The sequence below is a fragment of the Sarcophilus harrisii genome, chromosome 4 (assembly GCF_902635505.1).
Source record: "Sarcophilus harrisii chromosome 4, mSarHar1.11, whole genome shotgun sequence".
Lineage (NCBI taxonomy): Eukaryota > Metazoa > Chordata > Mammalia > Dasyuromorphia > Dasyuridae > Sarcophilus > Sarcophilus harrisii.
In genome coordinates this window covers 390638382-390710470 of record NC_045429.1, presented here as the reverse complement: position 1 = coordinate 390710470, position 72089 = coordinate 390638382, and positions in this window count along the sequence as shown.

Genomic DNA, 72089 nt, shown 5'->3' with positions numbered 1-72089 from the left:
AAATATAATTTATGTAAAGTGCTTTGTAAGTGAAATATAAATACTAACCTTTGTTATCTCAGTCTAGTTAAGGGAAGTGAGATGCCATAGACCAAAGCTTCCAATATTATCACACTAATGGGTCATCCCCCAGTCATCTAAGCAAGAATATAATTCTTTACCTTCTTTCTCCCCCCCCCCCAGACTCTCCCTTTTCTTGCTACATTACCTAATAAAACTTTTTAAAGCTTTCTACCACTTCATGTTAGCCACAAAGTATACAGCCACAAAGATATGAAAGAGAAAGAGAAAGGATACAAGAAGCTACAGTGTTCCAGAAAGTGTACTAAGTGCTTTATAAATGGTAGCTCCTTTGATCCTAAGGGTCTAGGTTTTGGGGAGATAGGTAATAGAGGGAAATAGAGTAGTAATAACAAAAAAAATGATAATTATCTAGGTCTTTAAACATTGCAAAGTACTTCATACACAGAATAATACTAGTCAATAAGAATTTATTCCAGGTTTACTAGGTATCAGAAACAAGGCTAAGTAATAGGAATACAAAGAAAGTCAAAAATACAAAAACAGACCTTGCCCTCTAAAAGATGGCAGGAGACAGAAAGTAGAGGGATAAAACAAAAATGACTACATGCATACAAGATATTTGTAAAACCGTATGGTGTCTCAAAGAATATGTAAGACGGGGTAGAATACGGGAAATGAGAAGCTCCAAGAAGTTATCCAACCAATATCTGTACAGGAATTCTTCATGCACAGATCCTGTACATTCCTGAAAAATGGAGGGACTGGGGAGTGATGTACTCCTCATTTGGAAGAGTATGGGGGAACCTGCTTCCAGAAAGTCATCTTGATATATAATCAAAGTTTCCCCACGTAAAGGTACGCAGCATACTCAGACTTTCTATAACTAGTTCCAGTCTGCTAGCTAGGTAAGAGAAAACTTTTCATCTGAAACTGAAAAGCATTGAAAACTGACCAATCAAATTGATCCCTTTGTTTTGAGCTGTGTCTTTCCTGCCTAGAAACTATTCAGGTGAAAGAGTCCTTGAGCCCTTCCCATCAGCTCTGTCTTTGCATTCTTTTCTTTTGTTCTGCCATGCTTTTCTGTGAAGGAATTTTGGGAATAGCTATGCCCCTGTGGGATTTGAATGGTCAGAATGTCAAGCTGAGTGCTACAATCCATGCTGGCTTTTGGAGCCAATTAACCCAGCATTCAGGACCTGAGGAATGACCTTTGGGCCCTGGCCCAGTGGTAGCTGAGACAGTTGATCCTGAGACAACGCCAGATTTGAAAATGACCCTAGTGAAGTCAATATCATGTACAAATTTATGTTAAGTTTGAGACCACTTTCGCCAGAGCCTGAGATGGTATGAGGAAGAGGGTGAACATCAGATTTGAGTAGAAAATGTTTGTAATTTTTGTGCTTACTATATTTTTGAAGCCAATGTCCCTCCGTAAAATCTAAATGATATTAATTGATATAATGAAAATGAGACACTTATCACTGGCAATTAACAGTGGGGAAACCATACCAGAATAGGGTCTCCACCATTCCAGTCAATACCATTAAAAAAGGTATTTTTATTTTAAAAAAAATACCTTTATGATATTTTTATCAAAAAAAGTCCTTTTTATTAAAAAAAAAAAGGCCAGCTTTATCCTTGGCACTCTGAAAGACAGATGTAGTGCCCTCAATCTGGAAGACTAAGTCCTTTCACAAGGGGAAGAGCAACTAATTTTTCCCTTCTCCAACCTTTCCTTCTTTTTGCTCTAGTCATTTGCTCTAGGATCACTAAAGGACCCCAAAGATCTTCCAATTTCTATTTCCTTTCTGCCTCCCCCTATATACAAGGGGTGGAAAGCACAAAAGTCAGAAAATTTTAATTGACATGAAGTAAGGTCTAAGAAACCCATTAAGCTGTTTAAGTTAGTCAAAAGATGAAATAAATGTTATTTTTCCATCCAGTTTTTTTTTTTTACAAGCAGGTAGGAGAACATCAAAAATGAAAAGCATTAATAAGTAGTTATTCCATATGCAAATGCTGAGTTGTGGTGCTTTTCCTAGAATAATAGATCTCAACTTTGCTTTCTGTTGCTTAATTAACTGCCTTTAAATTTTTTTATTGCTGAATATTTCCTTCAGCATGAGAAACCACTGCTCCAGTTTCTCAACCTACCCCACTGTGAGTCCTTCCCTACCCCACTGCAACTGCTAAGGATTTAACAAGGAAACACCAGAAACCCCCTACTGACTGGCAGATTTGAAAACAAAACTCACAGAACAAAATAGGCTTTTCGTTAATGCAAAGCATCAGTTAAAAAGAAGTGGACAGAAGCCTACTTTCAAGTGGAATGCCTGGAGGAACTGTGAAACTTATGACTTGTGATTCTCCCTGTAATTAACAACACTGAACATTAAACACATACAGAGAAACAGCCTCAGAGACTTAAGACAACTGAAACCCAGTTCCTGATTAGGAGATCTCTCCCACAGAAAATCCAAGCTGTAAAAAGAAAGGCAGGTCCTCAACTCTAAAAATGGGGTCTAATAGAGAAATCATTCTCCTTAGAATACTGTGAATACAATCTGAACAATTATTGTCATTTTATTAATTATGAAATCTTAAGAACAATAAATCTGTATATCAGCAGATCTCTTTGTAGTTTATCAGAAACTTTCACAGGCATGATAATTAATGTCACATCCTGTATTGCTTTCTTATCTTTAAAGTGCTTTCCTGTATAATAATCCTATAATTTAGGTAGTAGAAGTATTATCCCCAATACAAGTAGGTAAACTGAGGGGAAGAGAAAGAAATTGAGATAGTAATGATTATATACACAGCAAATGGGAAAACACACAAATTTTCTGCTCACTTCTCTTACTAGAATAGGTAGTCTCAGTCAAACTGAGAGCTGTTGAAGACCTTAGATTAAAAAGGCTAAAATCTCCCATTTCATCCAGGACCATCTCCAGTCATCCTGAACTATATCTGGTCCTTGGACCCAAATGGCTCTAGAGGAGAAAATGAGGCTGGTGACCTTGCCCAGCCCTCCCTCACTTAAATCCAATTCACTTGCATGTCATAGCATCACCTCCCTGATGTCATGGTACTCTTTGAAGAACAATCAACAACAAAATCTACTGTAAGGGGACATGATTTATTTACTGACAAGAGTACTTGACCAGAAGCTAGTCCCTCACCCCAAACCCTTTGCTACTAACTAGTTTTATGATTTTGGTCAAATCTTTCCTCGATGGAGGGGAAGGGAATAAGAAATAAGCATTTATATGCCACCATTATGAATTAGATACTATGCTTACAAAAAAAATTTTAACAAATATTAACTCATATGATCCTCACAATAACATTGATAGATTCTATTAGTATCCGCATTTTAAAGTTGAAGAAATGAGGCACACAAAGACTAAGTGATTTGCCTCGAATAATTAGTAGGTGCCTGAGGTCACATTTGCATTCAAATCTTCCTAAATGTGTCTGGTATTCTATCCATTGAGATACCCACCAATTCTTTTGGTTAGACCAAAGTCACACAGTCATTATCCATTTTTTTATACAGATATTTAATATGATTTAGGAAAAATTCAAGACTGACACAGAACTATCTAGGAATGGTGATCTAGGAAACAAACGGCTCTAAATCAGAGATTAAAAAAAGAATTTACTTTCCTAGAAATAACCCTTTAAGTGTTTCTATAGTATATTCCCATCAGGATTATTTACTCCATTTACCTTGCCTATTTTCAGAACTCAATAAAATTACTTGGAAATGAGAATAGATTTGGCTCACTTTGCCAGAGAGGAAACTGAGGCACAGAAATATTATGAACTTAATCTGAATCATTTGAAACATCCAGGGCCAAACTAGGAAAAAAAATTCAAAGTTCTTTTATTGCTTGCAATCTTCACTTCCAGACTTTCAGGTTCAGTGAGCAATAATTAGTGTCCACCTGGTGGGGGATGAGGGTGGGGAGGTGGATGAGGTAGGTTAAAGGATCGTAGGATTTAGAGCTAGATAGAACGTTATGGATCATCTAGAATTCCTCTTATTTTACAGAATAAACTGAGGTCAGTGAGATTAAGAGTACACAGATAATATTATACACCAAGTCCTCAGATTCAAACCAGTATTCTTTCTATGACCCAATATCACTTTTAAAGGACAGAGAAGTCAGTTCAATTCAACAAGCATTCGTTAAGCATTCACTGTGTGCTAAATACCATGGAAGGACTGAGGCTACCCAAACAAAATGGAAACAGGTCCTGACCTTAAGGATTTTGCTTTCTTCTTTGAGGGAGAGGGAGATGAGTGAAAGATCTTTTGGATGAAGCAGGATAAATGCAGAAAAAGCAAACACATAAGGATAAACAAAGTAACAAACTTATTGAGAAACATGGATGATATCGTATTTATCTTTGTTCCTCTCCCAGTACCTACCTACCATGGTGTTTTATTCACCAAAGCTACTAATAAATATTACGAACAAATGGATGGCTGGATATAACTATTGTCACAATATTAGTGATCCCTTTTCAATCATTTTTCTTTGAGGATATGCTTTATTTGGATTCAAGACTCAGGTGAAAGCAAATACCTGGGTTTGAGAATTTCTAGAAAGTTGAAATATCTAGAAAATCAGGAAAATGATACAATCATAATCTGTATTATGAGCAAAGTATACACAATGCACTGTACAACAAAATAAAGGGCCAGAGGTTCGTTCCTATTGATGCAAGAAACTCATCCAATATGAGAGGGAGGCAGATATGTCAGAGAAGAAACTCGTTCAAAGTTGGAGTTCAAGTGGTAAGATTATATATCTAAAAATGGACTTGGTTGAGAAAAGGCAATCAGTGTCAGATGTCAAAAGGGGAATTACAATCAGATTCGGATATGGTGGAAATTTGAGTGAAGCGCTGATGACAGAAGTTTCTTTACTGGGAGAGTCTAATGTTAACCAAGGTTGAGAAGAATATCAAGTAAATGCCCTCAAAATTCATCCAATCAAGTGTACTCAAAGGGCTATAAAACTGCATACCCTTTGATCCAGCAATACCACTACGGGGTCTGTATCTAAAAAAGATCATTTTTAAAAAAGGAAAAGACCTACATGTAAATATAGAGAAACAATTGGAAATTGAATAAATATCCATCAATTGGAAAATGACTAAATAAGTTATGGCATATGAATACAATGGGATATTATTGTTATATAAGAAGTGATGAGCAGGCAGATTTCAGAAAAGACTACATGAACTGATGCTGAGTGAAGTAAGCAGAACCAGGAAAACATTACACACAGTAACAACAACATCATATAATGATCAATGATCATAGACTTAGCTCTTCTCAGCAAAGTGGTAATCCAAGACAACTCCAAAATATTTGTGATGGAAAATGCTACCCATATCCAGAGAAAGAACTATAGAGAAGCAATGTAACTTGAAGCATACTATTTTTATTTTTTCTTAATTTGTTTTTTGTTTTTTTCTTTCTTGTGGTTTTTCCCTTTTGTTCTAATTCTTCTTTCACAATATGACTACTATAGAAATATGTTTTTTAAAAGAGTTCAATCTATCAAAAAGCTTTATTTGCCTGACAGTTAATGATAGAAAAGTAAAATTGTCTGTTTTGTCTATATGTTTCTACAGGCATTAGAACCACTTAACCTAAGTGCCTCCACATTGGAATCCTATCATTATAATTTGATATCACACCATAATCAGAACATCAAACAATATAATGTTTATAGTTATCACAGAACCACAGTGAATCCCATTCCTAGAAGCAGGATTCTGGATTTTCACTGAGCAATTTCTCTGTTTGGATAGGGCTGGTCTTCTTTTGAAAGTCTTCCTTTGAGTCCATTCCATAACAATCTGAACAGATTATAAAAGGGAGTTAATGTTTAAACCACTGAATTTTCTTTGTAGATCTCCAGAGTTGCCCTGAGAGCCACCCCCTATTGCCTCCTCAATCCCACCAATTGCTTATATATTGTCTCTCTCATATAACGTTCTTTGTGCCTGGGTGCATAACATCATCAAAATAGTAAAGCTGATATTGAGAGCAAGAGGTCTCAAAGTTAAATCACAAAACAAACATTGATGTGACAATTTATTAATCAAAGTGCCATGCAGGCACATAAAGCAGCAAAAAGCTCCCACCCTGTTAAAGTTGTTCTGATTAAAGAAATAGACCCCACTGGAATTAGAAGGGACCCTAAAGTTCATCTAGTCCAAATGTGTCAAACTCAAATAAAATTGGGTCCATTAAACTATACATAAGGATCCCTGTGGTTCATATAGTGACTTAGAAAACCACATATTAACATAATCTGTGTTCTATTATGTTTTTATTTATGTTACTAAATATTTCTCAATTAATTTTAATCTGGTTCCCACAGTACTTGGGAATGTTGTAGGCCAATGTATGACATCTATGAATTAACCCTTTCATTTTACAGATGGGGAACCTTGAGACACAAGGAGATTAAATATGTTGCCCAAGGTCGTACATATAGTAAATAACTAAAGAAAGTGTTAAATATAATGAATGCCAAATATTCCCAAATACAGATGTTCATGATGATAGAATTATTTTTGAGTAGAAATAGTCATTGGCTCAAAGTTATCAATTATCTCTAAATTGCCAAATTTGATAGCCCTTTCTCGGCTCTAATCCTGCTTGATCTCTCTTTAGCATCTAACATTACTCACCCTTTCTTTGTGAATACTCACTGGGTTGTCAAGATCCTGCCCTTTCTTGGTTCTTCTACCTGTCTGACCAATCTTCCTTAATTTTCTTTGTTGGTTTTTCATCTATATCTGATTGTCTGTCAGTATTCCATCCTAAAATAGTCTCCCTCTCTCTATTAGGAGTTCTTAATAAAATCATAAGTTCTTTTGACAATCTGGGAAAGCTCATGGATTCCTCAGAATAATGGTTTGGAGTCTACATTTATAATGAAAGGAAATGTTAAATTTTAATTAGAGGTTGGTAAAAATAAATGTTTTTGTTTTTCTTTCTAAATTCTCTGACCCCCTAGAATCTATCCAACAGCTACTTGAGTAATTATGAACCCTGGGTTAAGAACTTCTGCCATACATTCTCACACTTGGTGAACTCAACAGCTCCCATGGGTTTTCAGTCAGCAAGTTAACAAGTTTTAATAAGTGTTTACAACTATGCTAAGTGCTAGGGATATAAATATAAAAAAGGCAAAAACAGTCCCTGCTCTCAAGGAGCTCATATTCTAAAACTAGAAAATCCTGTAAAAAATGGAATATAATATAGAAGATATAAAAAGTGTAAATGGAACAGACTCAGAAGGAAGGCAGTAGCAATGGGCAAGACTGGGAAATGTTTCTTACAGAAGATGGGTTTTGATGTGAGTCTTGAAGGAAGCCTGGAAAGCTAAAAGGTGAAGTAAAAAGCAAGAATTTCCAAGTATAGAAGAGGATCAGCAAAAAAAAGTACAGATGTGGAGTGTCATTTATAAGAAGCAACAGTAAAAAGGCAAGTATAGCTGAATCATAGTGCATGTGGAAGGAATTAAAGTATAAGAAAACTGGAAAGATAAGAAAGGAGCAAATTCTGAAGAGCATTAAAAGCTAGAGGATTTCATATTTAATCCTGAAGTAATAAGAAGTGACAATTTATTAAGTAAAGAAGTAAGATGGTCACATCAGTGCCCTAGGAAAGTAATTCTGACAACTGAGTGGAATATGGACAAGAGTAGAGAGAAATTTGAAATAGGCAGACCAAGCAGCAGGCTACCACAATGGTCAAGCACCAGATGATGAGGTTCTGGATTAACTGGGTGGCTGTGTGAGTGGACAGGAGGAGCCGTATATAAAAGATGTCATAAAATAAGACTTGGCAACAGATTGGATATGTGGGAGGAGTGTAACTGAAGAGTTGGGAAGACACCAAGGTTGCAAAATGGGAAGGATCCTCAACAATAATAGTAAAGTTCTAAAGGGGGAGGGTTGAGGGAGGAGAAAATGAGTTCTATTTTGGACATGTTCAGTTTAATATGCCTATAGAATTTCTGATTTTGGCAGTCTAAGAGACAGTTGGTGAGGTGAGACTGAAGCTCAAGAGAGAAATTAGGGCTGCATAAATAAATCTGGAAGCCATATGCATAGAAATGATAATTGAATCCATAGCTTATAGGAGAGTTAATGAGATTACTTAGTGAGATAATATTATAGATGGAGAAGAAAGGAAGATAATGACTATAGTCAGTCTTGGGGACACCCATAAGTTTGTGTGCAGCATGACATAGCTAAAGATCCGGCCCAGGAAAATGAGGAAATGGGAAAAACATGAGTGAGCAAGGTCATAAAAACCTAAAAAGAAGAGAATATGTATGATGAGAAGGTGAGATTGACAATGTCAAAGGCATTCAAGAAGAATAAGGAGTGAGAAAAAGCCATTTTTTTTCTTAGTGAGGTATTAGGGTTAGTTAACTTATCCAAGTTCGCACAGCTAATAAGAATCAAGTATCTAAGGCAGGATATGAACTCAGTTCGTTCTAACTCCAGATCTGTATCTTACCATCTAGCTACTCCCAAGTCATCAGTCTAATGATAGGTCACTAGATTTGGCAACTAAGACATTATTGCATAGAAATATGTTTTACATGATGGCACATGTATAAACCATATCAAATTGCCTATGATCTTCAGAAAAAGAGAAAGTAGGGAGAAAATTTGGAACTGAAAATCTTGTAAAAATGAATGCTAAAAATTTTCTTAACATGTAACTGGGGGAGAATAAAATACTATTTGAAAATAACTTGATTATTTTTACAACTTTGGGGCTAATGTATATTATTCTCTTGATTCTTCTAATTTGATTTGGTATCAATTCATACAAGTCTTCCCAAGTTTTTCTGAAATTATACCCTTCATTACTTCTTACAACACAATGGTAATCCATTAAATTCACACACACCATAACTTGTTAAACTATTCCCCAATCTATGGTCATCCCCTCAATTCCAATTCTTTACTGTTACAAAAAGAGCTACTAGAAATATTTTTGTAAATATGTGTTCTTTTCCTCTTTCTTTGAACTCTTTATGTTATAGACTTTGTAGTAGTATCACCGGGTCAAAGCTTTAAAAGCTTTTGGGGCACTGTTCCAAATTGCTTTCCAGAATGGTTAGATTAGTTTACAGCTCCACCAACAGTGCTTTAGTGTTGCAACCTTTGTCATTTTTCCCTTTTATCATCTTAGAAAATCTGACAAAAGCCTTATAATTATTCTTTCTGCCTCAAGTCTCACTCCTCTCCAACTCATCCCATTTCTTGGAGATGCCATCCACTGGTTCCTTATGGTTTCCATAATTTTGAAAGAGAGACAGAGAGGCAGAGAAAAAAACAAAGACAGAGAGACAGATACAGACAGACACAAAGACACAGAGACAGAGAAGGTCTGATCATGTAACATTGCTATTCAATAAACTCCATCATTTGACTATTCCATTAAGTCTGAAGATCACATGTAATCTCCTCTGTTGAACATTTAAGCCTTTCACAGTCAAATCTCCAATTTATCTCCCCTGCTTTACTATACATTACTCCCCTTCCTGTTGTGTACCATTCAGCTAAACTAGCCTTCATGCTGTGATTCTCACAGAGATACCATCTCATATCTCTGTGGCTTGCTGACCACCATCCAGGAATTAATTCTCTACTCATCTCTACCTCTTATAATCTTCATTTCTTTCAAGGTTTAACTTTTTAAATATCATCGGATTTGATCCCCACAAGGAACCCTGGGAGGTAGGTGTTTTCATTTTTTTCCCCATTTTACAGATGAAGGAAGTGAGGCAAATGGAAGATAAGTATCTGATCCAAGACCACACAGTTGATAAGTGTCTGAGGCTGGATTTGAACTCATCTTCCTGAATCTAGATCCAATATTTTATCCACAGCAATATCTAGCTGCCTAAATGTAACAATTCACGTTTATGAAGGAAGCACTCCTTGGTTCTCAAACCAGATTGGCTATATGAAGGACTCAATCATCTTTTCTAAAAGGCAAATAGACCTTCCTAGCATTTGCTCTTTCTTGCATGCACTCCACATTGTAGTCAATTTTATTTCAATTGAGTCTTATAATAAACTTGTAAAATAGGTAATACAAAAAAATTTATCACCATATACAGATAAAGAAATTCAGACTCAGAAAGAATGAACAATTTTCCCAAGATCACACAGTAAGTGTCAGAGCTGGGATTCAAGCCCAAATTTTCTGCTATGAGCCCTTTAAAAACTGGAGCTCTTACTTTTGTATTTTTATTGCCAGAGGAAACCACATTTAACACATAGTAGGCTCTTAGTAGCTGCCAACTGCTTGCCTGATTCCAACTCTAATGTTCTTTTGACTACCCTCTGCTGATTTTGAAAATCAGACGGGACCTGAACACTACACTGGGCCTTCATAGCTCAGTCTTCAAGGAAGTCTCAAAGATATGACATTTAGGTATAGAGTTTCTGGAAATAGTCCTGCCAAGTTTTTTCTACTCTTGCCCACTCTCCCTAAAGTTATCTTAATGAGGCTAGACAAAGGAACATTTCTAGCACTTAGAAATATAGGACCACCAATTCTGGTTCAGTTTCTCATTTATGCTCCTAGCTGGTATGTTTTATCTATACTTGACAGGCCTGATGACAATTTCCAAGGAAGGAGCTTTTCTGAAGAAAGATGGTCCAAGAGCAAAATACAGATATTATCCTAAGAGAGTTAGTCACTTTGTTAGCTTAAAACCCACCTATTTTATAATAAACATCATCACCAAAATAGATAACTATAACATAATAATAATAATAAAATTGCATAATCTCGTGTTTATAATGTATTTGACAAGGAATGTTTTATTTGATCTTCAAAACAACCGTGATACCCATTTCACAGTCCCCATTTTAGAAATATCTTGGCTAAGATCACACTGCTAATAAGAGGCAGAACTGAAATTCAAGTCCAGTGCTTCTGAGTCCAACTCCCTGAACTTACCTCTTTACATTCTCTCCGTCATCCGGAGAGAATTGCTGAGCCTTGTGAGGAAAATGAAAACAAGAAATGAGATGTAATATCGGGGGGAAATCAAAGACCATCCAGCCAAATGTTCAAAATCCAGAGACATTTTCCTAAGGAGGAATGGGAAAGGACCCAGGATCTTTTCCTAAAAAAAAAATTAAAAAAATTAAAAAAAAAAATTACATGCTCAGGTAACATAGCTCCATACCAGACACTTGTATTTTGCAGGCAGCTACAGGACTGCTGGATTAAACTGCCAGAGATACGGAACGTTCAAACCAAAGATGGACTTTATGCTGTGAAAATCACTATTCTTCTCTGGGACGGAGTACAAGGACAAAATAACTATCCTCCTAGTGTATCCCAAAGAGGATAGTATACAAAGCAAGAATACTTCTGTAAGTACTAGTCTGAGAGTGTCACCTATAAATTTTTCTGAAGGGCAGTGGAGGGCAGGATTTAAAATTAAGTCACTGATGCTTAATTGCCTTCTCAAGGTCCCAGGACCAAGGGCAACTGAACCTTCTGGATTTATATTTTATGTATTACTTAGGGCCAGATACACACAAAATTCTCTAAAGTCATAAATGTTAGAAGTGGAAGAGATCTCCAAGTAGTTATCTTAGACTACCTAACCCATGCCCTCTGCCTTTAGGGATAAGGAAACAAGCCCCGGAGGGGTAAATTCTAGCCTAAGAACCCACAGCTACACAGGAACCCTGAGTCACAATCTTGAGTTCTCTCCATTACATCACACAACCTTCCTTACCTCTTGGACTCACGGCACAGCCTAATGCCTTCCCAGAGTCCGTTATTGAAACACCAAGGCTACAGATAAGCATATATCACATCCAGAAAAGGCAATGGTCTGGTTATGACCAGAATGTTAATTCGGCTGCATTGCACCAAAGAAAGTATCAACCCGGGAGAATCGGGAAAAACTTAACAGGGGAAGAAAGTTTTGATCCAGAAATGCTAAAAGATGCCTTATCTGCCCTTTGTCATGGGTTATATTAGGAGAAGTCCACATCTACTCACTGAGACACAAAAATATAGAACTCTCTGGATTTTGTAGGATGGCTGAATGGGAGAAGCTAACTCCAGTTGTCAATTCAGTGCAATTCCACACACCGTTATTAGACACCTGCCAGCTTCCAGACACAAGACTGGATGCAAGGGGCACAAAGATGACAAAGACACAGTCCCTGACCTCAAAATACTTACCACCTATTGGGGGGAGACTTGGAAAAGGACATGCATTAGAATGCACATAGATAAATATGATTAGCAAATAATACAGGTCTAACTCTATGATTTATTTGCAACTATCAGTGCGGGTAAGCAAATTATTATAGAGTAGTTTTTATTGTTCAAGAAGTGATTCAGACACTGAGTTTGGGTGACCACTAGAATTATACTGACAGTAGGTATTAGAAGCAAGATTAGAACTCAGGACTTCCTTACTCTAAGACCAGCTGCTCATCTATTATGCTTAGTACCACCAGGTTGAATGTGATACTATTAAGATAATGCAAAGGGCTATTAAAATTTTTCAGATTATTTTTAGCTAGAAAGATGTCCTTGAACAAAGATTTAAAAGCATGTTCACATAGTCTTGCTAGGCTTAGGGAAGCACATAGGAAACACTATAAAGGGTGTGTATACTTTGACTTGATCTAATTGGGAAAGCTTTTGGCCATTTGGCTTCAAGAAATAGCTTCAGTCCTTGCCCTCTATGCTCTTTTCTGTTATACTGAAAAGAAGAGAGTCCCAATTTTGCATGTTTAGAAAAGTCAGGAGAGATCTGGGAATCTGTTTTGACCTGGTTTACCCTGAGGAACAAGATGAAACCTTCAGGAGTGACCTTCTGGACCTAAGCCAGCAGAAGCTAAGACAGGAACTCATCCAGCAGTCATTTGGCATCTGGACATGAACTCGTGGGAGCAATATAATGTAGGAACAGAGCTAAATTATGAACCTACTCCCCCAGAGAGGGAGGCACAGGGAAGAATATGCCCCAAGGGATGAGGGAAAATGGTTGTAACTTTGAAAAAGCTAATAGATATTAAATGATTAAATGGAACTGAAAAAGTAGTCACTGGCCCCTAACAATGGAAGGAATACCCAGTAGAAGTTGAAGTCCACAGCAGTAAAGATGATTATTCCAAAGTTTTAGGAAGTAGATATAACTTGCTTGGTTCAAGAAAATAACCCAATAAAACATGGTAGGTATATTCATCCATTCAATCAATAAACATTTATTAAATATGTGTTCCACACTGGGAATACAAAAGGAGTCAAAAAACAGTCCCTGCCCTCAAGAAATTTACAATCAAGAGAGAAACAACATGCAAATAAATATATGCCAAACAAGTTATATACAAAATTAATAGTAGATAATAACAGTGAAGGCACTAAAATTCTAAGGGGTTAGGGAATGCTTCTAGTTGGAACTTAAAGGAACCCAAGGATGTCAGTAGCCAAAAAACAGAAAAAGAAATTAAAATTAAAGGAAGGTGATTCCCTTGCCCAGAGTCGCACAGGTTAATGGCAGAATCTGAGCTAGAACCCAGATCTCTTGCTTTCAAATCTAAACTTTTTCCTACCACTCCAAATAAAGTCATTTGTTATAGTTAATTATCATATTTGATAATTCATATATATTCTTCTCTCCAAAGATTTTTTAATATGGTGATAAATCCATTTTGATATTCTCTAATCACACAGTAGTCCAGATCTTGACAATATATTAAGTGTTCAATGAACATCAATGACTTTCTATTTTCTGTGGGACAGTGGGAAGGATTTTGGACTTGGAGTCAGTAGGCCAAGATTTGAATATCAGCTCTGATAATGACTATTCTTCTGACTCCACACAAGTCACTTGACTTCTCTCTGGTTTCATTACCTTTAAAATACAAATTTATAGACTAACTATAGAAAAGAAAAAAAAAAACTTTGTAAACGATGTCAACAATGAGTCATTGTTATTTCTTGATGAATTCTCATGTCTTATTCCCTACTGAAAAGCAAAAAAAAAAATCTACTTGAAAAATTTCCCTGTGTTTGTTACACATCCCGACGGAGTAAAAATAGAAATACGGAGTAGATTCAGTAGAACAGAATTGTTCAATTGACATGAAGAAATCAAATCATAGGCATCCATCACAGGGTAAAAAGATTTGCCATTTATTATGTGAAATTTCTCACAGACTTAATCAAACATGACTTAGCAAGGCAGAGCCATACTGATTAAGCAATTTGCTTTTGAGAGGAATGACTTTTAAAGACTTGGGGATCAGAGGAAGAGGAGGGAGGATTTAGGGAGTAAGGGGAGAAACCAAGGAGGAGTTTGGTTGTCTAAAGATACAGTAATCCATTTCACACTTCTCAGATTGGCTGAGATGATAGGAAAAGATAATAATAAATGTTGGCATGGAGATGGGAAAATTGGGATACTAATGCATTGTTGGTGAAATTGTGAAATAATCCAACTATTCTGGACAGCAATTGGAACTATGCCCAAAGGGCTATCAAACTGTGTGTACCCTTTGATCCAATAATGTCTCTACTGGGTCTGTATCTAAAAGAGATCTTAAATGACAGAAAAGGATCCACGTATGCAAAAATACTTGTAGTAGTCCTTTTTGTAATGTCAAGAAAGTGGAAATTGAGTAGATGCCCATCGACTGAGGAATGGGTGAATAAATTATGATATATAAATGTAATAGAATATTATTTTTTAAGAAATGATGAGCAGGCTAATTTCAGAAAAGTGTGGAAAGACTTATATGAGCTGATACTAAGTGAAATGAGAAGACCCAGGAGATCTTGTACATGGCAACAACAAGATTATACAATGATCAATTCTGATGGATGTGGCTCTTTTCAACAATGAGATGATTGAGGCCAATTCCAATGATGTGATGAAGAGAGTCATTTACACATAGAGAGAGTACTGTGGGGACTGAGTGGGATCACAACATAATATTTTCACTCTTTTTGTTGTCATTTGCTTGCATTTTGTTTTCTTTCTCTGTTTTCTTTTTGGTCTGATTTTTCTTGTGCAGCAAGATAATTGTGTAAATATGTATACAAATATTTGATTTAACATATATTTTAGCATATTTAACAAATACTGGATTACTTGCCATCTAGGAAAGGGGATGGGAAAAAGAGGGGGAAATTTTGGAAACACAAGGTTTTGCAAGAGTCAATGTTGAAAAATTATCCATGCATATAGTTGCAAGCCCAATTCATTGATTTTCTCTTTTTCTATTTTATATAAGAGCATCTAGAGATATAAAATTTCCCCTTATTACCGCTTTGGCTGAATCCCACAAATTTTGGTATGTTGTCTCATTATTGTCATTCTTTTGGATGAAATTATTAATTGTTTCTATGATTTGCTCATTCACCCATTCATTCTTTAGGATGAGATTATTTAGTTTCGAATTACTTTTTGGTCTATTTTCTCCTGATCATACATTGCATGTGATTTTTATTGCATCATGATCTGAAAAAAAATGCACTTACTATTTCTGCCTTCTTCATTTGATTTTGAGGTTTTTATGCTCTAACACATGGTCAATTTTTGTATAAGTTCCATGAACTGCTGAGAAAAAAGTAAACTCCTTTCTGTCTCCATTTAATTTTCTCCAAAGATCTATCATACCTCACTTTTTATAACATTTTGTTTACCTCCTTAACTTCTTTCTTATTTATTTTGTGGTTTGATTGATCTAGTTTTGAGAGAGCAAGGTTGGGATCCCCCACAAGTATAGTTTTGCTCTCTATTTCTTCTTGCATTTATCTTAACTTCTCCTCCAGGAATTTCCATGCTATACCACTTGCTGCATATATATTTAGGATTAATATTGCTTCACTATCTATGGAACCCTTTATTAAGATAAAATTTTCTTCACTCTTTTAATTAGATCTATCTTTGCTTTTACTTGATCTGAGATCAGGATTGCTACCCCTGTTTTTTTTTTTTTCCTCACCTGAAGCATAATATATTCTGCTCCACCCTTTACCTTCACTCTGTATGTATCACTATGCTTTAAATGTGTTTCTTGTAAATAACATATTGTAGGATTCTGGCTTTTAATCCAGTCTGATATCCATTTCCATTTTATGGGGGAGTTCATCCCATTCACATTCACAGTTAAAATAACTAATTCTGTATTTCCTGCCATCTTATTTACCCTAGGTTATGCTTTTCTCTTTTCTATCCCCCTTCCCTCCTCCCCAGTATTTTGATTTTGATGATTACTTCCCTCAAACAGTTCTCCCCCTTTAGAGCCCCTCCCCCCTTTTATCCCTTTCTCCTAATTCTTCTGTTTTCCCTTCTATTAGTCTTTCCCTTTCTTTTCCCCCTTCCCCCCCTACTTTCCTATAAGGTGATACAAATTTATTTATGATACCAAATATGTCTGATATTCTCTCTTAGAGCCAAATCTGATAAGAGTAAAATTCACACAATGCTCATCCCCCTCCCTTCTTTTTCTTAATTATAATAGTTTTTCTTTGCCTCTTCATGGGATATAATTTCCTTTATTTTACCTCTTCTTCCAGTATGATCATCCCCTTTCCACCTCTAGTTTCTTTTTCATATTATCATAATAAAATCAAATTATACCCACATCCTCTAAGTATATCCCTAATAGAAATATAGTTCTCAAGAGTTCTTTCCTGTGTCCCTTTTTATGCTTTTCTTGAGTTCTGTGTTTGGAGATCAAATTTTTTGTTCAGTTCTGGTCTTTTCATTAGAAATGGTTGAATATCAGATTCGGAATATCAGAATATCAGATTCCAGGCCCTTCGATCCTTTAAGGTGGAAGCTGCTAGGTCCTGGGTAATCTTAATTGTGGCTCCTTGGTATTTAAATTATTTCTTTCTGGCTGCTTGAAGTATCTTTTCCTTGGTAGATAGTTCTGAAATTTAGCCATGATATTCCTTGGGGATTTAATTTTGGGGTCTTTTTGAGGAGATGATCAGTGGATTCTTTTGATGACTATTTTACCTTCTGATTCTAAAATATCAGGGCAGTTTTCTTTTATGATTTCCTGTAAGATAATGTCTAGGTTCTTTTTTTTTAATCATGGTTTTTCAGGAAGCCCAATAATCCTTAGATTGTCTCTCCTAGACATATTCCCTTCTATTTTAGATTTTTTTTGTTTCTGTTTGACTGATTCTTGAAGGGTCATTCACCTCCATTTGTTCAATTCTAATTTTTAGTATATTATTTTCTTCAGTTATCTTTTTAGCTCCTTTTGCAATTGGCCAATTAAATTTTTTGTTCATTGCATTAATTTTCCATTTTTTCTATTCCTTCTTGCAATGATCTCATTTCATTTCCCAATTTTTCTTCTAACTCTCTTTAAGAACCTTTATGCAATCTTCAGAGAAAGCCTTGTGAAATGGAGACCAGCTCATGATTCTCTTTGGGGCTTCTTCTAGAGTTGCTTTGCTTTTAGGAACCTTGGGGTGTGAGGTCTGTTCTTCTCTCTCTCCATAAAAGCTGTTTATGGGTAGAGTTCTTTTCTATTTTTTATTCTTTTTTTTAAGGCTTGAGGTCTGTTCAATGCAGAGGAGCACAGTTGCTTTAGCTGCTTTAACTGCTTTAATTTGCTCTGGGGCAGTTCTGCTGATTGATTTCCAATGCTGAGTAATGGCGACTAGGTCCAGCATTTTCTGGGGCTCTGTGGTTTACAATTTGTCTTTTACAAAAGGCAAATCTGACAAACCACCTGCTTGCAACCAGGACAGAGTGGCCCAAGAGTCTCACAGAAGATTACCAGGTGCATGGAAGCTACAATGCTCTGACTCTTTGTTCCATCTTCTTGCCCTATCTCCCTTTGTTTCAGACTGTCCCCCTGCCTGATTCAAACAGACCTGTTCTGAAATTCTTCCAAGATATCTTCTTCTAGAAATGTGTTATACTCCAAATATTTGGGATTCTTTGACTTCAAAACCACTTTAGAGACTTAATCTGCTTTTGGTTTGAGAGAAGGTTAGAGGAGGTTACACAGAGTCATGTCTGCTCTCCACCATCTTGGCTCCATGTTTTAAAAATAAAAAGCTTTAATGAAAACAAAACACCTCAATAAAGAAAAAAGAAAAAGAATTTGCAGTCTCAGAACCATCTCCAAGTCAAGGGGCAAGGTTTATTTTAATTGTAATGTCAGTTGAAGTGGGCTAAGTACCAAAAGAATTTAGCAGAGAGCCAGAAGCAAGAAGACAAATTTATATAGGAAAAAGTTAGAGAGAACAGGAATTCTTTTATTTGCTTATTTGCTACAGGTAGGTTTGAGGGATGATCTTTTCATTATTGTCTCAGGAACATTGTTATCAATGACCAACATATTGTTTATCTGAGAGTAAAAAAGCCAAGGGGCCTTAAAAACTAGGGGAGAAAATATATAACTATATTACTATAGTATTCCTAATGCCAGGAGACCTTAAGATTCATGACTTAAGAACAACAGCATTCCTAAAGCCAGGGGACCTTGGATTATTAGGACATTTCCCCTAGAAGCTGTATCCTATCAGTATGATTCTAGACAAGTCACTTAATCTTTACCTTGGTTTCCTCTACTATAAAATTAGGTTAAAAATAACACCTCCTTCCCAAGGTTGTTGTGAGGATCAAATAATTGTAAAATGTTTAGTCAGCAACATAGTAGGTTCTATAGAAATGTTAACTATTACCAGAACAATATAGTACCAGAGTCAAACTTTGAGCTCAGCCATCTCTGATTTCCAGACTAGTTTGCTATCCACACTATTTCTAATTTCATTTTATGCCCCCAGAAAGGATACAAACTGTGCCAAATAAAAGTGGAAAAGTATGATGTGATTCACTTCTGTCCTGGTCATAATGCCTCGAAGAACAATCTTCTCTGTGGAGCAATATGGACACTTCTAAGGTTTAAAATGTGCAGTAGCTCATTCTAATCCAGAAGCCTTAAATGCAGCCAGTTTATAAGATAAATTGCCATTTTTAAAAAACCTACAAACTTCAGTCCTCACAATCAATGATTGTCATAAAAGTTCACTTTCCTGCAAAGAAATCCACTGCCTGAGACTTTCATTAGAGAGTGACATTCACACTGTCTCTAATCACATATGCCTCTGAGAATAAAGGTAGCAAATTTCACAGGATGGGGAAAAAAGAGAAAAGAATAATAAAGTATAGAAAAGAAAGAACCATGTCTCAGAAAGTCCATATGGTTTCTATAACAGCAGAAGAACCAGGAAATGTGTGATGAAGGCAGCCTTATTCAGTATGACGGGCCCAAGCATATCCCAGCATCTGCCATCAGCAAGAGCAATGGCAGGGTTTGATTTGTAACACTAAATGGAGATCTGTAGTGATTTCCACACACTTCTGCTATTTTGGCTGACCTCTCTGAGGCTTCTTTTCCCACAAACCAATTGATCACATGTGTTTTCTAACAGGATAGTGAGTGGAAATTCATAAATAATAAATGTCTCCAGAATTATGACCTCCATGAAGTTAAACCAGGGAGTTTGCCTTCAAATGGGACATGTACCAAGGGTTTCTGATATCACTGCTCACAGAATCAACTTTGTGGCCATTAGGACCTGAAATTAAGTTTCAAGTTCTAATTAATGATGATAATAATAGTAAAATTTTGAGTCTTGATTAATAACAACTAATACATAATATAGCATTTAATATACTTAATTTCAGGTGCTTTATAGTTATTATCTCACAACAATCCTGGGAAGTGGTTGTTATTATTATCTCCATTTTGCTGATGGGGAAACTGAGGCAGAAATTAAGTGACATTCTGAAGACTATGCAGAAAGTGTCTGTAGGTTTTCCTGCCTCCAGGTCCAGTGTGCTATCCACAGCATCATGGCTGCCACCAGCTGATCTTCAACCCAGAAGATTAAGTAGATATAGATACAACATGATGTCAGTATTCCATACTGTTTCCAAATTCAGAGTGGCTGCTTTGGGATTATCATTTATACAACTCACAGCTCAAGATTTTACCTGGTATTCTCCATATTATATTTCCAGATCATGCAAGAGATATATAAATCTAAGAGCAAGAAAATTTAATTAAGTTATGAAACTAGCAAGAAAGGGAAGTAAATACTAAAAATATTCTCTCCACCAACCAATTCACAAATGGGTACAATCTCCTAAAGCTCCAGAGGAATTATAATCAATCCCCTCTTAATCTCCTGATTCTTCAGAATCACCAGGAAGGGAAATAGTCTGTTCAGAACTAAAGGACCCAAAAGTTAATACTTAATGTAAAACATGATCATCTCCTGGTGTTTTCTGCAAGAGTCTCTAGAACTCTCAGTATTCTCCATATGCTAAGCCCAAAGACTATCCTTTCCCTCTCACCATATACCTCTACTTTTTTATCCCCATCCTCCTATTCATGTCATTCCAGCACACCCAGAAACCAGGCTTTTTAATCTTCTTAGTCTAGAGCATCCCCCCCCCCATCAGTTTCTCCTCCTAATGACATCACTATTACTATGACCATTATTAAACTTATTTATATTGAGATTACCATCCAGTACCAAAAAGTCATAGTAACCAAATCAAAGCAAAATTATCTATCACATATGACTGTAAGGTTTTTAGTACATTTGGAAGACGTTATCAGTTAAAACCTTAGACTTTAATATATGAATTTCCCACTCCAGTAGTTGAACTCAGCACTGAAATTTTTGTTTTGTGAAATTCCAATCTCAATGTTGGTCTATTATTTTTAAAGAATCTTCCTCATTTGCCCACTGACAAAAGAAACAACACATGTTACAATGCATGCTTTTCCAGTGCAGAAATTCTTTCTCACTTTCCTTTATATTTTTCTAACATAGGGAATTACTTCAATCCAAAATTGATTTCTTGTTTGTTTTATGGTTTTCATCTTTTTGCTGTTTCCCTCTCTTCTGTAATCTTCCTACATACTATACTGTGTTCTTAATTCTAGTGCCCTTTCCCTCTAAACAAGTTTCTAATACGTGGTATTTTCCTTGTTTTTGTTTAATCCATTCAGATGTATACAAGACATTAAATGGTTTTTTTCTAGGACTTTAATTAATAATCTATTAAACTTCATCTGTTTCATTATCTTTTCATCCACTGTTTTGTTCCTCTGTTTTATTTTTATATCAGTCATTTCTAAATATGTTTCTTGCTTATTACCAATTCAGTGAAATGAGAAAAAGAAAGAGAAAAAAGTTAATTAAAACCACCCGATACATTAATCACATTTGATGTCATATATAACATAGATAACCCATAATTCCACCACTATCTCTTCATTTATAATGAAAGAAGGGAGGTGACTTTCATTATCTCCTCTCTGGGAACAATATTGGTAATTATAATTAAACAGAATTCAATTTCACTAATTATGTATTTATTATGTATTTCACTACAATACTAAACCTGTTGGGTAGATAATTTTGCTGGTTCAATCAATCAATCAATATTTATTTGATACCTACTTTGTATGAACACTAAGGATACAAAAAGAGGAAAAAGGCAATCCCTGCTTGTCAAGGTTTATAATCTAACGGAGGGAGATAACATCCAAACAAATATATATAAAGTAAATTACAGATGGAAAAAAATGTTCATTCCTATCTGACTTTTGCGACTCATTTGGGGTTTTCTTGACAAAGATACTGGAGTGGTTTGTCATTTCCTTCTCCAGCTTATTTTACAGATGAGGAAACCTTTTTAACTTTTTAGAAAAGAATTGTTTGTGCAGCAATAGAGTTAAGTGACTTGCCCAGGGTCACATGGGTAAGTCTCTGAGACCACATTTTAATTTAGGAAGATGAGTATACTGGACTCCCGATCTGCCACTTTACCCATTGTACAACATAGATATCCCACAGAATAAATAAGAAATAATTAACAGAAAGAAAGCAAAGGAATTAAAAGATGCTGGGGGAGGCTTCCTGAAGAAGACAGGATTTTAGTTGGGCTTTGAAGGCAACAAGGTAGTCAGTAGTAGGAGTGATGATGGGAGAGCATTCCAGCATGAAACTGAAAAATAACATTTTTTATTTATGGAATAGCCAGGAGACCCATATCACTGGATGAAACAGAAGTAAGGTTTAAGAAGCCTGAAAAATAAGAAAATATTAGGTTATGAAGGGCTTTGAAAGTCAAAGAGAGTATTTTGTATTTGATCCTAGAGATAATAGGAATTTGTTGAGTAAGGAGGTGACTTGATTAGATCTGTACTTTAGGAAAATCACTTTAGTGGCTGAATGGAGAAAGAATTGGAATAAGAGCCTGGAGACAAGCAGACCCAGCAACAGTCTATTCATGAAGTGAAGAAGACTGTACTGGAGGAATGGCAATGTCAGAAGAATGGGGGGCACATTCAAAATATTTTGAAAAAATGAAATCAACAGGCCCTGACAACTTGGATATGAGGGATGAGATACAGTGAGGAGTCCAGGAGTACTTCTAGACTGCTGGTCTGGGAGGATGGTATTATGCTCTATAGTAAAAGAGAATAGCTGGGGAGGAGGGTTTAGGGAGAAAGAAAATGAATCTTATTTTGAACATATTGAGTTTAAAATGTCTACTGAACATCTACTTTAAGATATCTGAAAGAATTAAAAAGGTGAGAATGAGGGCCAAAAACAGAGTAGGGCAGGTTAGTAGACTTAAGAGTCATCAGCATGAAGGTGGTAATTAAATCCATGGAAGATAATGAGATCATCAAGTGAAATAGCATAGAAAGAAATGCAAAAAGGACTCAGGAGAAAATTCTAAGAGAAACCTATGGTGGAAAGGTATGATCTGGAGACAGAAAAGAGGTCTGAGAAGTAGGAGGAAACTAAAGAGAGTAGTATCCTAAAAAGAGAGTACTGATTCTTATTCCTTCACACTTTTCTCTTCATATGCATCATTTCTTTTGGTGCAATAATATTCCATTATCTTCATGGAATACAATTTGTCTTGTGATTATCCAACCCATGCATATTTATTCTATTTCCAATTCTTTGCTGCAACAAAAAAATATTGCAGTTAATATATTTATACATTTGGAAATTTTGTGTCTTTGACTTTTTATATCCCTCAAAAGGTTATCTGGATTAAAGAGTCTGGAAATTTTAGTATTTGTGGGGTTTTTTAATTTGACATTGCTTTATATAGGATGGTTGGAGCAATTATAGCTGCACCAGCAATATATGAATAAGCCTGTCTTTCTATAATCCTTCCAACATTGATTATTCCCATTGACAATTCACTGGATGTGGGTGAAAACTTCAGTTACATATTTTTCATTTCTCTTGTTGCTTCTGATTCAAATAAGCCTTTCATGGAGTTATTAAATGCTAGTTCTTTTTTAAAAAAATAATTGTTTGAAAAACAAATTGTTTGTACACCAATAGAAGTAGAATGGGTTCCATGTGTGTGGTGAGATCCTAGGTGGGCAGAAGGCACTGTCTTCATGTATGGCTCAAAGAGTCACAGAACAGATATCTATATCTTCTTCTCCCTCTCCCCTACCATTACCACCTTCTCCAACACAGACTTTCATTTCCGCCAGAAGAGAAAGCAGAAAGTTGGGGCCAAGGCTATCAGTCTGTCCTCCACAGAGAGAGGAGGTACCAAGTATATCTTAAATATTGCTCATCTAAGGAATGTAATGAGGGTCTATCTATCTTCTAACTGCTTAGTCATTTCAGGAAGGAAGGAAGACCTCAAGTTCTACATCTAGGGCTTACAACCCTTTCCCATCAAATATCAGTATCATAATGACCATACCTAGTGAATTATAAAGAAATTCATTTATCCAAATCCTAGCAATACAAAGTGAAGGTACTGTCCTATTGGGAGCGATATAACCCAATTCAACCAAGAGGTGAATCTTCAATCTCATCTAAGGGAAAATTCCTCAAAGTCTCTAGAGCAGCAAGCTGGGAACAGCTGGTTTTCCTTTGGGAGACTGCCAGCTCCTGTCATGTCTTCTCATTCTTTTCTTTTAGCAAATTGAAATGTGGTAGCCTCTTCCATCTTTTCTCTCAAACCTTTCGAAAGAAGTGACTCAAAGCTGATAGATTTAAAACTTGACCAGCTTGACTTAAAGCTTAGTCCTGAAGAACTAGGAAAGGCTGGAGTTCTCTCATCTCCTACCAACTCTGACCTGTCCCTCATGTAAAGCAAGGCCTCCATCTCTCCAGGATAGAGTTCCACACCAGTAGACTTTGGAATAGGAGTTATCCTCTGACCACTTATACACTGAAGAATGGCTCTTGATGCTATTATGTTTATGTTAACCTTGTAAATAATCTAAATATCAGAACATTTTGTTCATATTTGTTTCATTTATTTCAAGTACTTTTTTCCCCAATTGGTAGTTTCCTACTTTTTCCTAGCTGCCAATCTTTTTCGATTTTGTATGATCAAAATTGTCTTTTATATTTTTGATGAGTATATCTACCCCTTGTTTAGTTAAGAATTCTCCCAATAACCATAGTAATAAAAGATAGCTCTTTAAATTTTCCTTCCATTTCTTCATGATATGAACTTTTGGATTTAAGTTGTATATACATTTGGAATTTGTTTTTTCCATGGTACAAGATGCTGAGCTAAGACAAAAAATTATTTAACCAAACTAATTTTCCGAGAAGTTCTTTGTAAATAGGAAAAACTTTCCCAAATAATTTGTGCTCTTAGGGTTATCAAACATTAAACTATTATGCTTATTTATAATCTTTGTTTATGCCCCACTTGTATACATTTCTATTTTTTAGCCAATGTCATATTGTCTTGTGATTTTTTTATACTATAGTTTTAGTCTGGTAGTGATATCCCCCTTTCATTGCTACTCTTTTCATTATTTTCCCCAAGATTTTAGATCTTTTGTTTCTCTAAAAGAATTCTTTGTCACTTATTCTAACTCTACAAAGTAATTCTATTAATTATTTGATGTAGCATTAAATCTGCAAATTAATTTAGTTAATGTATTCATTTTTATTATATTGGCATGATGCAATTATGTGCACTGAATATCCCTCTAATTAATTGGCTTCTTTTATTTCAATAGAGTGTTTTGTAATTGCATTTATATGTCTTGAGCGTGTCCCAGATACTTTATTCATTTTGAAGTTGTTTTAAATTATTTCTCTTTCAAATATGGTTTCCTGATTTTTGTTATTGTTAAATGTTGATGAATTTGTAGATTTATTTTGTACTATGCTTATTTGTTGGAATTTTTCAATCTTTCAAATTAATTTCTTTGCTTATTTTTTAGGTTTTTCTAAATAGATAATTATGTTAACTGAAAAGAGGGAGGAAAGTATCACTTCTTTGCCAGTGTTAGTACCTTTAATTTATTTCTCATTGCTTTCACTGGAATTTTTAGAACATCATATAATAGTGAAGAGAATGGACATCCTTGCTTTATCCTCAAATTTTCTGAAAAAGTTTCTCATGTTTCTCTTTTGCAAATAATGCTAATTTTGGCCACATATACATACACTTTTATCATATTTCAAATAGTTCTTCTCTGCCTGTATTTTGGGGGAAGGAATGTCACATTGTTAGTCATTTTCTGCATTTATATAAATTTGTTGTTTTGTTTGTTGCATTTACATATAATTGTTTTTTTGAATTTTGATTTATCTCTTAATTCCTGATATAACTTCAATTTGGTCATAGTGAATAAATTTTCGGATATATTTTCTACAGTACTCTTTCTCTTGAGAATTACTTAAATGTTTTCATCAATATTCCTGGTTTGAGCAGTTGAACCACATTAGTCTCATAAAATAAATTTAAATAATTTATTTAGTATAAATATCAACTGCTATTTAAATATTTGATATTATGTGCCTTTAGAGTCATCTTAAAAAAAAGCTTCTCAATTCAGACCAGTTCCAATGGTTTTGTGATGAAGAATGCCATCTATACCCAGAGAGAGGACTGTGAGAGCTGAGTGTGGTTCACAACAGAGCGTTTTCACTCTTTTTGTTGTTATTTGCTTGCATTTTATTTTGTTTCTCATTTTTTCTGGTTTGATTTGATTTTTCTTGTGCAGCAAGGTAATTGTATAAATACATATGCATATATTGGATTTAACATATATTTCTACCATGTTTAACAAATACTGGACTATTTGCCATTCAGGGGAGAGGATGGAGAAAGAGGGGAGGAATTGGAACACAAGGTTTTGCAAGGGCTAATGCTGAAGAATTGTCCATGCATATGTTTTGAAAACTAAAAAGCTGGCAATAATATTAAAAAGAGTATGTCCTCTCTTCTTTCTTTTTTTTATAATTTATTCAATTTCATTTTATGATATTGGACTATAGTTATTTAAAATTTCTATTTCTTGGCTTGTTTATTTTAGTATGTTATATTTTAGTAAGAAATGAGCCATTTAGGGGCAGCTAGGTGGTGCAGTGAATAGAGCACCAGCTCAGGAGGACCTGAGTTCAAATTTGACCTCAGACATTTGATACTTCCTAGCTGGTGACTCTGGGCAAGTCACTTAACCCCAATTGCCTCAGTACAAGAAAGAAAGAAAGAAAGAAAGAAAGAAAGAAAGAAAGAAAGAAAGAAAGAAAGAAAGAAAGAAAGAAAGAAAAGAAAAGAAAAGAAAAGAAAAAAAGGAAAGAAATGAAGCCATTTCTTGATTTCAGAAGAGCCTGGAAAGACCTACATGAACTGAGTGAAGTGAGCTGAACCAGGAGAATATAGTAAACACTAACAGCAAGGTTATGTGATAATCATACTGTGATGAATTTGGCTCTTCTCAGCAATGGACTTGGTATAGAAAATGCCATCAGCAATTAGAGAACTATGGAGACTGAATGTTGACTGAAGCATAGTATTTTCACCTTTTTTGTTGTTTGTTTGCTTGGCTTTTTTTTTTCTTCCTCTGATTTTTTTCCCCTTTTGATCTCATTTTCTTGCATAACATAACAAATATGGCAATATGTTTAAAAGGGACGCATATGTGTAACCTATAAAAGATTGCTTGCTGTCTTGGGTGGATGTGGGAGGAGGTAAAGGAGGAAGGGGGAAAAAGTTTGGAACACAAAGTCTTATAAAAATGAATGTTGTATTTTTACATGTATTTGGAAAAACAAAATACTACTGAGAAATAGAAAGAAAGAAATGAGCCATTTCCTTTTAATTTACCATTGTGATAACATTTAATTTTACAGTGTAGACTCTTTAATTTCCTCTTTATTGTTAATTCATCTCATTCATTTTTATCTTGATAATTTAGTTTTTTTCTCTTATTTAAAAATCAGGCTTATCCATTTTATTTGATTTTTCAAAGAATCAGTACCTGATTTTGCTTATTATTTCTACAATGTTTACCATTGTTTGTTTTCTAATTTTGAAACTTTTTCCTTTTGTGCTTACTTTGGATTTGTTCCTTTGTTTACTCCCTAAGCTTTTTAAAAATTATATCCTCAGTTTATGAGGCTTCTCTTTTTCTATTATAAATATAGATCTTAAAATTATTCTTTTATTCTTCTGAAGACTTTCATTCATTCATTCATTCTACCAAAATTTATTAAACATCTACTATGTATATACATCACAAGATGTTGAGTACAAATACAAAAACAAATTAGTCTCTGTCAAGGAACTTACATTCTCACAAGCATTGGAGGAATGCCTTAGCTACATCCAAAAAATTTCAACATATTTCTCTTCATAATGGTTCTCTTTTGCATATGTGTTTATTGTAGTTATGAGTTATTCTCTGATCCATTCATTATTCAAGATGTCATTATTAAATTTCTACATGCTTGTTTCCTATAGTGATTACAATTTTTGTTGCATTGTATTCTGCAAAGAATGTTTAGCATATCTGCCTTTTTATACTTATTTATAATTTTATTTTGTAAAAGTATTATATGTTATAAAAATATCATATTCTTTAAATTCCTCATTTGGAAAATCTCTTAATTATTTTAAGTAAAATAAATTAATTTATTTAAATTTACATTAATTTAAATTTTAAACAGACTCCAAAAGTCTATTTGTATCTACATTTTCCTTCCTGTTTTTTCTTTCTGTTCTGTTTTCTTTTATTTTCTATATTCTTTCTATAAAGAGCATACATTTAAACAGTAAATGGAGAGAAGAAAAGAATTTCTTCTAACCCAATCTTTCCCAAAATAGGAGATAGAAAGTTCTCAGCATGTAGAGGTAAAAAGAATCTTAAAGGTCCTCCAATCCTCTGCTTCTTAAATTATCATTCATGATCCCATATGAGGTCTCATAACTAAATGTAGAGTCATGAAATTATGATTTATTATCTATAAATGTTTGATTTGTATACTTATTTTGTATACCTGGGGTCATATAAAAATGTCTCAGATGAAAAGGAGATCCAAGTAGAAAAGTTTAAGTCCTGCTAAAATCTAAGCACCTCATTTCATAGATAAGAAAGCAAAGGCCAAGAGAAGTAATAAAACTTGCCTAAAATGGCACAGAGAATAGAGCTGGGATTAGAAATCAGGCTCCAAATGAAGTGTTCTATCTACCACATTCAACTTGTTCTTCATGTAGAAAAGAACCATTAGTCATAGATCATAAATCTAAAATATAGAAAAGATCCTTGTTGCTGTTGTTGTTCAATCATTTGTGACCCCTTTGGGGGTTTTTTGGTAGAGATACTGAAGTGGTTGGCCATTTCCTTCTCCTTATTTTACAAATGAGAAAACTGAGGGAAACAGAGTAAAGTGACTTGCTCAGGGTCACACAGCTAGAAGCTGAAGCCAGATCTGAAGTCAGAAAGATGAATCTTCCTAACTCCAAACCCAGCATTCTGTGCACTTGACCAAAAGAAACCGTGGGGGCCATCTAATCCATCTCCTTCTTTTAAAGATGAGGTACCTGAGGACCAGGGAAAATAAATCATACAAGTAGAAAACATCAAGAAATATTTGAACCCAGATTTTCTGACATCAAATCTATTGCTCTATTTCACCTCACTGCCTCTTTATTTCATCATCCAGAGATCACTCAGAAGATTTAGAACTGACTTCTGAGATACCATCTCAGTTATTTCCCTTGCAATTTAATTTCAGAGACCCCAGGATGGGACCATTTCTCCAGGGACACATTTGGACAGACCAGCAGGGCTCAGCTGTTGAAATGTTTCCCACATTCCCTGACCAACTTAGTTGGTCCAAATCCACTATATCCAGATCTTCATCTCTCCCTTGAATTCTTCTTCCTTTTGGTCAGCATCCTCCAAAAACCAAGGGTCTGTCTTCTCCCCCCACTCAAGGAAAAAAATACTCTTCCACAAGCTATATAAAAACCATGTTTTAAAAAACAATATTAATAAATCACTCAGCCATAGGTAAGTGTACCCACACACACTCACACACATTAATTCATTGAAAACAGAATCCCTATGGTAGAATTGATCTGGAAGGCAGGGGAGATAGGAAAGAGTGGCCTATATGAAAATGGAGCAGCCCACCCAGACTCCCAGGCATCTGGAAAGATTGAAGGATGAAAGATGAGGGGAAAGGGGAGGAAAAAATATAAATTCCAAAGATGGGAGAGATTATAGGTGGTCCACTGAGGGGCCTAAATAAAAGCTCTTGGAAAGGATCAAATGGTCTCCTTTCTGTTGGTAAGTGGTTTATCACCTATACAGGAAAGACTATATTTCTAGGAGAAAGTACATGAAATTCTTCTTAATGTGAGAACAAGTCCACATTCAACCATAGAAGCAGCTACTTAGAATTATAGGTTATCAAAAGTGGAAGAACTTTAAAGATTTCCTAATCCAAAATACCAACCCTCCCTTTTACAAATAAGAAAACTGGGGTGCAGAGCTCTCTATATAATATATAGGTAGATTGATCTATAGATATAGATATATAGATATAAGCTAAAAGACTTATTTACATAGCCAATAAATGGAACAATTAGGTCTTGAACCTAATTAAGTTCAAGTTAACAAGCACCTAGTATATACTATACACTGTCTTAGACCCTAAAACTAGAGAGAAAAAATAAAGCCTTCTCTGCACTCAAATAGCTTCCATTCTATCAGGGAAAATAACATATGCATACATATCAGATTATTATAGCAAACTTGTATGAGAGAAGATAAAATGTATATAAAGTAAGAGCAATATAATGTGGGGAGAAGACACTAGAAATTGGAGGATCAAAAAAGGCAGTATGATAAAAGCCATATTTGAACTGAACATGCATTCCAAGGGCCAACTTGAAGAGGGAGTATTTTTCAGGCATGTAGTACAGGTGATACAAAGGTGTGAGCAGAAGTATTTATAAGGCTAATAATAATAGTTAGCACTTAGAACAAAATTAATAGAATTTATTTAGCAGGGTAAGATTTGCAAAGTACTTTACATATATTAAATCATTTGATTCTCACAAACTCTGAGGTTGATTTCCCATTTTACAACTGAGGAAACTGAGTCACAGAGAGGTAAAGGGACTTGCCCAAGGTCACATAGTGAATGTCCAAGATAAAATTCAGACTCGAGTCTTTCTGATTCCAAGCCTTGCATTCTATCCACTATGATACCTAGCTGTCAGAAGAACAGCAAATAGTCCAATTTGACTAGACCCTAAAGTGTATAGTGAGGAATAATGTTTACTAATCCCAGAAAGAGAGACTGTAACCAAATTATTTGGGTCTTTAAATGTGAAAAAAAAGAAATTTGTATTTTATACTGGAAGCACTGAGTAGCTATTAGAGATTCTTGAGCAAGAAAATGATATGGTCAGATATAGATATATAGATATAGATATAGATATACTTTAGGAATAATTGTTTGGTAGCAGTGTATATTATAAAGGATATTCCTTCAATTTATGTTCATATGCTCTAGGCCCTATCTTGCAGGTTTTTTACTTCATTTTATTACTCTTTATTTTTCAGGGCTCAAGGACATTCCTCCTACAACTTTTAGTTAACTAAAAGCCTGTCTTCTGTTAATATTAATTTCACTTGACCAAAACCTGACTCATAGAGTGATAGCATAAATGGAAGATTTTTGACATTCCTGATATAAGAAAACAAATAAGAGGATGGTTCCCAAAATCTTTAAAGCCACCCTAAAATATTTTATTTGTCTAAGAGTTTCCCTAATGCCAAGTCTTAAAAAATGCAAATTCCTTCCTCTCAGTTAGACCACTATGACTTCTTTAAAATGTAGCCTTTTAATTTCATAATTGTAGGATTTTGCAAATTTAGTGTTTAACTCTGTAACCTGATATAGTCTGTTTAATTAGGTATGTTTCCTTAAGCAATGGATGAGACTATGACTCTGCTTAACTAAATTTGTTCAATTTTTATGGCATTGAAGAAAGCAAGGGATTATGAATCTTTTTTAAAAAAAACCTTTATAGTTTAAAGAATATGTGAGATTACAAAATGTAAAAGAATTAGTTCTCTCTCTTTCTGACATAATTTTATCTATAAAAGCTTGCCAGAAAAGCTTAATCTCTCTTCAGAAATTATGTTTCTTCTTCTCTAGCCTGTGCTCAAGCTTAATAAAACTTAGGTTTTTATCTCTATAATTTCTGCATTGTGGTGGATAGATTTGTAACAGTTCCCAATTACATGAACTCTAAAAGAAAATATTCCTCCTATAATAGCTCTTAATCATCTTGATTCTTTTTCCTTACAGATATGGTGTGATTAAAGTACAGAGGATTATCATTTTTCCAACCCTGGACATCATGCTTCTATTAATGTAACCAAAGATTGCTTTAGTTTTCTTGGCTATTATATGACACTTTTGGCTTATGTTGAGCTTGCTCCCAGACCTTTTGCAGAAAAATTTCTCTCTGTCCATGATTCTCCAATGTTGGATTTGTGAAGCTGATTATTTTGAACCTTAGAAGGACAATAATGAAGTTGCTTGAAAAGTCAAAATCCTCTATTGGCTTCATGACTACTTTTGTGATAGACATCTGTTCACATCTTTAGTTTTGCTTTTTTGTTTAAATTTCCCAACAGTTTTCCCCAAATCCAATCTTCCCTCCTCATTTTTTTTTGAGCCTGTATATCCCTATCTCACCCAAGTTGGAACTATATGGCTACTTACAATATAATCCCAGTAGTTTTCTATGCAAAACCTTTAATTTACTCCACTTTTCCCACCTGGCTGCTTGACCCCTCTTTAGACATCCTGGTTGTTCTCCACTTGCAGAAACTCACCATTTTGGTACCAGGTCATCAGTATAGTCCAGTGGTATCAAACTCAAATAGAAATGAATCCCTTTGAGCCTCGTATTTATTTAGAAAACCACAAATTATCATTATCTAGATTCTAATAGATTTTTGTCCTTATACATTTCCCAAATATATTTTAATGTTTATCCAGCCTCCCTGGGGAGTGTTGTATAAGGGGCAGTGAGTCTGACATCTCTTGTAAAGACATCTAATTAGCTTTAGTACTATCTTAGCACAGAATACCCACAAGTCTCAGTCTCCTCAGAAGCAGTACTGGAAGCATACACCACTATTCCAACTCTTCCTTTTTTTTTCTTTTCTTTGTTTTTCAGATGCCTTGAACAAGGCTAGCTGGAGATAATTTTATCTTGAACTGATATGAAAAATCTATAGCCCAAGGTCTCAGATTCAGTCGTATTTCTCTAGTTTGTGGGAATAAGCTTTCAGTGGGGAAAAAAATGAGCTCTTAGTCCTTTATACGTAGATCCTGAGGAATCTAGAAGAGGTTTATTACCTTTTCATGGTCTTAGGAGAAGACAAACATTGACACATAAACACACTGAAAGAGACTGACACAGGAATGCATTAAACTCAATAGTGAAATAAATAGATTGGGACAGAGGGAGATTTAAGAAGGAGGATAATAAGATAGGGAAAGGAGTAATCACAGGAAAAATAAATTCCAACATCAAAGGGTAGATTGTGAAGAGGAATTAAAAAGAAAGGAAGAGTAAAAAGGTCAAGGATGGGAATAGGGTAAGAGGAAGAAAAGAAAGCCAATTAGAAAAAGAAATTCTAGAGGTCATTAGTATTGATTATAATAAGGATTTAGCATACAACCTACATGTGATGGCTCATCACCTTAGCTATTGACTAGGGTACTGTTAGCCTACCTTTGTCAGATAGAGACAAAGTCACTAGTCACTTTAACTTAGCAAATATCCGTGAAGATCTAAATACCAGAAGTTGGCAGCAGAGAGTTCTATCAGTACAGCACCATCAGAGATGTCCAGCAGAGACAATCAACTCAATACCCAAAAAAGAGAAGAAATGTGTTACCTCGTAGAAATAAAGCACCCAGTAGAGAGCCACAAAGAACAAAAACAACATGATGACATCAGCAACCTTAGCTGCCACATAAGTCCCCCATGTGTGTTCCCTGAATTTATAAGAATTCTCTTTATGAAACCTGTAACTTGTACCATAGCAACTCTCCCACGTGTATATGACAAGATTTTGTATTATTGCTATATTTATTATTCTATTTGCTTAAAAGTCTTTTGTTTTAACCTAATGTGACCATTAACTACCTGGTAAAAATTAAACATATCCATAGGGATTTATGAATTATGATTTGAGTGACTGTTGAACCCACAGAGTGCCTCTAGTCTTAGGTGGTCTTACTGGGAGGCAACATATGAGAAGAACTGCCCCAGGTGCTGTATCAACACAGATGATAAACATAAGTTATCTTACTGATAAATTTCCCAGAGCATACTCTGCTGTTTTCTTCTTGAAAGGCTCACCACACTTGTATAAAGTGAATTATTGATGTACGGGATTGTGGAGTGAGAAAGAAACAGAATTAAAAGGAGGTGCTGAGAGGGATATTTTAATATAAAAGCACAAAAGTAATTTATTAAGAGCCAGAGGGCTTCCTGAGACTCATCTCTGCTAAGCAACATCTGCCCAATGAACCTTAAGGGGAAGACATACTTTTAATTCATAATTTGGAATATGAACATAAGTTTGTTCTTTATAGCCTTAGAAGCAAACTACAAGGAGGTCATATTGACCCCAATTCTCCATGAATCAGAAAACACAAGAATGCAAAGGGGAATCATTTCTTCTTGATCCACACACACAGAGTTCAAAAAAAATGTCATCTAGTCTATCTTGCAGCAATCAGATAAAATCATTGCTAAACAATCCCAGAGGAATAAGGTAGGGTTTTGTGAAGTGGAAAGATCCCTAAGTGGGGGTCAAAAGACCTGAACTGAGAGTTCAGTTTTCCCTAGCTATGGGACTGTGAGTCAGACCTTCCTGCAAGTAAGCTTAATCTTTTTACTCCTCAGTTTCCCCATCTACAAAACGAGGCTGTCGACGCTTACACTGTATATCTATCTAATATAGTAATCATGAGAATCAGATGAAATAATGGAGGTCAATAATTTTGAAACAATTTAGAATTATAATGTCAAAATTCCTACCTTTATGGGAGTGACTCCATAAGCATAACAAGGGGAAGAGGGGGTAGCAAATTAGGGTCAATTACACCTTCTGAAGGAGATGGTCCAAAAGTTGGGTTCCAGTAGAGTTAATAAGAAACCATACCACGTTAAATCAGAATTTCTAAGTTCTCAGAGTTACCCAAGCAGGCCTAGGAGGAAGGGAAAAGAAGCCTCAGTAGTGATCCATGAATGAGCCAGAATGGAATCAGGGAAAATATATTGCACAAAAAAGGAAATTTGCCTTAATTCCCTATGGGTGTCCTCTCCCTGTAATAGAATGTAAGCACCTTGAGGGTAAGATACAAAACCTTAATTTGTATTCCCAGGTTCTAGTACAATACCTGGTATATAGCAGTCACTTAATAATATTTTCCCACCCATTTATTGATCAATGGAATGTTATTGTGGGCTTAGGTAGTTTTTCCATGCAAGACAATTAATGGCTAAAGCATGTTAGCCATCTCCCTGCTCCTCTAAATGGGACTATATTAGAGACATGCTGTGTAAGCTTAAGCTTATTATCACAGATCACTTTCCCTATACATACATTTTCTTTTTTGTTTAATACATGTTTATATACAATGTTTATATACAATGTTTATACATTTTCTTTTTTGTTTAAGATTCTTAGAGATAATGATGCTACATCAAGGGAATGTGGGACATAGCAATCCTACTCCACAACCATCAGTGCTTCAGTTTAAAGAAGCAGCACTCTACATCTCTACTACAGCATCTTTATGGCAAGTAAATACAGGGGAAGCATACAAATACCTAGTAACCATGGGGTAAAATTTTTGTAGCGATTCGGGTGGGACAGTAATAGAAAAAATTACTACAGTTCTGCTGTATTGCCTAGCATCGTGGGAATTAGTCCCTACTGACTCAGAGAGAAGACTAGAAGCTAAATATTCAAACTCAGTGGAGTTTGCTCCCCCCAACCCATCCCTAGCAAATTCACTTTAATTCTACCTGGAGAGGAGTGAAAAGGGCATTATAGATTAAAACCAGAGCTTCCTAATACCAAACAGGAAGCCAGCCCTGCGTACTGAATGCAGGTGTGATGTGCCCAGCATATAATATCACTGCATGAAAATGCAACCAGAACAAAGATAACAATGGTATCTCACAGTTTCTGTGCTTCCATAATTGTCAGAATCAAATTCCATCTTAAATAGGGGGGAAGGGAAAGGATGGAAGGGAGGGATACCAAATTAGCCCTGAGAATGAATGGTGAAACATGGCCTCTTCCTAAATGACGAAAGAATTGCATAATGAGTTCAGTAAATAATCAAGGGTTAATTGCGTTGAGAACAGGCTGTTTTCTGCAGAATGCAGAGATTTATACGACAATGTGGATTTAAAAAGAGTCTTTTGTTAAGGGGAAAAAAACAACATAGCAAATAGCAATTCTTTCTCTACTAAGATCATAATGATCACAGGTTATAGCTAGAAAGGACCTTTGAGATCATCTAAGCTAGTCCCTTCATTTTCCAGATGAGGAAACAAAGACCCATCTTAGAGGCAAAGTGACTAGTTCAAGGTCACACAGGCAGTAAAGTAGAGGAGCTGGGATTTAAAGCTAGGCACCTATAGGTTCTCTGAATAGAGATAGCATTCTTTCTGCTTTACTACACTATCACTTTCCAAAGTCGTCTTGTAAAGCCATACCCTGAATGAGAATATCTTAGATTCTGTCCTTTTTTCCACTGGATATTTGTGAAAGAGATGAAGACAGAAACAAAGAAAGACAGAGAGATAGAGACAGAGAAGAAGAGAGAAATATGTGGGGAGAGAGATGCAGAGATAGACAGACAGACAGACAGACAAATACACAGGATAGAATTATGTCTGTCCAAACTCCTAAGTATTATTAATTTAGGATATGTCCAATAGTTGTTAGAGACAGACTTAAACCCAGAATTTCCTAACTTCAACTAGGACCAGCTCTTTTATCCACTACATATTGTATCCATATACATACTACATGGAGTTTCTATGATACTTTGATACTTTTAGCACTCTGATTTAACTAAAGTGATTGTTCTATTCACTAGTGCAGATTACAATCTCTCTATAAACTGTGGAATTCTAGTCCACGTATTTTCATAAATTTGACATTTTTGTTGTTGTTATATCTGACTCTTTGTGACCTTATTTGCAGTTTTCTTGGCAAGGTTACTGAATTCTTCTCTGCCTTCTCCAATTCATTTTACAGATGAAGAAACTGAGCTAAACAAAGTTAACCATTTTGAACTCAAGAAGACAAGTCTTATTGACCTAGGTACAGCACTCTGCCCACTATGGCACTACTTAGATGCCTAAATATTTATTATATATCAGGCTTATAATAAACACTGAGAATATAAATATAAGCAGAAAAGATTTATCCCATTGATGAAAATGCTAACATATAAAAGGAAGCTAGAAATAGGATTGGGGGAGATGTTCAAAGAAGTCTGGTTTGGAAATATCTGAAAGTGAAATGAAGTCCTGGTTCTGGGTATAAGACAAAAGCTCACTTACTTTTAGAGTCCAGGATCCCAGGGACAAAATCTTCCAGTAGGATGAAATTAAGAAAGATATCCAAAATGCAGATGGCATGGTTTGGAAATAGCCAGGAAGTGACTTGTTAAAAATTTAAAGAGCAGAGTAAGATCATTTGTTATCTGCAACATCCATTCAAGTTTTGCTGCACCAAATGAACAACTCATTGTGTAGTTTTGTGTCATCCTCTCTCCAGATGGATAAACTCAATTTCCCCAGGTTTATCATATTCTGGAACAATGTAGTTTATACATAATGATCTATGAATAGGAAGATTTGGAAAAAACACACCATCCACATTGAATACTTCTATTTGGGCTCTACACAGACTATCTTCCAGGACCAAAGTCATTTCATTTTACTTGATATCAATAGTCAATTGATTGCTATTAAAAAATTTATCATCTTAGTCCGACCTATTGGAGACGTATTATTTTAATGAGTTTGTAGGGAAGCATTCTGTGTGAGGGGAGCCTTGAAGGTAGTAGTAGTTTTGTTTCACAGAGACAAGTTCTCTTTATATAAATCAATAAAGAAATCACAAAACAGAATTATATTCTCCAAAACTCTCAGTAATGTCAACAAAAATGTAGTCTGCTATAGAAATTATCAGTAAAAACCTGCTTGTTCCAATTTCACTTTTTTTCCTTCACACCATTTCCGTACGTCTAGCACCACAGCTATACAGATAGTGCTAGACTGAGACCACGTGCCTTTGCCAGCCCCTGTCCTTTATCTGCCCTCACAAAGGATACAATGGAGTCATTGCTCTGACATTATCTGTCTCCTAGATAAAGTAACTAGGTTACCAGAACTTCAATTATTCCCACACTTAAAATTCCAGAGGAACTACTCTCCTTTTACCTCTTACCCAAGGAGTCCTCCCCAACAGGAGAGAGAAGAAATAAAAAGGAAACAAGAGTAAAAGCATTAATTAGGAATTGGAACAAGTGGTTTTATTCCCAAACCAGACAAAGAATGCAAAACAATAATCACAGAATAATTATAATCATCTAAGAGATTGGTATTCACAACTCATTGGCAGAACTGCTCAATAACTATTTCACATTTCAATCACTGAGTACAACCAACTAACCAATATCAAGCCAGCTCCCATGTTATCTATGTAGGCAATCCTACCCCTCTAGAGCCCTTCTAGCTCTGATCTGTTGTCCTAATAAGTGATTCCCCTTTGCTTGGGTTCCCAGAAAGGGCAAGATGTATATCCCCTCTCTTTCAAAATTTCAGAAAGTTCTGAACTAAAGGAAAGAAAACACAAATAAGAGGTAGCTTATCCCAGACAATGATTTGTTGAGAAAACCAAGAGTTTATGGTAACTTGAGACCTAGTTGGAAGAATGACTTTCAAGAGTCAACTCTACATCTTAAAGTCAGCAAGAAGAAAATGCCTGAGAAAGAATTGTCCCTTTAGTACAGGGGTGGGGAACCTTTTCAGCCAAGGGCCATTTGGATATTTATAACATCATTCAAAAACCACATACAATTATCAACTTATAGAATTCAAACAGTGAGAGGTTGTTGTACCTAGCTTTCAGCTCATTATTTCCTTCAGTTGATCATGCAAATAATTTCCCAAGACTTTTACAACCAAGGGACACCCCACTCCCATTTTAGTATATACATCGAATTCCAGCTCAACAGTCAATTAAAAGAGTTGTGATGGGAAATGGGACGTCTAGTAGTTGAAAGATGTCTGTACTTGCTCAGAGTAATGGGGAGGGTCCCTTCATCGTGTATCCCCAAAGAGGTGATCCATATACCCAGACTGTTCTCATAGAGATTTTATAGAAATAAAAATTCAGGTTAAAATATTGTCCACAATCTTTTCCATTTCTTTTTATTCTTTCCTTCTTTGAGATATATTGAAAATTGGTGCCTTAGCACCTTGAAAAGTGTGTTGCCTCCAGCATGGATTTTTTTCCTCTATGAATTTGATCAGATTCAGCTGCTTTTCCTAGCTTCATCTTCATAATTAAATTCCATTGCCACTCTATCATACAATACAGCAGGTATGGAGGTGTTATAGTCCAAATGTGATGAGTTCCCACTCTCACTGAGAATAATAATAGATTACTCTTAAAAATAGGAGCAGATCTGCTTGGTTTTATATTATATGTTCTTTGTTCTTCTAGGAAGTTAGACCTCAATCTTAGAATTTGTAACAGAGACAAAGAAAGTTGGCCAGAGTGTAATATGTACCCTAGACTTGGGGAGAACAGATTTTAAAGGATTCAGAGAAAAGATAGGAAAAATCCCATGAACTAAAATTCGGCAAAAGAAATCAACCCAGGAGGCTTGAGAAGCCTTTATGAAAACACAAAAAGAAACAATTTCAAAGAGAAAAGGGGGAAATTGTCTAAAGAGATTGATAGGTATGCATAGGGAACTCATCAACCAACAAATTTTAAAAAGACAAGTACAGAAAATGGAAGCAAAAACAGGTGACAGAGGATGAATACAAAAGAATGGGATGCTTTTTTCTGCAAGAATAGCATCTTGAGTTCAAAATGAGCTGAGACTGGTGAGGAAAGCTAAGGAGAACAAAAAGAATTTTTAAGCTGTTTTGGATAAAAGACAAGATAAGGATAAGGGACAGGAACTAACCCTGTAATTTCATTGATGTATAAAAGAGGCTATCCAAAGAAATGATAGACCCTCTTTTTAAGATGAATGGGATGATGATAATGCATAACAATAATAGCTACATTTATAGCACTGAGAGGTTTACACACTGCTTTACACACAATAGAAAAGGTAGAAATGCTCAAATCTCATTTTGATTCTTTTTTGTCCTCTGAAGAGAATGATCTTTGGATTAGAAGGAACAGAAGAAAAAAAAAATTAAACAGAGACTGGTCCAGGGAAAAGAGAAAGAGGGAAATAGTCAAAGAGAACCCAGTGAAGATTTAAGATACAGGTGAACTCCATTCCAAGTTATTGAGAGAACCTATAGATGTGGTTGCTGAACCACTGCCAGTAACCAGACAAGTACTCCAGAACTAAGGAAGAAGAAATGCTTTTGTTTTCTAAAAAGGGTTGTGAGGGAACTTCCTGGCACAATTCTACAACATAATATCAAAGAAATGACAAGTGACCATCCAGAATACTGGGCTCCAGATTTTAGAATTACATTTATAAACTAAAGAATATTCTGAGCAGATTGAAAAGAATGGTCAATATATTATATGAGGATTAGTCAAAGGAATAGGCAATGTTTCGCCTAGAGAAGAGGAGATATGGGATGTTTTCATGCAATATTTAGGGGAGGATCATATGAAAGATTAGGCTTGTTTGTCCAGAGGGCAGAGCTAGAGGCAATGGGTGAAAATTACCAATAGACAGAGCCAGGCTTGATGTATAAAACAACTTCCTAAAAACTAAAGCTTCCCACAAGTAGAGCAGTCAAATGAGTTCCCCTTCACTAGAGAGGGTCATCAAAAGGTTGGTTCTGAATCGTTGCATGAAGGAATCTTGGTTAAGTATGTGTCTTAGAAGATGACTTCTAAGATCCCTTCTGATATAGAAAATCTGGGACTATTAGTGATTCTATTGGTTCTTATTGAAGAATGCTCTCAGGCAGGATCATAAGATCAGAGATTCAAAGATGGAAGGGCCCTCAGAAGACCCAAACCCTTCATTTATAGGAAACTGAAGCACAAAGGGGTTGAGGGATTTGCCAAAAGTCACATGGGTAATTAAGCATCAGCAGCAAAATTTGAACCTTCTTATAAGGTAGTGCTCTTTTTACAATACCAAAAAAATCTGTCTTGTTTCTTGTCAAATCCTCTGCAGGTATGCTTTCTCTCCAACTGTTTTTTACTGTTTTGTGAACTGATACTGCTCATTTTTCATCATCATCTTCTGCAGTGTTTTATAAATAAGCTTTTACTTGAAGCCAGAGTTATTATTGTATGTCATCTCTCTCTCCCTCCCTCCTTCTCTCTCTCCCTTTTCCTCCCTTTCTCTCTCTCTCTCTCTCTCTCTCTCTCTCTCTCTCTCTCTCTCTGACAGGAGACAAATTACTTGCTGAAGTAATTTCTGGGTTTTTTTGGCTTCCTTATTGATGCATCTATTTTGTGTGTTGGTTAAACATATTTTTTAAAAACAACAAGAAAGTCACTAGAATTTTGCCTTATTTCTCCATTTCTGGATCCTATAATGTATTTAAATAGATTGTTAGAGCTGTCATGATAGCACACTATATATCTATATCTACATCTATCTATCTATCTATAGAGAGATATAGATATAGATAGATAGATTCTTTGTATTTAGCGTGTAACCCTTGCATCAAAAGGCCTCACAATAGAAAGGACCCAAGTTCACTTAGAAAAACGGAGATACAGGGTTCTTTGGTTCTTAACCCTACCCAGAAATATGGGGAAATCACTATCCAATATTATTCAGGACATTCACATCAGTTCTCATGATTGGAATTTCAACTCGGTAGCCAATTAAAAGAGTTATCATTAGCAAAGCAGTTAGAAGATGTCTACATTTGCTCAGAATAAGGATAGGGGAAAAGGGCCTTCCATCATGTATCCCTAAGGAGGTGATATACATGCATAAGAGGTTTTATAGAAATTAAAATGTAGGTAAAAACATTGTTCACAATCTTTCCCGTTCCTCTTTATTCTTTAAAAGGAAAGTTAAAAGAAAACCAACTCTGAAATCTAGTGATTATTAAAGAAACATTCTCCAAAAAAGAAACCTGCCAAAAATATATGTGATGTGTATACATAAATATCTGTGTGTGAGTGCATATATGTAAGTGTGTATGATACAGTAAAAAGAATATTGGAGAACATCTTGAAGAGTGTGACAAGGAGAATCAAGAATATACCTTCTGAGAATTAATTAAAGGAATAGGCAATGTATACCCTAAAGAAGAGGGTGGGCATCTGACTGGCATCAAATATTAAAACTTGATCATATAAAAAAGTAGAAAATGTATATGTGCATGTATAGTTTTTATATATGTAATGTGTATTTCTAAATATATATTTCTAATACAAATATATTACTTTATATTCCATATTATAAATACATTGATATATCATAAATACATTATCTATATACATACATATTTCTTATGTGTGTATATCTACACACCAGATATATTGTATGTATAAATATGGGCATAGTATGTGTACACACATACGTACACATATATCCTTAGTATGAATAGGCAATATCTTCTGCCTGCTACCCCCCATCAAGTGAGTTATCTCATTTAGCTCTTTTAGCAGTTCTTTATAAGTAGCAGAAAATCCTGTAAGCCCTTGATCTTTATCATTGTTCTTCCTACAGTCCAGCCCAAGTATATGCCATCATTCACTGCTCTCAGAAAAGGAAAAACCCTTCTCTTCATGAAAAACTTTCTCTCTTCTTATATATAGCCTTTGACACCAAAGAGGAAAAGTCATAGGATCACAGAGTTAGAATAAGAGGGGCCTTCAGAGGCCATATATTCCAATCCCCTCATTTTACACATGAGGAACCAGAGTTCCAAGTAACTTGACTGACTTGCCCCAAAATCACAAAGGTAGTCAACACAGAGGTGGGATTCGAAACCAGTTCTCCTGACTCTGGGGTCTGTGATCTTTTTCACTGTATTTTCTGTCTAGAAGGAGACTATATTCTCTTTGGGTCACTACTCAAGCAATATGGTGCCAGACTGAAGTAATTTTCCTTTACCTCTATTACTGCCAACCTCCTGCCTCACAAATACTTGTTCCTTCCCTATAAGAACAAGAAGAGCTAAAATTCTTCTCAACGTGGCCCCTTCCCACTTTTCCTGTTTACTCACATTTTAATACTCATGTTCAACTCTACAGGCCAAGGACATTGGTCTTGCTATACTCTCCATTTCCTGACTTTATACCTTTTCTCTGGCTGTTTTTCCATGCCTGGAATACTCTTCCATCTTTCTTTACCTCCTGGCTTCCTGTCAAATCTCAATTCAATCCCTATCTTCTGCAAGAGATCCAAGCCTTTTTTTAGTCCTCCTCCACACTAGTGCCTGACTTCTAAGAATATTTCTAATTTATCTTGTGAACATAATATATGTAAACAATCATTTGCATGTTGTTTCCCCTATTTGAATGTGAGCAGATCATTGAGGATGAGGTGTTTTTGCCTTTTAGTACATGGTGAGATTTAACAAATGCTTATTGATTTGTTGAACTAAATCATACTCATCTGAAGGAGAAATCCCTGTTTGTTCAAGAGCTGAAAACATCCCAATTGCTCCATGATTATATTTTCTTATTTGAGAATGCTACTTAAATAACTAAGCAACATTATTTTTATCAGTTCAACTTGTTAGTAATCCCTACTATTTCCCAGTCATACCTGAAGAGAGGCAGTCCTGGTACAGTGAATTCAAATCCCATGAGTTCAAGTCTCATGGGTTCAAGTCCCATCTTTGACACATATTAACTACAAGGCCCTAGACAAGTTATTTAACCTCTCAGCCCCCTTAGTCAACTCTCCTAAGACAGAGTCTTAACCAGTAAATTTGTTGTTCTGATTTTCTTTTTTTTTTAACAACTTCTGACAAAGCATTGACTGCCACAAAAATTCTGGAATTTGGAAAGAGATTAATTGGAGATCAGCACTAAGAAAGAAGGTTGGGTAGAGATTTTCGCATATGGGAGACATGTGGATGCTAGCAAGAGAAGAGAAAGAGATGGTGGATGCCCCATGGCAGCAGCATCACCAGGGCAACCTGAGTTTACCCCATCTGAAGTCATTTTGAGACCATGAAAGATGACTTCAAAATAAATAAGTTATTAGATAGAGTGAGGATATATGACTGATTTACCATTACTTATGCCATCTGGTAGATAAAAGGAGACTTCTCAGTGCCTGCCTTTATTAATCAAATTGTGTGAATAATATCCTATAAGAACAAACCCTGACATTTTAGAAGTTTCAATAGATTTCTTTCTTAAGGGATTCCACAAGATTCTGTTTCTGTCCATCCAGAGACCCTGTGTTTTCCTCTAAGATGAACAACTGGCAAGTCCCTGTTAATCAGCCCTGCCTTCAATGCAACAAATATGCTTTAATCTCAAGTGGTGGAGAACCGAGGCACAAGCTCCAGTCATTTCCTAGGAGCAGGCTGATGGCTTTGGGTAGATTTTTTACACTTTTACCTTTGAGTGTTTCTAAGTTGTTTATCTCATAATGTGACTGGTACTTTACTTCAACATTATTGAGGAAGTAGTTTATAATATTCATCATCCAGCCTAATGGAGGGATATATTTATAATTGCTTAAGAATATGAGGACCTTCATTTTCAAAGAGGGCCAATGACATCACAGGCGATATCCTGACTTGCTAGTGAATTGGATTTAAGACACCGAGTCAGCAAGCTCATTCTCCCTTCCAAAGTTATCAAAGTCTAGTGACAAGACAAAGTCAAGATGAGTGGAAATGGTCCAGGATTCAGAGAATGACCTTGGTACATTTAATGTCTGACCCAACTCTAAGCACTTCACAATGCCTACTTCAGCTGCCTTCATGATCATCAAAACAAATTGTTCTCATCTACCCATTCCACTGGGAAAGTCCTTACATGCTTAGGATAAACATATCCCTAACTCACCAATGGGTTTGAAGTCTGTTGGTTACTCTCCACCTGGTTTAATGCATCTGCCAAGATGATTTACTGAGGTGTGATCATTGCGTATGCTATCATTTCTTGGAGTCACGGTGACAATTGGGTGAAGGTGGACCCCAAAGGTGAATGAGCCAGTCCTCTCTTAATATCCAATACACCCCACATTGATACTTATTAAATTTTTGAAAAATACCTTATCCAAAACAACTCTATCACACAACAGAGGCATAAAACAAAATGAAATTAATTATGCTAAATTGACATACTTATTCCTATTATGTTAATGAGGTATTAAAACTTATTCTCACTGTATAATCGGAGAAGTGTGTGACTGTACTTTTATTTTAGGTGTTCTCTACAAGAGTAGGAATCCCAAGGGGGGGGGGAAAGCCACTACAAATGACAGGTGATCCTTGTCCTGCCCCTGTATTAAAAATACAGTTTCTAAGTTTAATTTTTTTTTATTTTATTTGTTTTATTTTTAATTCATGGAATAAAACAAGCCTTTTTATAATAGTACGAAAATAGGTGATTGCATATTAAACTGCAAATCCATTGTGTACAACTTGTCATTCTTTTAAAATGTAAATTTTAAATATCATGTAAATGTATTTTTTCTTCCTACCCAATAGACACAAATATATATACGCACAAAAAAAGAAAGCATTTTATAAATACATTTATTTATCAGTTCCCTCTCTGGATAGAGACAGCATTTTCCTTCATATATCCTTTGTTATTAATGTAGGTCAAAATGACTTATTCATTCATAAACCCATAAATAAAATAATCTTGCTGTTACTGTATACAACATTTTCTTAGTTCTATTCATTTCACTCTTTGTTATTTCATGAAAGTCTTTCCAAGTTTTTCTAAGATCATCAGCACCTGTTGTTAACCCTGTCCCTTATCTGATATCTTTTTGTTTGAGGCATGAAAGTGTAATTAAAACCATACCAGAGACAGAAACCTTTCCTAGCCCAGGAGTAGGAGCTTAAAATTCCATTGCTCGTTAGAAAGCTGTGCTCTCTAAATAAGGACATAATCCCAAACCATTTCCTAACAACACTTCCAAGTGCAGAATTAAATTGAACATGGACTAAATGTGATATATCTGCCCCACTGAAAAGACCTGAAGAGGAAGTAGGTATCCTATTCTGATAACTATATTTCAATATAATTGGTTTCATTTTGTAATCCTGTATATCTTACTTTATGCATTTAAAAATATTATCCTGAGAAGGTTCCGTAGGTTTCACCAAGACTGCCATGATACTTCCCCTCCCAAAAAAATGTTAAGAAGTCCTGATCTAAGAATGTTTCAGGACAGCTGTCAGACTGCATTATTGGAAGAATTTCCCTCATCAAATGTTAACTACACCGATAAAATAATAGATTCAATTTTTAAAAAGCCTTAAATAGAGAGAGAATAGGGGAGAGGTCATGTATTCTTTAAGTCTCCCAACAAGAATTCTCTCAGGAGTTACCATTTTATTTGACAAATGGGGAGAAGGGAAAAGTCAAAGTATTCCTATAGACTTTACAATGGCCCCTGCTCTACCCAGTAGGAAACTGTACCACACAGACATCTAAAATAATGGATTTGTCTATAACTGGTGTTTCCTGTCTGCTAAATGCTAATCAATTCTACTTTCCATGATTTGGAGTTTACAGCATGTCCAGTTTCTTCCAATTCTCTCCTACAGGAAAGAATTTATGATGTAGAAGCATGGAGCTCCTGGGTATAAATAAGTCTGAAGATGCTTTTCATTTCTTGACTAGAAAGCATAGTCCATCATTGTATTTTCATCTTCCTCCCTTGTGCCCACTTTTATAAATATCCAGGTAAAGTTATAAATGTCGTGTAGGTTGAGTTAGGCTGGAAAATCTTATGAAGCTCAGAGAGAACCTTTTTACTTCATCATAGTCTAGAACAAGTATTCATGTAAAAACTGTCATTTATCTTCCTAGTTGTCTCATTCATTATTAGCAATTGAAAACAAGATGACCAACCAGCCCAATCTTTTTGCCTTTCATTGCTGCTTTAAACCAACTCTGCCAATTGCTCCTCTGAGGAAAACTTTAGGAGACATACTTCCATATAGCTGCAATTTCTTCTGGTTTATTTTATATGAAATGTCAACTTAAAAGATAACACATCAAAAGTACCAAAAGATAAATTAATGTTTGAAATTAGACTTTATAATTCTTGTGCTTTTGAGGATTCTCTGCCTTCTTTTTCACTCCTCTACCATTGTCACTTTAGAAATGAAAGGGGGGGTACACAAGATTGTTGGGTTTTCTGTAGTCTTGTCTAGTATACAGGTGATAATGGTCAAAAAAATCAATATAGGATGCAAACTTTTTAGTTAGGAGTCTTTCCAAATTTAACTGAGCTTGTGCTCTGATAGTAGAAATGTAATGTTACCTCCCATACTTGAAATCCTTCTTTCTTGGAAAAAACAACCAGAGTTTACACTCTTATTACAACTTGTGGGAACTGAGCATCTTTAATAATGTAATAATGCATTAGAGCAGAACTTTTGCATCCATATCTTTTGATGTTCACACTAATCCTATGATATAGGACTTGGATCATAGTTCCCACTTTACAAATGTTTATTAAAATATCATATTAAACAAAGTGATTGCCCTTCAGTTAGGGAATGGCTAAACACATTATGGTGCACAAATATAATAGCATACTATTGTACTATGAAAAAAAGTTGGAAGGGATGGATTCAGAGAAACCTGCAGAGACTTATGAACTGAAGTGAGCAGAAACAGGAGAACAATTTCTACAATAACAGCATCATAAGGACAAACAACTTTTAAAGACTTAAGAACCCTGTTCAACACAATCACCAACCACAATTCCAGAAGATACATAATGAAGCATGCTACTCACCTGAAAGTCAATGGGATCAGAGTACAAAATAAGACATTTGTTTTTTAGACATGATAAATGTGAGAATTTATTTTGCTTGACTAGGAATATTTGTTGAGCAGGTAAGTGAAACAGTGGATAGAGTGCCAGGCCTGAAGTTAGGATAATTCATCTTCCTGAATTCAAATCTGGTGGCCTTAGATAATTACTAGCTATGTGACTCTAAGCAAGGCACTTAATCCTGTTAGCCTCAGTTTACTCCTTTGTAAAATGATCTGGAGAAGGAAATGGCAAACTACTCCAGTATCTTTGCCAAGAACTCCAGTTGAGGTCACAAAGAATTGGATATGACTGAAAATGACTGAATAAAACATGAATCTTTGTTATAAGAGTATAAGGGATTTTTTTCCTCAAAGGGGAAGGGAGGAGGAGAAAGGAAAAAATAGATTTTTGTTTAGTGGGGGAAAAAAGAAAAAAGAATGGAAAAACAGGGAAGTATTTTATGGAGGAAACAGGGTAAGAGTTATTAGGAAGTGACAAGATTAAGAAAAATATGACAAGAAAAGAAGGGGGAAAAAAGGTTTTGTTCACTGACATTCTTCAAGATGTCTGGTGAGTAACTGTGTGATCCTGGGCAAGTCATTTAATCCAGAATGCCTCTGGAAAAAAATAAAAGTCTGAAAAGTCCAGGGTATCATTACTAATCACGAAAAGGAGCCTCAGGTGAAGGGTCTCTCCAGTATGGGAAGCTGGCTGTCAATAAGAGGAAGAAATCTGGAGAATGAGTATATTATTATCTTTTACAGATGCAGAAACTAAGGCTTTAAGAGTTGACACAAATAGCAAGTATCAGAAGTGGAATTTGAAATCCTATCTCCCATAATTCCAAACACTCTTTCCACCACACCTCCAAAGCCTCTGGATTCTCACAAACATATTTTCAGTCCTGTAAGGAGCCTGACCCAGAGAGAGGGGATCAAACTTTTTCACATTCTGGCTTATTATGCCCCCTTCCTGGAATCCTTGGGGGGAAATTTTTCAAAGCATATGTTTCACTTATATCTAGGATCTTCACAAAGGCATTAACAGGATCCTATATTGGGTATAGGAAAGCTATTTATTTCCTCCCCCACTAAAGAAATACTTAAAATACAAAGGACTCATAAGCTCACATTAATAAATAAAACATGAAATAGTAACCCATCACTCCAAATATAGTTTCCAAGGACATAGGAAAAACTTCGAGGAGATTTAAGAACTCAGAGCCCATAATCAGATATAGAAAACTTATTACATATCACCTCTATTATACTCTACTCTCTTAAGAGCTAAAGATTCCTGGGATACTTGTAGGATTTCTGAATAGATTCCACTTTCTTCCCCGTTCGCACTGTCTCAAACTGCACCTGCCTTTCCACTGATTTTACTCCATTCCTAGAATTCTCTTTCTGCTCATCTATCTCCCTCTTCTAGATTCCCTAGTTTCCATAAAGTCCCAGATAAAATCCCATTTTCTGAAAAAAAAAAAAAAAGCTCTTCCTGATCCCCTTTAATGCAACTACAGTCCCTCTGTTGGCTTCCCCCAACTTATGTATTTTCTGTACATAAATACATATTATCTCCTCCATTAGACTATGAAGTCCTTAAGAACAGGGACTGAGTTTTTTAGTTGTTGTTTTGCTTTGTTTGTTTTAGAAGGAATACAGAGAGAAGGATTTTCTTTCTCTGTATCCATAGTGCTTACCACAGTGTCTGACCATAGTAGGTGCCTAATAAAAGCTTGTTGACTTGACTCATTAACTTGTTTTAGCAGGGACTCAAAGTCCACAAAGACTCATCCCCTGGAAATGATCATTTTTTTCTTCTGCCAAGATTGTTGTTGCAGAAAACATCTCCATCCCAGGAAATCCTGAACTATCCAACACATGAAGCTGTCAACAAAACTAGCAACATTTATCCAAGGATTATGGCTTGATCTCATTCCTAGAGCACACACTCGAAGCCAAAGAAACAGGTAAGACTAGTCTAAGCTCACCTAGGCAAGCACATGTACTGACAACCTTATGAATGCACCTTCCACAGATGCTGCTGGGAGTTGGGGAAGGAGGAGAAATATAAGGGAAAGAAATTCTGTAGCCACATCAGTAAACTCAAAGTTGAGTAGCCACAGCCTCAAACTATATGTTTAAACTGTTTAAGCCAATTCTTCAAAACAGAAAGAAAAACAAAACTGGGAATTGTCATCTTTTAAATCCTGTTGAGTGGAGTATCTTCCTACTCACTTTCCAGTCATCATTTACATAGTCCCCAATGATGTGAATCATGAGAACCAGTCAGTAAACATTTATTATGTGCTTTTTATGTGCCAGGCATTGTACTGAGCACTGGCGATGCAAAAAAAGGCAAAAGGTAGTCCCTGAAATCAAGGAACTCACAATTAAAAAGAAAAAAGGAGCATCTAGACTTGCATATACTTTTTCAGGAACTAGAACATGGAATACATTAGAAGGCTCAGGTTCAGCTCTGTGGAAAGTGCTCTAGTCTAGCAGATCAGGAAGAATATTCTGATTACCCAAATTACACGTTTTCTCCTCTTTAACACGTAAATGTTTTCTGGGAGGTATAAGCAGCCATAAACATGCTTATTGATTGATTGACACCTGAGTAAAGTTTATTTTATCAGATTAGTCCTAAAATAAAATAGTTCCTTGATAAGGCAGAGGGATTAAGAAATAAAGAGCATAGGATGCTGTTCTATTTTGTGGGACGATTAGTTGAGGACCATAAAACATCAGGGGGAAGAAGAGCAATGCTGAAAAGTGAAGAAAAATGGACACAGAAAGCAGCATGAAGGGACACTGAAGATGACTTTAGTGTATTTCAGAATTTTGACTAAGACCCACACTAATATTTATCTCAAGTCTTGGAAGAAATAAATAATAAATGTAAAGAGAGGAAAGAATATTCACCCCCTACTTTGGACCAATATGTATCACCCTACCCCCTTCTAAATTTATATGTATTCACAGAAATAGATAAGCCAACAGATCCCAGAACAAGGACATTCTATCAAAAGCCAATAACAGAAACACTGGCTTTAGCCACAAAGACAGAAACAATGGCTTCTTTTTCATTCCTGGCACATAGGACCATATGTTCACCATTCTGATGATTTCAAGGGAAAAGAAAAACAATCATCCCATTATTTTCACATCTCATTTGCATAATGGATCAGTTGTAAAACTAAGATCCAAGGATAATGAGGGTCCTTTTTAGGCCTTGGATATGACATCATCTAATACATCTCTGTAATGATAGAGTAGATTCAGTACACATTCTCCTATTTATACACTCACAGCTGTCAATCTCTGGCTTGGAAATTCATAATTAGCTCCCTTTTTAAAGCTGCTGAATTAATGGGGTACCTTAATGTAGCATCAGCACAAAGGTAAAGGCTAGCCATGTACAATTCATCACTACTGACCATTAACTGGAACTATGAACTATATGAAATACTAGTGGTGGAGTCTCTCCTACTATCCTCAAAGAGCTTTCATGCATTAAGATAATGAAACATCCAATGCAATTACCTATACAAAAATTCCATATGGGGACAATCATAGTGTGCTGGAGTCAGTTTTTGAGATATAGCAGACAAACAGACAGGACAGACAAACAGAGATGATTGTGTTAAATTTTCAGTTTGAGCACTGACACCTTGAAAGTTATCAAACTCTACAATGTGGTACAGGCAGCCTGAAGGACTAGAAAAGGCCCTCTCTGTCATTATACTGACACTGGGTTCACATCTAGGGCTGCTCCCAAAGACAGTGACAAAGTCCCTTCCCACAAATCAAGGAATCAACCAACAATCATTTGCTGTTATTGTTCAATAGTTCATTCATGTCTGATTCTCTATGATACCATTAACCAAAGCACAGCAGGCCTTTCTATCCTCCACTATCTTCCAAAGTCTGTCCAAGTCCACATTCATTGTTTCCATTTATTAATATTTTTATTTGTCAAATACTTACTCTGTGCCAGGCACTCTCCTAAGCTGGTGAAAGAAAGAATAAAACCAGCCCCTGTCCCCATGGAACTTATATTAGGACTAATTTTCCCAAAATAGTGCTTTCATAAATCCCTTCCCAGGTTAGAACCTACCATTATTTTTATGGTGTATCATATCAAGTTCAAACCCCTTTGCCTGGTTTTTCAATGCCCTCTGTAATCTATCTCTATGCTACCTACCTATCTAATTCTATTTCATGCTGTTCTCAAAAAACAGCTCTTATTTCCATCTATCTAGGCTCCTCACTAACCATTCCACACACTATGTTTATTCCTGCCTTCTACCTCCCCCAACTTGCCCTGATACTGGGTCTCCAGAAAGGTAACTTTTACCTTAGCTTCTTTCAGTTCTAGGAATAATCTGGGGTTGACTATCCTAATTTGATGACTCACAACTATTGTTGTGTATCCCATTGACAATCATCTAGTAGATTTAATTAGCTGCTAAAATAGCATTTACTCTAATAACATGGAAAAAACAGTAATTTAAAGCCATTTCCCCAAAAAATTCAAGAAGTATCCTCCCACAGTAATCAGGATTTTTAAACTTTTCATAGGTATTTTTCTTTACAGTACCCTGTTGAGATCTCTGCTTTCTTTGATGGAGCAGATAAAATTTGGCTGTGGCCAAACTGGTATTCTTTTCAGCTAGAGGATAAAATGTCTTCTCTTAGAAATGGCAGAGACTTTTAGCCTAGGACCTAGAGAATTCTGGGGTTTTGTGGCTCCCTCAAGACTCAACTCTGAGATATATCACCTCACAGAAAAAAAGAGGGAGTGATGTACTGATATAGGATCTTAGATCCAGAACTAGAAGAGAATCTTAGATCCAGAACTAGAAGAGAATCTTAGATATTAAGTTGAATTCCTCATTCTACAGAAGACAGGTAAACTGAGATCTAAGGAGAGGTTAAGTGCCTCAAGGTCACACAGGTAATAAAGATCAGAGGTAGGATTTGAAGGTAGATACTTTTAGATTCAGAGAAACCTATGAAGATTTTATGAACTGATTCAAAGTGAAGCAAGCAGAAAGGGGAGAATATGACTTAAAATTTTCAACTTGAGCACTGACACCTTGAAAATTATCAAACTCTATAATGTAGTACAGACAATATGAAGGACTAGAAAAAGCCCTCTCTGTCATTCTACTAACATTAGATTCACATCTATGACTACAACACTGTAAAGAAAAAACACATATGAAAAGCTTAAAAATCCTGATTACTGCAATGACCAACAACAACCCTGGAAGACCCATGATGAAGCATGTTTCCCTGCTCTCGATTGCAGTGACAGAGCAGAGATGTGGAATGACATATACATTTTTTGACACAGTCAATGTGTGGATTTGTTTTGTGTGACTATGCTTATTTGTTTCAAGAAATGCTTGGGGCAGCAGGGGAAGATGTAATTAAGATTAGTATTGATAGTGATGCCAAGGAAAGAAATTAAAGAGCATCAATAAAACTTTTTTTTTTTTTAATCTAGAAGGGATTAAAAAAGAAAAACAGGGGGGAAATCCAGAGGGAGGCAAAGGCAAGCAGAAGAGCTTTGGAACTTACATACTGAATACATCAAATGATTTTTTAAAAAATAAGCTATATATAATAGATTCATAATTCCACATACAATCCTCTTTTTCTGATCTTCTTTGTATATGGAAATGTTCATGTTTATTGATGTTTGTAAGATTCAGAATAATAAAAAATTAAAATCTTGAGAGAGATAGATAGAAACAGAGAGACAGGGACAGAGGCAGAGAGAGAGAAAGAGAGACATTGAAAGAGAATACAAGGGTTGGAGCAAGGAGAAACAAATGGGTTCATTATCTTATATTTCACACTAATTAGGTGATCTGAAAAAGTAATTATCTCTCCAAGCCTTGGTTTCTTCATTTATAAAATGGGAATCATAGCATCTATAGTATATTATTCCTTCCCTTGAGGACAGGGAATATTTTTTGTTTGATTTTCATACTGCTAGCACTTAGTCCAATATCTTGCACATTGTGGGCACTTAAAAAATGTCTGCTGGATTGGATTGGCTTGGCTTAAATGAGATAATGTAACTAAAATGTTTTATAAAACTTAAAGCCCTGTATAAGTGTCACCTGTTATAAATTAGATTCAGCAAACAAACTAGCTCCTTAGATGCCCAGAATACATTGCTACTTTGTGGTAATTAACACAACAAATTCAATGATCAATCAGATCACCTTTAGATCTTCAATTTACTCTAAATTCAATATTAATCTCTTGTTTATTTAATGGAGACAGCCAAATGGCTCAGTGGATAGAATCATAAGTCTGGGATCAGAAAGATCTGTGTTCAAATCCAGCCTCAAACACTTTTTCGCTACAGTGAGCTTTAAAAAGTCCTTTAATCTCTTTGTCTTAATCCACAAAAAGAAATGGCAAATCATTCCAGTATCTCTGCCAAGAAAACCTATATGGTCCACAAGGACCACAAAAAATCAGACATGACTAACAACAAAGTTTATTCTAAATATTTATAAAATCTACATTATAAGGACAGAAAGAAAAGACAAAACTTAAAAAGCAGTTCATTTTTCTAAAGTCCAAATAATACAGATTCATCTCCCCTCTTCCATACTCAACTTTGGCTCCAACCCTGATGTAAAGAGCTAACCTTCCAGTCCTGTCATTTCCACTCCTCTCAATGTGTCAAACCTATAAAGCACTGCAAGGTCCTGGCTGAATATCTTTAGTCTTCTAATCTATCAAGTCAATGATAAGGCAGCAGGGGAAGTGTTGCAAAATTCAATGCATTATTGATGCATTCTGTAATGAATGCCCATTTAGTAATTACACTCCTTCCTATTAAAAATGTAGAAAAATATGTGCATCATGCTTAGGGAATATTTCTAAAGAACGATAGAAGTAACTTTTCTAATTTGAATGTGTTGTGGTTACAATTTTATGAAAAATTACTCAAGGATATAATGCATGCACAATAATCTTAACATGGAGTGTGATTCTGGATTTGGATTAATTTTTGACAGAGGCGAGTGCCAGATTTTTCTTTTCCTCCTCCACAATATGCAATGCCATACCCTCTCTCCATAGTCTTCCCTAGTTCTCTCTTTAAACCTGGTTTATGGCCCATTTCCCAGGAGAAAATCCCTCACTTGCAGCAAGCAGTTTAGAATAGAGTAAGGTAAAGAAAGATAAGATGAGAACTCCGGAGATGTCCCTTGGGATGTCTGAGAAAGAGCCATAAACTGAAGGAAGCTTCACTGATCATAATCATAACTGAACTGTATCGAAGGTTTTAAAGTTTGCAAAGCACCTTAACATTCCTTATCTCACTTGGTCTCACCCCGCCATAGTCAATCTCCCATCTCCCTGCCTGGAATGTTCTCCCTCCTGGCTTTCCTGGCTCCTTTCAGGGCTTAACTCAAATCCTGTCTTTGTCTTTGTCTTAGTCTACTTCTCTCCACTCTTACTTTCCCACTACGGTGCCTTCCTCTGAAATCCTCTTCTCTGTGTCTCTGTCTCTCTCTGTCTTTCAGATTGTACATCTTATGTGTACATATTTAACAACAGTAATACAATTAGCTAGCATTCTGTATTGCTATGTACTGACTACTTTATAAATGTTATCTCAAAGCAACCCTGGCGGGCCATTTTATACTTAAGGAAACAGAGCTTAAATGACTTGCCCAAAGTCACACAATGCAAGTCTTCCTAACCCCAAGCCCAATGTTCTACCTCTGTGTCACCTACTTCCCATAGTTGCCTCCATGTTGTCTCCCCCATTAGACTGTGAGCTTCTTGCATGCAGAGACCATGCTTTTGCCCTTCTCTCCTTCTTCCTTTCCCTCTCCCTCTCTCTCTCCTTCTTCTTTTCCCTCTCCCTCTCCCTTTCCTTCTCCCTCTCCCTCTCCCTCTCCCTCTCCTTCTCCTTTTCCCTCTCCCTCTCCCTTTCTCTTTCTCTCTCTCTCTTTCTCTCCCTCTCCCTCTCCCTCTCCTCTCTCTCTCTCCCTCTCTCCCTCTCCCTTTCTCTCTCTCTCTCTCTCTCTCTCTCTCTCTCTCTCTCTCTCTCTCTCTCTCTCCCCCCCCACTATAAAGTTAAGTGTGATTTGTACCACCTTTGATTTGATCTCCCAGGGCTTTTAGTATATATATATATATATATATGTATATATGCTCTCCTTATAGGTTATTTCCTCTGCTTCTTATCTCCCATCCATCCTTTGTACTATTGGCAGACTGATTTTTCTGACACATACATCCGATAATGGAAATCATGTTCTCAATAATCTTCAGGAGCTCACTATTTCCACTGAACTAAAATTCCACCTAGAATTCAATGCTCTCTACAACCTGATATCTCTTCCTATCTTTATCCTTCCTAACTTTATCCCTTATTACTTTCTTCTATGTGTTCTTCACTGGAACCAAATTAGACATTTCACTAATCCTAAACACACATATCTTACGCTTTTTCTTAGGCTGTTTCTTCCTCTTCACCTGTCTCATTTATCTTTTAACATAATGGATGACAACTTCCAGGAAATCTTCTCTCATCTCTCCCTAACTTCCCATCTCACTCTGACCTACCTGCCTCAGTTTTCATATAAACATTTTGTTTTATAACTTTCTAATTCTCTTATCAAGTCATACTGTATATTATAGTTTTTTGTATTGGAATTATATTCCCTAGCTAGGTTATATAAATTCCTTAACAAAAGCAACTGTGTTTTATCTAAATTTTTCATTTTCCTAGCACAGAGCTTTGAATGTTGTAGATGCTTAATACATGTTTGTTTGTTGTATTTCTATTAAGAAACAGCCCCAGGGGTAGATATTTCTTCAAGGGAAAGAAAGAAAAAAAGGAAGGGAAGGACGGAGGAAGGAAGGAGAAAGGAAGGGAGGGAGGAAGGAAGTGTAAAGTTCCAGATTAGCTCCCTGGAGACCTCAGAATCAGCCGGAGTCAGGATAAGCAAAAGTCCTTGGTCTTTAGGAGGAGAAGTGAAGGAGATCGGCAAAACCGCCACACTTTCTTCATTGACCAACCTCCCTTCTCCTAGTCCTCCTCCAAAGTGAGTCTGGCTCATCTCACTCCACCCTCAATCCCTCCTACAATTATCTGTATACACCAAAATATCGAGCCAGCATGGAATACTGAGAAGGGCCATTTTTCCAAGCATATGCTAATAGAGTTATTGTCCAATAGGTAATTAGTCTTAAGTGCTTGGTTGTCTGATTCAAGCACACCTTTTAAGAGTTTCAGCCCTTTTACAAGAAAGGAGAGAGGGAGGGAGGAAGCAAAAAAAGGAAGGGAAGGAAAGAGGGAGGAGGGGAGGAAGAAAAACCAGAAATAAAGAATATATTTTGTTTTAAAATGTAAAAGCATATGGTTTGGGTTGAGTTGGGAGGGGGAGGGTTTGGTTTGTTTGTTTGTTTTGGGTTTGTTTGGGTTTTGTGTGTGTGTATGGGTGAGAGAGACAGACAGACAGACAGACAGAGACAGAAAGAGACAGACAGACAGAGAGACAGACTTTGACTTCCTTACTTTATTTTCCTTATGCTGATTTTAAAATGGGTTTCCATTTCCAAAGTACACTTTCAACTGATGGTAACAGGAGGAGATCAAGAGGATTAAACATTTTCAATATTGTCATGAAGAAAATCAAGGTATTGACAGTATTGACTGTATTGGAATTGTTAATAGGCCAAATGAGCACTGGAATTCTTATTTCAATTAACCCTTGTTTCATCCACAAATGAATACATCTTTAAGATACTGATACACCTTGTTATCAAGGAATCCCATGGAGAAATGGAAAAGTTCATTGGGATCCTTGCTTGACTACCTCTGTGACCGATAGCCAGTGACTCAACCTCTCTGACTCAGTTTCCAAATCTGAAAAATTAAGGGATGGTTCTAAGTAATGTCTAAAATCACTTCCAGCTTTAAATGCTGTGACCCTAAGTTAACAAAAGAGAGTCAAGGGACATTAATGGGTGTTTCTAGTCCCATCCGACAAACTGCTTTCTGTTTGGTTGGTTGATTTTCCTTCCTCTGAGCTTTGCAGGGAGATACAATTTGCATTCCTTTAAGAGCTGAGCAGTAAGGGACGCCAACTCTTCTTACAATTAATGAGTTTCACTCAAACACTGAGCAGCAAGTCTTGCATGCCGTCCAAGTGTAATAGATTGGGGAGGTCTTGTAAATGAAATTGCCTTCAATGAGGCTGTGTCCTTGACAATCTCTGCCTGAGGCAACAGAGAAGAGGAGAAAGAAAGTGGGAAAAATCATCCAGAGACCTCTGTTCTGGTCCTGGCTCTGCCACTAAATCGCTACAAGTTATCACAATCAGGGAGGCAGGGCGTCTTACCTGTGGGACCTAACAATGTTACGAGCCTCTCTCCCACTCTCATGTTGCCTGAGACAGCATACAAAAGCAAAACTTTCTCTGGGTGGTATGTATGTTAATAGAAAAAAAGGTAAAGAGAGGCAGCTAAGCAAACCAATGCAGCCCTGAGGGTGTAACTTGCATAGCAGACACAGAGGCAACTTTCCCTGTGTTTTTGTCCATATTTCCCTGTATTTATATGTGGTCCTAAGTAATTTCTTTGCATTGCGCTACAAAATTGCCTAAATTTTGTCTGCAAAAGCTTAATCCTTGACATTTTCTAATCCCAACCCCTAATTTTTCAGACTATGCTTTTTTTTAAAAAATGTCAATAGTATTTTATTAAATTATTTTTATTTATCAAACTGTGCATACCCTTTGATCCAGCAGTGTTACTACTGGGCTTATATCCCAAAGAGATACTAAAGAAGGGAAAGGGACCTGTATGTGCACGAATGTTTGTGGCAGCCCTTTTTGTAGTGGCTAGAAACTGGAAACAGAATGGATGTCCATCAGTTGGAGAATGGCTGAATAAATTGTGGTATATGAATATTATGGAATATTATTGTTCTGTAAGAAATGACCAACAGGATGATTTCAGAAAGGCCTGGAGAGACTTACACGAACTGATGCTGAGTGAAATGAGCAGGACCAGGAGATCATTATATACTTCAACAACAATACTATATGATGACCAGTTCTGATGGACCTGGCCATCCTCAGCAACGAGATCAACCAAATCATTTCCAATGGAGCAGTAATGAACTGAACCAGCTACGCCCAGAGAAAGAACTCTGGGAGATGACTAAGAACCATTACATTGAATTCCCAATCCCTATATTTATGCCCACCTGCATTTTTGTTTTCCTTCACAAGCTAATTGTACAATATTTCGGAATCTGATTCTTTTTGTACAGCAAAATAATGGTTTGGTCATGTATACTTATTGTGTATCTAATTTATATTTTAATATATTTAACATCTACTGGTCATCCTGCCATCTGGGGGAGGGGGTGGGGGGTAAGAGGTAAAAAATTGGAACAAGAGGTTTGGCAATTGTTAATGCTGTAAAGTTACCCATACATTTAACCTGTAAATAAAAGGCTATTAAATAAAAAATAAAATAAATAAATTATTTTTATTTCATTAATATTTTATTGGTTTAATTTTTTTTATTTCAATAGTGTTTTATTTGTTCAAAATATATGTAAAGTTAATTTTCAAAGTTATTTTTGTTGGATTTTGTGTTCCAAATTTTTCTCTCTTCCTCTCTTACTTCCTCCCTTCCTAAAACAGCAAAAAATCTGATATAGGTTAAATATGTGCAATTCTTTTAAATATATTTTCATATTTGTCATGTTGTGACATCAAGAAAAATCAAACTAAATGATGAAAAAAAGGAAAAAAAGATGAAAAAACTATTTTTCAATATATATTTAGTCTCTATAATTCTCTCTCTGGATATGGATGGCATTTTCCATCTCAAGTCTCTTGGAATTGCCTTGAATCACAGAATAGCTGAGAAGAGCCAAGTCCATTATAGTTAATAATCACATAATCTTGTTTTACAATGAACAGTATTCTCTTAGTTCTTCTCACTTCACTCAGCATCACTTCATGTAAGTCTTTTCAGGCTTTTCTGAAATCAGCTTGCTCATCGTTTCTTATAGAACAATAAATAATATTCCATTATCTTCATATACTATAACTTATTCAGCCATTCTCCAGTGGCTAATGGGAATCCACTCAATTTCCAATTCTTTGCCACCACAAAAAAAAAAAGCTGATACAAATATTTTTGAACATATGGTCCTTTCCCTCTTTTATGATTTCTTTGGAATACAGACCCAGTAGTGATTCTACTGGATTAAAGGGTATCCAGTTTTATAGCCCTTTGGACACAATTCCAAATTACTCTCCAGAACGGTTGGATCATTTCACAACTTTACCAACAATGCATTAGTGTCCCAGTTTCCCCACATCCCCTCCAACATTTTCTGTCAGAAAAGTTTCTGTCAAAAACTTACACCCTTACTTACAGTCAGGAATCAAAGGATCTTGATGATGGATTAAATCATTTCTAACTTTCCAACTTTAATTTTTCCATAATTCCATGATTTAAATTTAAATTACATTGAAGAACTACATTCAAAAACAAGAGAAGAAAAGAATCTGGAAACAAATTATGAACTGTTTTTCAGAATTATGTTAAGTACATAAAATACATAGGATTTTGATGGAAACTGATTACACTGAAATAAAATAGTTAAAATATTTTTTTAAAAAATAAATTTACAGACCCCAGGTTAAGAATCACTGCATTAGACTGAGAAGATTAATGACACAAATATATCCTCTACATTTTTATACAATCAAGTTAAACTACACACATACACACACACACACACACACACACACACACACACACACCAGGAGTTCTTAACCTCTTGCATCTTAGGTTCCTTTGACAATCTAATGAAACCTTTTTTTTTTTAGAATTGAAAGAGATATTAAATCTTAATTAAAGGTTAATGAAAATAAGCATATAACTTTTCCCCATCCAAGTTCATAGACATCCTTTCCATGGAACCCAGATAAAGAACTTTTGGTCTATACTAAAAAGATTTGGGGGGGTTATATCTGTTTTTCTATACTCTTAGAGACTACAGATAGTAGGAGCTTAATATATACCTATTGTTTGATTACTCTACCAGCAACAGAGTTCAATATCCTGATGGAAGATAATAAGTGGGAAGTTAGCATTTATATAGCACTTTGAAGTTTTCAAAAGGGGGTATGTGTGTGTGTATCTCCTTTGATCCTCACAATAACTCCATGAAATGCTATATAGATGAAGAAACTAAAGCTGATAAAGATTAAGTGCTCAGGTTCACATAGTTAATAAGTGTCTGAAGCAGGATTCAAAATCAGATCTTCTCCATTCTATGTCCAGAACTCTATCCACTGCACCACCTAGATGTCTCCAAAGAAGAGAAATGGATCTTTTTGCACATTCCTAGTGTTGTGTTTTGCTATGGTCTACAAACTTCTACTCAACCCTAAAAATACAACATACGACTCCTTCTTTAATGATATGATCCTAGCCTAATAAGATGGAAATCAGCTGCCTAGCCACCCTCAAAAATACTATTTTCAACACAAGTATCAGGGTCCCAGAAAGTCTGAAAGCCTGGAGCCAATTATCAAGACAAAGCCACATTCTTTGAAGTGGCCCAGAGAGTATATTCAGACATGTAACATCTGTCTACTTGAATTTTTTATCATATCCTCTCCTCTTAGGTGTAGAAGAACTAGCTCCTGGGCATTGGGCAGTGAACAGCTTGATCACAAATAGAAAAATAACTGAATGTGGACACAAGTAACAGATTTATAATCAAAAGTTTTTCGTTCAAATGTTGGCTTTGCCACTTAAAACTATATAACCTTAATCAAGATACTTAACTACCCTGAGCCCCAGTTTACTGATCTGAAAAACTGGAATAATATTTTCATTACCTACATCATAGGGTTTTATGGGGATCAAATTCTAAATATTGTTATGATTCCATACCACAACTCCCCTGTTGCTATTCCCAAAGGAGAGCAATGAGCAGAGCAAACACTGGCAAATGCAAAGAATATGGCCAGGGTCCCACCAAACTCCACTGGCTTCTTCCTCCTTCTCTCCTCAAAGACAAACCTCTCTGTAGAAGTATAAGCTACAATAGTCAACATATTCTCTCTGCTTCTTTTAAATAAACTGGCTTCAGCAACCCCAATTGGAAGTTCAATGAGCCAACTTTAAACAGTTGTTCTCAGGAGCTAGGGAACAATGGAAGGAAAATTGTGGGGGAAATCTCAGGAGCTTGCTGATTTTCCTCCTCTACTGTGTCCCACCATCATGCATTATGAACTGTTTTTCAAAATGGTGTTAAGTATACAAAATAAAATTACATAGGATTTTGATGAAAACTGATTACACTGAAATAAAATCATTCAAATATTTTTCAGAAAACAAGTTTACATACCCTAGATTAAGAGTCATTGCACTAGACTGACAAAAAAAAAAATTCCCTGGAGACTTTTTATGAAGAAATGAAATCTTCACATTTCTGATTATATATCACATCCTATTTCTTTTAACTTGTTGTTGTCTTTTAATCACATTTTAATAGACCAGGACAGTAATCCAATAAGGAGTCCTCAGTGAGAGGCAAGGTAATGTCCCAGAAACTCACTAAGAAGCAGAAAATCTGAGTTCTAGTCATGGCTCTTTCCATGAAATGCAATGTAATGCTAAGCCTGCCACTTTACCTCTTGTGGCTCAGTTATTTTCCTTCTGCAAAATGAGACTAGTAAGCTAGATCAGAGTTTCTTAACCCTGGGTCAATGGACTCCTAAGGTCCATAGGTAAATTTCAGTGTATCTATAAATTTGGATGGGAAAAAAATTAAATTTCTATTTTTACTTACCTCTTATTGGTGCAGTAGATAGAATGCTAGGTCCAGAGTTAAGAAGATCTGAGTTCAAATTCAGCTTCAGACATATACTCTATATAAGGCAAGTTATTTAATTTGTTTGCCTCAGTTTCCTCATTTGTAAAATGGGGATAATAATCATGCCTACCTCTCAGAATTGTTGCGAGGACCAAGTAAAATAATAATTGTAAAGCACTTAGCACAATGCTATATACATAGTAAAAATTATATAAATGTTAGCTATTATTATTACTATACAGTTTCTCGAATTATGAATGTAATCAATGAACATTATTCTAAGAAGGGCTTCAGCAGCCATGAAAGGTATCCTTGTCACTAAAAAGATTAAGAACTCCAATTCCAGTTGTCTTCAATTGGGACCTTATCTAGCCCAAGCTGAACTTCCCCACTGAGAAATACTATCAAAAATCAAAGATAAATACTATGGTTACTTGAGGAAATTCCTGCCACACGGATATAGAAGCCCAATCAAGTAACTAAATTTATTCTTGAAGATATCAACTTTGGGGGGGGAAATGCACAAAAAACAAAAAAAAATTCCAGAAAATAGTCTTCAAAAAAAGAAAGAGTTCTGGCTTTTCAGCAAAAGGAACCTTCAAGCATCAGTGCAAGAAGGGTGTGTATTCAAGGCCTGAAAATAAGAGGCAGCAATTGTAGTAGGTCTTTTATCCTTCCTGGAAAGCAAGCAGGAAACAAAAGGAGCAGATGTCTAAAATTACAGTATTTCAAGGGGAAAAGATTACATTTGATGGTGATTGCTACTGCTTTCTTGTGGATTTTTAAATTTAAGAAGATTCCCTTGTTTGGTTAACCTATTTGGGTTAACAATGGAATTTTTATTTTGAGTCTCTTCCTTTTGCATATTTTCAGAAGAGTTTGTTGTCTTTGTTATTGTTACTCCAGTAATTTTATAATTAAGCTGTAAATAATTGTTTATGTGTGTATGTCTGCTAATTAAATTGCATTTTTGACTAAAGATGTCTATAAAAATCAAATATGTTCATCTGATAAAAATGTTATTTTTTATGTTCAAAGATATTTCTGCATCATAATTTTGATTGTGTATTATGCTGGTTTTATTTATCATGGAAAGAATCTCATCTGCTTAGCTGTACTTTGAAAACAAGGATAAGGGTATATATTAAAAATAAGAATATGAAAAGTTAAGTCATTTTTAACAGAATTGTCAACTTTATAAAAACAATTTTAAGTTAATTCTATTAATGAAACAAAATATTCACGTTTTCATCATGTTTTAATAATCTGTGTGCAAATAAAGAGCCCAGGCTCTCCATGAACCTCAAATTACCTTCCAGTTCTATGAGTCTACTCCCAGCAATAGTTTGGATTTGAAATAATTCATGAGTAATAACTGGTTTATCCTTACAAGAATTCTATAATAGATGGGGAAGAATTGGAAAAATTGCTTTTCAGACGTAGAAAATGAAAAAGGGGGGGGTGGTAAAGGGTATGCCAAAAATCATGCATCAGGTAGAACTGTAAGTCTGCTCTTCTGTTTCCCAGCCCATAGTACTCTTCAGTCAATCACACATCTCCTTTTAAGGTGCCATGACTATGAGCAAATTCAAGAAAATTATTGGAATATCATCACTTTAAGCCAGGTGTAAATGATACAGCACACCATATCACCATCCCCAAATATTTTATCATCAACATTTTGTACCTGTTCTATCCCCCATTTGTATCCAGAAACCTGATTTCCCTAACGTATCCCATTCATTTTACAAGAATTAGCTGAGGATGCAAGATTCCACAAACCTTAAGACCATCATCCAGATAAATGATCAATAATCAGATTTGTATTCTTGCCACTATTGGCAAGTGACAGTTTATCATTTGCCAGTAACTATAATCAGGGAAAAGAGGATAACAGATTCAAGAGCAGAGAAGATCAAATTCTCTCCTCCAGTTACCTTAGAATTCTCCTACTACCACAGTGGACCTTGCAGTTAATCTGGGGATGAGAAAGTACAGAAAGGGCAGAGAATTAATAGATTATAATGCTTTTATGGCACTTAATGTCATCATTAATTATTATTATTTTAAAGCATTAAATAGGATTGTTCAATGTTATTAATGAAGTTACAATTCTAGCCTCATCCCAGGTTTTTGATCTGATAGTATTATCTGGTTTTGATGCACAACATAATTAAATGATACACTTATTCCTAACATAACTTCTTGAGGCACTCTAATCCCATAGGGTCTTTCTCTTGTATCAGTGAGAAGACAGGATGATTTGCCTGCAATGATAGCTACAAGAAATAAATTGCATTTCAGAATCTCCCACCTGTTTAACTCCCACCAATTAACTACTAATAGGATTTGTCAGAGCCATGAACCAAACCCTAACCATCTGAAGAAAGAGTAAAACAAATGAGAAAACTAATAGTGTCATGTTTAGCCTTCTATTCCTAAGGCTAATTGTTTGAATGAAAACTTCTGCCTTAATAAGAACTCAGCATTAGAAAAAGTATGTTTCTAAACAGGTTAGTGCAAGACTTTGGAATTATGGAATTTAGAACTGAAAGGAATCTTAGAAATCATCTAAATTCCCTCATTTTACAGACAAGGAAACTGAGCATCAGAAAGGTTAGGATTTATTTATTTATGGTTTATGGTTCAACTCTCTTAATTCACAAGTAAGGAAACGAAGGTCCATAAAGATTGTCATTTGTTAGAGAAACATGGATAGTAAATGGCAAAGGTAAGCTGAAGTTAAATGATGACTTATTAGGGACATTGAAGAGAGGATTCATGTTTCAGGTATATATTGAATTAGATTAATATAGATATAAATCCTCTGACTCTACTTTTTCTACTGTCTTTTATATAGGGTTTGCGTGTGTGTGTGTGTGTGTGTGTGTGTTGTCCAGATAGGTCATATTGTCTTAGGTGTGTTAAGTATCTAAATGTGGGTCATAGGGAGACATTAAGAGATATCGCTAGATATCTCTTATTCTTATCCCTTATTCAAGGGAGACTTGACTATTTTTACAGAAGGGGATTAAGAGATGGAGCTATTTGATTCTGACCTTCTACTCTCCTCAAATCTGTCCTCCTAAACTAAATAATGTTAGATCAGGGAAATATTTTTTTAAATTTAAGTTGTACTCCTTATCACTGTTCTTTAATGGGGAAAGACTGTCCCAAAAGATGAATATCCAAGACCTAACAACCTTCCCACTAAATTTCAGTTACACAAAGACCACATATAGTAAAAATAATCTATTTATCCAAGGCTATCCCATCAGAGAAACTATACAGATGAAGATGTAGTAAACAATACATAGAATGAAGGCATTGTCAGCTAAACTGAGAGAGAGAGTAAAAAAAGAGAGAGATCTCCCTCTAGATTTCACCTAGGGGAAAATTTTTTGAAGTCTCTAGTGTAGTAAGTTATGGATAGGGGACATCATCAAGGAGCCAGCTCCTTTATATGAAGGCTTCTTCCCAGAGTCTCTTTTTCCCTTCAGAAACCCCTCTCTGAAAAGCATCTGCAATGATGTGTCTCCTTTCTCAAAGATATAAGCCCAAAGGAAAAATATCTCTCCCAATTTCACCCCTCACCTTAGCATATGATCCCAAATGGGGTTACATAACTGAGTGTAGGGATTGCAAAAAATTTGGCAACAGTAAAAGGTTCCTGAATGCTTTACATCCTACAGTATCAAATATTCCACCAAGATTTAATTCTTTAAGTAAAAATAAGCAAGCATATCCATTCTATTAGCAGGCAAATTTGCTTTCTTCTTTAATAAATGGTAAAATTATATATATATATATATATATATATATATAAAACAAAGAATTGTTCTAAAATAAATTTCTTTATAATTTATTATCAGCAAATGTTTGATTTGTATACCTGTTTTATATACCTATATATGCAGAGTCATGTAAATATTTCTCCATTAAAAAGGGATCATGAGCGGGAAAAGTTTAAGAAGCCTTAGTATAAAGCATGAAGTAACTGATCACCAATAAGGAGAGTTTTAGGCAAATGAGTTTGAGCTCTTAGTTACATTTGCAATCAAAATGCTATTATTAGGAATGTCAATATGTAGAATCCCTTAATTCAGTGACTAATTTTTCCAATAGCAATAAATATGTGCAACATAAATAATTTGTATGATTTTGATAACTGTTCTTCATTCTTAGTAAATAATAACTATAGCAGATCAAAATAATCTATTCTCTCATGTTAAGAATTAACATAGTCCTAGGCACTCCCCCTAATCTAAATTTTCCTCAATTCTTTGTTAAAATGCACAGTAATAAAATAAAATAAATCTTTTTTTTTTACAATCTAGATCTGAGAGCAGTGGAATTCATTTAATCTAATTTCCTGCTGGTCAAGACTGACTTTGACCTCTCTACCAAATGGAAGCCTCAGAAGTACCTCACAAATGGGGGAAGGAGACAAGCCCTATGGAATATTTAGTTTACAAATATAGTAAGAACAAATGTAAAAGGATTCCCCCTAATATTTTCAGGGCATACTTTCCTTCATTCCACCCTGGCTCTAAGGGAGTAGGCTCAAAACTTAGCTTAGATCCTACAATGGTTTCAGCAAGTTCAAATGTAAACTGCCAGTTCAGTCCTTATTTTAACTTTGACTGACAGAGGTCCAGCTCATTCCTTGACCTTGAGATGTTGATGCCCCAACCTGGATTCCGACTTACATTTTCTTATAGCTTTCTCTCCCAAGGTGCAAGTTTTCACTCCCAAAACCTACAACATTAAGGAGTAGCTATTGACCCAGAAGTTCCACTACTGGGTCTGTCTCTCAAGGAAATCATAAAAAAGGGGAAAAGATCCACATGTGCAAAAATGATTATAACAGCTCTTTTTGTGGTGTGCGAAGAATTGGAAAATGAGTAGATGCCCATCAATTGGAGAATGGGTGAATCAGTTATGGTATATGAAAGTAATGGAATATTATTGTTCTATAAAAATGATGAAAAGTTAATTTTAGAAAGGTCTGGATAGATTTATACGAACTGATGCTGAGTGAAACAAGTAGAACCAGGAATACATTATATACAGTAACAGCAAGATTGTGTGATGATCAACTATGAAAGACTTGGTTCTTCTCAGTGGTTCAATGATGCAAGGCAGTCCCAATAATCTTTGGAAAGAAAATGCCATCTAGATACAGAAAGAGAAATCAACATATGCTATGTTCACTTTTTTTCTGTTTTTTTCTTCTAACATGGTTTTTCCCTTTTGTTCTGATTTTTCCCTCCCAACATGATTAATAAAGAAATGTATATTTTAAAAGTTAATATACATGTAAAAATAAAATAAAATACATATATAGGGAAAACAAACAAACAAACAAAAAGGATAGATGAAAGTCCCAAGGACACAGGCTTATTTCTCAGAGACTACTTTGAGGCAGAGGAGAAGAAGGACCCAAGACACTTTCCTTTATTACATGATTCCTCATTAACAGAAAGTCCCTGAGTTCCCCCATACTCAAATGCAACAAAGAGAAAAGTTGCTGAAGCTGACTTACGCCTTTCTGGAGCCATCAGTTCTAGCAAAGCAGCTAATCAAAAAAGGTTCTCCCCAATTACATGATTATTCAACCAGGAATAGTACAGAAAATCCCCACATGCTCTACTGTCTCTCAAAGTTACTTCCCTTCCACATCATCACCATTCTCACAGAAACAACTCCTTATCATCCTCCACTTAGAGAGATGCCATCTGTTCTCCAGAGTCCTCCAAATGGAGTTACCATCTGAAGCACTCTGTGCATGCACCAAACCCCAATACATGTACACATACCAGAGACTAGTACAGTGTGAAGCAGGGATGAGGGCACAATTGATGTCTTTTAATATTTGAAGAACTGTCACATGAAAAAGGACTTAGAACTGTACTACTATCCAGGTAGACCTGAATTCAAGCCTTGTCTTTTATACATAACAATAGTGCAATCCTGAATAAATCATTTAACCTTTCATTGCTCCAAGCCAAAGGCGGGCAAAATAAAAATCCAAGAAACAAGTTCAATGCAATTTCTTTTTGTATATCTGCTAGCTAAGAATGGTGTTTTACATTTTTAAATATAATAAAATTTTATTTTAAAAAGCAAAATCTATTCTTAGTTTAGCAGGACAAAAAAATAAGTTGATCAAATGTGAGTTGCTGACCTCGTTCTAAGTACCTAAATTTTAAATTGAAGTAAAAATGCTAACCACATTTGTAGAGAGAAGATCCTTATATCAATGAAGTCATAGATCCATTCTCCATCCTTTTACTAACAAAACCCAATATTTATCTAGCTCTTTAAGGTTAGCAAAGTATTCTACTTACATTATCTCAATTTATCTTCTCAACAGCCCTGTGAGCTAGGTACTATCACTAAAACTACCTAATAATTAGAGCTAGTCAAAAGGGAAATGGGATGTCCTGAAAGATTCCATCTCTGGAGATGATCAAGTGGAAGTTGAATGAATACTTATTGGAATGTCATGGAAAAACGGGATTTGATGTTGAATTAGATGATCTGGGAGGCTCATTCCAATTCTGCATTTCTTTGAATCTACAATCCTTAACTTTAGTTAATTTTTATTTTATGTAGAAGACAATAAAAGCTTCCCACAGCACTTAGCCAAAAGTTAGGTATTCAATAAACATTAAATTCTGTGCTATACTAAACCCTTCCAATTGGAGCCTGGCCATTAATGCTTAAGCCATGAAGGTGACTTCTTATAATAGAACCTCTCTCAAGATTTGTACTGCATAGCATAATCCCTTCTCCAATGAGCCCTGAGTCCTCATTGATCAGAACGACTGACAGATATTCCTTCAATAATTCTTCCAGTCCCCTTCAAATAGAGAAATCTAAGACTCAATCAAGACATTCATTGTCCTCTTTCAGAAAGAGAAATCTGGCATTCCTATGCTGCAGCCAGACACGAACAGCTTTATAAAACAGGACGAGAAAGGTCCCATAAATGCCAACAGTTGCTTGAGGCACTAATCTGGTTCTAGTTTCTCCATTTCTGTAGGCAACATGTAAATGCTCATCCTATCAGCCTTCTGGGGTAATAAACTTGATGTCAAACTCGTTCTCTTTCCTAAGGGAAGACAAAATGGAGTAAGATTTCCTTAGGCAGAGGCAGGATGAACCCTGATTGGGTATCTTGTGGAGGAGGTATTTGTTCAGATACAGTTTGGACTAGATGGTTTTTGGGGTCTATTTCAGCTCTGAAATTTCACGATTATGTGAAATTATCATTAAGGTATGCATGCTATTGAGTTTAACAGTTGCTCGACCTAAGGTATCCTGATAATTATTGTCCTCCACCAATGATGTCATATCTCTGTACCAGGTTTGGGATCTGATTTCCAAAACCCAAATCCACCTCCTTCTTTCCAGGTGATCTGTAAAGTATTTCTTTACAATACCATTTCTGTTTATCTTTCTGTCAATCCTCACCCAAGTAACCTCTAGAGATTTAAATTCAATTTCTCCAATTCTAATACTAGCCTTTTATTCACTGTATCAAGTAGATTGGCTTGCTGTGGTGGAAATGAAGTGGAAGTTCATTTCTTTATAAATTAGAGCAAACAAACTACCAAGCAATTGACACATTCATCCCATACTCCCTTCTATAAAGGAATCAGCATGATACAATGGAAAGAGCGATGAGCTCAAAATCAAAGGACTTGGGGTCAAATCTCAGCTTTCCTATTTACTACCTGTGCAAAGTCCCTTCTAGTTCTCCATCCATGACTAGGATTCCCCCATCCCCAAGTTCAGGTTTTTGGACTTGTTCACGAGTATAACTTCTTTATGTGCCATGATATTCCTCTCCCACTTTTTATCTGTTATTTCTTACAAATTCACTAATCTGTGTAAATCTTGTATCCTGCCTCCCACCTCAATCCCAGGACAATGTAATTCCCTCAATGAAGACAAGAATTGTTATTTGGTTTTGTTCCTGTATCGACAATGCCTAAATCACTATAGGTTTGCCCTTTGAAATGTTTGCTGAACTGAACTGAATGTCAAAAGAAGCCACAGAATAACCATTAAGTGTAACCACTAAGCACCAAAGGAATCATAGTAACCCAGGTGGGCATTCTTACCTTGTTTATTCTTCATTTTCAAAGAGGTCCAATGATGTACATCGCAAGGGATTTTCTTGACTTGAGCATGAACTTCATTTAAGTGAGGCAAAATTGCACAAAATTGTAAGCTGCACTCTAGTCTCCCAAAATTAGCAAAGTCCAGTGAGAAGATAAAAGTCAAGGTGATTGATGATGGTCCAGGAAATAAAAGATGATCTTGGTCATTTCAAATGTCTGAAGTTCCAACTGATATATTTTTAAGCTCTTGAGATCTTCTCGCCCTGGATGGAAGTATTCATAAAGCATTCCCAAATGGATTGTTTAATATAAAAAGAAACTAACTTTCTCACCATCTTGCCACAATAAGCTATTCAACTTGATACAGTGGAAAGAGGATTGTTGGAAGGATTGAATTTAAATTTCAGATCTGCCACATACTACCTGTGTAACTTTGTACCATTCACTACCTCTCCTGGAAACCTCATCTGTAAAATAAAAGGGTTACATTAAACCTTGTGATGTCAGATTCAAATACAAAAAGGTCCTTACCACTAGATATTGACTTAAAAAATGACAAATTGATATTATTTATGTTAGGTTGTGTTTTTATTCATTTTGTTCAACATTTCCCAATTACACTTTAATCTGGTTCAGGCTACACTCAGAACTTTTGTGGGTCCCGTAGTCACATGAAGCCTTCAGTATGTGATATCTTTGGACTAGATGACTCCTGAGTTTCTTTCCAGCTATGTGGACAATCAGTCTACAATCTTGGCCAGAAAAATGTTGATCCCAAGTCAAAATAAATGGTATTTTGAGTGGCTATATCATATACATGTTTTCAATGAACCCTTCATTTTGATATCAATCAACTGAGTCTAGAGAAAAATTCCTGACATATAGTAGATATCTAATGAAAGCTGATTGATTAATTAAACTTCCTTAAGCATGAACTATTTCTTTTCCCTTTAAATCTATAAATGAATTATAAATAAATTCCATTTTATCCTTAGATTAGAGATTGTAAAAAGCTCACCCAAGCTGATCTCCTGAACTTTATGATCTCTAGAAATTCATCAATCTGAAAGATAAAATCATCTCTGAAATTCATACTACCTCAGCCCTCCCTGCCCCCTTCTTTTCCTCTTATTGTAAAAAGATAGAGGATAATTATTGGAGATATCCTCTTAGATCATCCCCTATTTGAGGAGGCTCTCCGGAATCCACATCATCATTTTCCATCTGGCTGCTTTCTTGGATTTGATGATCTCCAGAAATTCATCATTCTGCAAGAAGAATTCATCTCCGAAAATCTCATCTTTTCAGATCATCTCTCTTTGGTGCAGGAATTCATCTCCCCCTCTTATGCTGCTTCCCCCTAACTAAGTTACTTCTCCTCTTTCCCCCTC